At 36.1% G+C, this 72089-nt stretch overlaps 1 protein-coding gene, 1 long non-coding RNA gene and 1 pseudogene across 6 annotated transcripts; 1 reads left to right on the forward strand and 2 right to left on the reverse strand.

Annotated features, from left to right (window-relative positions):
* Nucleotides 1-28306: 28306 nt before the first annotated feature.
* On the reverse strand, nucleotides 28307-29250 carry LOC112003342 (long-chain-alcohol O-fatty-acyltransferase-like; annotated as a pseudogene).
* A 6602-nt stretch (nucleotides 29251-35852) lies between these two features.
* LOC112003360 (uncharacterized) lies at nucleotides 35853-46353 on the reverse strand. Of its 5 annotated transcripts, XR_002881954.2 has the most exons (9): nucleotides 46227-46353; nucleotides 44799-44888; nucleotides 44072-44120; nucleotides 41982-43041; nucleotides 40741-41011; nucleotides 40126-40596; nucleotides 39538-40019; nucleotides 36538-38972; nucleotides 35853-36194 (listed from the first exon to the last, which is right to left on the reverse strand). It is a non-coding gene; the product is annotated as an uncharacterized LOC112003360 (long non-coding RNA). The 5 variants fall into 5 exon arrangements; XR_002881955.2 differs by having other exon boundaries at nucleotides 39538-40596; nucleotides 40741-41008; XR_002881952.2 differs by having other exon boundaries at nucleotides 39538-40596.
* A 2643-nt stretch (nucleotides 46354-48996) lies between these two features.
* On the forward strand, nucleotides 48997-49581 carry LOC136064888 (uncharacterized). Its single transcript, XM_065767302.1, has one exon. The coding sequence runs from the start codon at nucleotides 48997-48999 to the stop codon at nucleotides 49579-49581; it is 585 nt and encodes a 194-aa protein (XP_065623374.1).
* The last annotated feature ends 22508 nt before the right edge of the window (nucleotides 49582-72089 follow it).

Below are 72089 nucleotides of genomic sequence, written 5' to 3' on the forward strand. Positions count from 1 at the left end.
ATGATGATATATTGAGTTTTAATTAAAAAGCTGATGTAATAATCTTTTATTAGATAATGTAAAACATTAGTTTTACACCCTATTCTTACTAAATTTAGATTATTTTTTTTTAGTTATAAAAAATCTATAGGTGTTTATGAATCTAACAACCCCTCTCAATTTTTAGGAGAAGATTTTGTCATTCATCTGTAACGAAGTTTATGCCTCTAGCATGCATTCCATTGGGGGGACAAGGACAATATATTATATATAGCCAATCAAAGCACTCAAGATTTAAACAATTTTTTTTTTAGCGAAGCATATATATATATATATCATCACTATGTGGAACCAAACGTGTAATCCATGGATGATCCATCCCATGCAACAATTAGCGACTCCTATGCATATAACGCACAAGTATTATATCCGTTTGAAAATAATTTCAATTTATTATAAAGTACAATTAAGTAATTTCAATTTATTCTCAGGTTTAAAAGTACAATTAATCAATTATACCTAAAAGAGATTTTATAAATTGTAGATATATATGTTTTTGGAGAAGAAAATTGTAGATAAATTAACTTAATTACAAAATAAACATATTTATATTGATAAACCCAAACAAACCGCGGATGGAAAATTAACTTTAGATTATTAGGCATTCTTGGGCATTCCACGAATACTTGGAGTTGGAGAAAAACAATTTAACATTTCGTATTTCTTTTCAACAAATTCAAGAAGGGTTAGGGAGTTTTCAAATTTTGGAATATGGATGAAGACGCCGGCGGAGTCAAAAGTTTTAAGCCCCAAATGTTACACTATATTAGGTGAAGCAGTTTATTTAGCATAAAACAAAATACAGACGCAAAACTTACAGGATATTAGGTGAAGCAGTTTATTTAGCGCATTACAAATTTAAATCTTCTTCACCGAAAAAATGTATATAATAATAATAACAAAATAATTAATAACATATCACAATCTCATTGAGAAAAGCAAACGCAAAGAGACAAAGGTTACTAGATTATATTGTGGAATTTTTTTTCTAAATAACAATAAATATTAAAAAATTTAGTTAGTTGTCATGTTGCAAAAGAAGTTTGAAAACTAGTATCTCGAGTGTTTAAAACTCGAATTCCAAGATAAAAATCAAGTTTTTGAGGCCTGGGTTGTAAAAAAAAATCCAAGTAAAAATCGAGTTTTAAAAACTCGAGTTCAGAAAACGCCGCTATAGAGCTTAAAAACGTCACTATAGGGCTTAAAAATGGAGTTATAAAAAAATTTAACAGAAAAACGCCACTATAGGGATTTAAAACGTCAGTATAAGGCATAAAAACGCCACTATAGGGCTCACTGAACTTGGTATTGAACACTTACGAAAAATTTTTGCCGGAAAACGCTGCTATAGGGCTTTAAAACGTCACTATAAGACTTAAAAACACCACTATAGAAGCGATAAAACTAAAAAAAAATTTGCATGGAACTCGAGTTTCTAAAACTTGAGATTTATGTAAATCGATCTCAATTTTCTAAAACTTAAGATGTCTACTTTCTCTTATAGTTTCAAACATTGCCTAACTAACTATATACAAATCGTTTCCACCGTTATCCTGCACATTTCCCCTTATATTGTGGAGTTAGGAACAATTATTTCAAAAAAAAAAAAAAACAAAAGATGTAGATCTCTCTCAACTTTCAACTTTCTTAAAAATAAAAAACTTTTCAACCTGTATGGTACATCCGTACATGCAAGGCGCCGAAACATGTGTACATTGGTTTGGTGAGTCATGGCCCCACAATTTTTTTTAAAAAAACGTCACATAAAGTAAAAGTAGTCATCCTCAATTCAGCTTTTTTTTTTTTTTTGTTAATAAAAATAAAATAAAAGATCTGCCCCAACCCCTTGTTCTCACCTTTAATTTGTGTTTCTCCTGTCACCTCTTAAGTCTCAACACGTACGTCAACCACCTATACTTTTACTAGCTTTCCTTAGACTTATAAGTTATAGAAGTTTATAGTTGAACATTTCCCAAAAATCTTTGCAGCTTTTAACTTTCCAGCCACATTTTACCCAAAAAAAAAAAAAAACTTTCCAGCCACTGAAAAATTTGTCACCCGCCGCTCTCACTGGCTCACATTCTCTTCAATTTCCTCTTCATCAAAACTCTCCTTAACAAAGTGTTTTCTAAGATGAAGTTAAGGGTGTGTTTAGTTAGAGGTGAAATACAGAAATAAAAAAAAAATTAAAAATTTAAAAAAGCCAATAAGAGAGAAAATATAATTTGATGTTATTAAAACATTTGCAGCAGTGAAGCTAAATAGTTATAATGCTATTTTAACTCCACCATTATACCAAAAAGAGCCGTGCAGCAATGGAGGCATAGCAATAATTTTTAGCTGAACTGCTACAGTGCACATCTATCTATAAATGTGCACTGTAGCAGTCATCTAAAAAAAAAATTATTTAGCACTCCCGATTAAAATAATAATTGGTTGTTTATTTTTTTTTTTCATTCTTTTATTCTTCATCTCACCGTCCTCTCTCTCATCCCTCTCAAGCTCCCATCTGAGAAATTTCTCTCAAGCTCTCACCTCTCTAAAACTCTCAAGTTCACTCTCACCATCTCACCATCTCTCAAGCTGATCGACGCCGTCCCAGTCGAAGCTCGACCCACCGCCATCCCAACCGCTGATCGCCTCAGACCAAGCCATCCCAGCCGCCCATCTCTCTCAGACCGCCTCAGAACTCGCCGTCCCAGCCGATCCACTTCAGGGCAGTGAATTTTTTCATCTTTTTTTTTTTTTTGATGAATTAGTGAATTTTTTTCATTGGGTGTTTGTTGTTTTGGCTTAATTTTTCTGGGTTTGTGTCATCATTTATGGTGTTATTTTGTGGTGAAAATGGTGTGTTGTCGGGTTAGTGAATTTTTTCATCTTTTTTTTTTGATGAATTAGTGAATTTTTTCATTTGGGTGTTCGGTGGCGGCAGCGGTGGCAGTAACTGTGGCGGTTGAAGGTGGTTGTGATTATTGTTTATTGTATAGGATATATTATTTTATTGTAGTAGATATATTATTTTATTATGATGTTTATATTATTTTATTAGGTTAAAAATTTAAATAGATCTACTGCTACAACATGTATGTAGGTAAAATAGATAAAGTAATTTTTAGTAGAGCTAAAAAGCTAAATTTTTAATTCCACTCTATTAGACAATGAGAGAAAAGATGATTTTTTTTTTTTGGTGAGATCCATACATTTTTTCCTGGGACCTACTAAAAGTTGATCTCTAGAAAAAAACAATGTGGAAAGATGGTCTAATTTGCTTTACAAAACTACCCCTGTTACAAGCTTCTTTTTGTTCTCATCCATTTGTATCTTTTTCTTCGTTTGTTTGTCTTTTGCTTCTGTGCAGTGGTAAAGACCGTAAAGTAACGTACTAAATGGTCGTCTGCAATCTCAATCTGCATCAGTGTGCTATTATCATATTCATGGCTTTTTTTTTGTTTAACTGGGTGTGGTTGGGTTTTAATTTTATAATTGTGGGGAGAAAAGGGCCCAGCCCAACATAATCAGCCGAAAGCCCATAGGAGAGCTATTTTGCGACCGAGAAGAAGGAGATGGAAAAGGCAGGGCCCATCTGGAAGTGGGACCTTCAGAAGGAAGAATTATTACAATCCGAAGAGGATATCTCCTGTCCGAAGAGGTTGTAATCATCTGATGCAAATATTATAAATCAATTGAGTGTGTAAAAGGCCACAATGACCTTCCGAGGACTCCACCTGATCAAGATAAGCTCTGAGTATGCTGGGAAACGATAAGGATGGAGAAATATCTAAGGGGAAAGCTGCTACCACCGTATTTAATACTCTGCAGCAACTTTTTTTGCCGCATTTATGTGGAGAAGACCTCTGAACAGTGCATCCTAACCTACCGCCACTCACACAGAGCTAAAAGAAGATGCTTGACGTGACATGTACTCAAACAAACTCATGGATGAGGAACAAGTGGACGATGGAGATGAGGAGAAGGGTGGCTATATAGAGGAAGGAGGCTCCTAACGAAAGGAGGAGGAAAAAAGAAGAACAAAAAAGAGAGAAAGAGAGAACTTGACTGTAACCTTACAAGAGAACTTAACTGTAACCCTAAGACCTTTGTTCATCAGATAAACAATAGTATAGCTCTTCGGATTTTCAAGTTTTACGTGTAAATTCATGTTGGCTTGTGTTTGAAAGTTGTGATTCATTGTTGTCAACCCAATACTTAACCTAGCTCTTTCACCCATACTCTACAAATTCATTGTTTTGGGCTTGAGCCACAAATCCTAACCCCACAATAATTATTTTAGTTTCTTTGCTTTTAATTTTTTTTAATTGGGCATGATTTTGGTTTTGAGAAGTACAAAATTTTGTTTTCAATTTTCAATTTTATTTTAGTTCAATTTCCATTTATTTATCTTATTGTTATGGTTTATGATTTTTTTTATAAAGTTAAATTTCTAGTTATTTAAGAGGTACAAAACTAAATGATCTTGAATTTATTTTTAATAATAGCAATTCAGGTTGGTTGAATTTAGATTCAAATTTATTTTACAGTTTTTAATAGGGATTTTCTATATTTAATTTCTATTAATATCATGTCTTTCTCGTAGATGTAGGGTAGTTTTATTATATACTTATATTTAATTTTATATATGGACTAGTGACTGTTTAAAAGGAATAGAAGTGGCTCATGGGGAAAAATTGGCCATAAGATGATTAATTGGTTGTTTAGCTTTATTATTATTTCGGGTGTTAATAAGAATTTTACTCATTACAAACTTCTAACAAAAATCTTGCACTATTTTAGGTACTTCTAAGTTTTATTTTATTTTATTTATTTTATTTTATTTTATTTTATTTTTTTAAGGGGGTTTCAACCTATGATGTAGGAATGGACCCAAGATTTCAAGTTAGGGGGGATTCGGAGTACAAGAAAAAAAAGAAAAAAAAAAAACTCCAAATAGGCGTCCATATAGTATTAATTAAATTATAAATACACAAAATCATTATTTCTTAACACATTAAGATGCAATTATCTACCAAAAAAAAAAAAAAGGTTTTTTTTTTTTTAATACGAGGCTGGCTAGGATTTTTTTTTTTTTTTTTTTTTAGTTGGAGCATTCACAGTAGTGTGCTAAAAAATTTAGTTTTTAGTACTTCAAAAAACTACTTTATTTATTTTACTACCTTACTTTACAATACACCTAACATCAAAGTAATATAAACAATTGTTAAGGGTCATTTTTGTAAAACAAGAAGAAGGCCCAACTCAGCAACGCAGGCAGCAAATAAAAGTAGCAAGCATAGAATAAAACCATTAAGCCCAAACGGCAGGGATAATGGGTCACAGGTCCATAAAATAAATAGATGAGCCTTGAGGAAGCAAGTGGGCTCGAAAGGCCCGGAAAGAAAGAATAACAAACCCATGGGCAGTATATAATGTGAAAATGTAAGAATAAGCTGTGGCAGACTCAAAGTAATGTAAACAAAGAGAGTAAGGGATTGTTGGCAGGCCCACAAACCGCAAAGATGAGTACGAAGTAATTGGGTCGGAGAAGCCCAATGAAGGAAAAGCCCATAGGAACACAAAGTTAGTAAATGGGCTGAGAAAACCTAAAACAAGTAAATAGGTCGAGGATGCCCAAGGGGACACAAGAGCCCCTAAGAAAGAAAGCCTATGGCCATGCAAAGGCATTTGAAGAAGAGAGTAAACGGCAAGTCTAAAAGAGGACCAGCAGGACCAAATCATTACGGCAGAAATGACAGAATAATATGACTAGACATGATGACAATCAAGAAATGGGCCAAGAGAAATGTAAAACCCAGTATTAAATGAAGTCCAGCCCCAAAAGGGAACAGTGAATTATGCAAACAGCCCACGTAAAAGAACAAAGAAGCACGGCAGACTGTGCAAACAAAGCTCCAGATCGCGGGAAACACATGAGCAGTAGGCAGATTTTGAATATACATAATAGGAAAGCACGCGCAAGGCCCAGGCACCACCAACCTATACCCAGCCAATATTGGACGTGATGGGGCCATGGGTCAGAGGTAAGAGGTAAGGGGGGTGTGGTTTAGTGGTGGGGAGAGGGGAAAAGATCTATTCTGCGGCTCCTGCCTAAGCCTTTTTGGGAGGTACGTCCTGCTGGGATGACAGACTACTCAAAAGAGGCAAGGTTGAGGGGGGAACCGTTGGGTGCATGCCATGGAGAGAGAGAGAGAAAGCATTTACGCCATGGCAGGAGAGGGTGCCACGACGGACTAACAAACAATACAAACCTACCTTTGTCTGGCGAGAGTAAGTGGAACACAGACGAGCTCCTGGGTGGTCGGCAAGTATGCTCAGACCAAACAAAGGTGGTTAAAGGGTAAAGTGGTAAAATCTAGTCACGGTAGACCCTATAAAAGGACCCTTGCTGTGCCCTGTAAAAAGGATCGAAAAACAGGGGTATCACGAAGTAAAAAGAGAAACAAAAGAAAAAAAGAAAACAAAGAAGAAAAGATAAGAGAGAAAACAAAAAACAAAAAAGGGAGAGATAACATAATGGGCACGCACCAGTAGGTTGGTTCCCTTCTCCTCCCCTCGAAATCCCACTCTCTTGGAGACAAGTAAACAATAGAGATTCCTTTGGGCACTAATCATTTAGGTCTGGTTCCCTTAAAGTCATTAATCCCCATGGCAAGATCTTTTCCTAGGAGATTAGTTTTATTGAGAGGAGGCGTTCTTCCTCTTTGGCCTTTGCCTCTACGAACCCAAACTTGACTTAATATTATTTCTTCGATTTAACTCATGTTGTCACTCAATCCTTTACTTCTTTTGTAAAAGCTATTGTTATTACTGTGATTGTCATAGATAGGAATTACTTTGTCATTTTTCATTAAGAAAAGGTCACTATATTCTATTCTTCTGCTATTATTGTATCTGTCTGTCATAAATCATTTTGAAACAGCTCTGCCTATCGTAAGTACACTCCTGGCAGACGAGGCCTAGCTTGCGCACAAGCCGGCCCAAAGTGAGTTACAGTTAGGCTGGGCTCAACTCTCCAACCCAGAGTACTCGGGCCCATCACCGCAGGACGTAGCCCAGCCCAACGCACAACACAAAAAAGGCCCCTACAACAATTCATTAAAATAATAAAGAAAAAAAAAGAATTTGAGTTTCTTAATTGAAGGAAGATAGATAATATTAATAAAATATTTTATTTTATTTTTAACAACTTGCTACAGTTAACTGGTATTTATACTAGTTTGTTGTAGTTGCAAAAAATTTAGATTTAGCTTTTACAATAACACATGGTTTTTTGGTTTTTTGGTGAGGCCCCCACTGGCTTCATCCCTGCTATAGCATCCACTCCTAATGATACTCTTTATCATCAAATCAAGACACCAATCAGTTTTTGGTATAGACGAGAATTGAATCTCAGATTTCTTATTTAACTATCAGAAACACTATCAATTGCGCTAACTAGAACTCATAGATACCTCTAAGTTTAATTGAAAGCATTTGTTTTGTATCTCAAAAGAAAAAGAAAAAGATTAGCCTTAATTACATGTATCCCCGTGAAATGTTCTAAATCATATTTCTACTAACTATATAAAAAGAGCCATTACACTTATCTATAATAATTTTGGTTTAGTTATTTCTCCAAAAAAAAAAAGGGTTTAGTCAAGTGTTGTTCCAAAACGGCGTGTTTGGGTGAGAAAAGGGAAAAACTTCAAACAGTGCATTTTGTTGAGAAATTTTTTTTTCAACATAGAGGTGGTGAGTGAGAGAGGAAGGAGCAGATGAGTCGATGAGAGAGAGACTATGGAAATCACTAGGCCTCTCTCCCTCACGTTGGATTACAGACTTTCTCTGTTAAGGGAAAAAAATTATTTCTTTCTCATATTCTTTGCTTATTTGATTGAATTTTTGGATGCTTATGAGTTTTTCCTTGTTGGTTTCTTTACTTGCAGTGTTGGATCTAAGGGTGGCAAAATCTAACACGAGCCACAAACTTAACATGACTAACCTATTTATAAACAGGTTATGAGTTGTGGCTAAATGGGTTTAGGTCATATTCGGGTTGACACGACTGACTTGTTTAATAAATGGGTCTTGTTCATATTCAACATATGAATCCGTTTGACCCATTTGACCCGTTTAGCTTATAAAGGTATTAGCTTTTGTTATTATTGCTTAATTTTTTATTATAATTATATATTTATTACTATATTTATGGTTGTAATTGTATTTTAATTTTAGATATATATGGGAATTGATAATAGGTTATTCAGGTTAGATATAATCTATTAATCAAATAGGTTATTAAATGGGCCTTTTGTATTGGCCTTTACATAATTTGTAAATTAAACGGGTTAAACGTGTCGTGTCAGATCGACCTGTTTAATAAACAGGTTAGGTTAAGGTTAAGAATTCTTGACATGTTTACGAAACAGGTCAGGTTCGAGTAAACTCATATAGCCGAATACTCCTAACTCAACACGACACAAACCCGACCGCAAACACGAATTGCCACCTCTAATTGGATCATGAAGATTTTGGGTTTGGGGACACAAATTGAGGAAGAGAATGACACTTTTTGGGGTTTATAATTGGCATTTATAATAGTTTGTCTGAGTGATTTTCAAGCTCAAGCCAAGTCTTCTATAATCTTTTTCATTCTTATAATCTAAATTAATTTATGACTTTATCTATGTTTGAAATAGCTATGTAAAAGCCAATTTTTTTGTGGGTTTGTCTCATATTTTACATACCCAATTGGATTTGGCCTTGTGAGTCTTCTTTACTTGGATAAATTTCCAGTTTGTTGATATGAATTCCCCAAATTTTGTTAGGATGGCTTCTACCGGTCAGATTCGGCTTCTACATGACTTGTGTTGTTAGATTGAGAGATAAGGGGAAGGAAACAGAACAAAATTGATATTCACTCATTAAAGGAGAGAGGGATTAAGAAGAGAAATTTAAGATTTGGAGCAACTACAAAGTAGCTTTATTCAGGTTGTATCTCTCGTAATCTTGATTTGAGTTTCTAGATTACAGGTGCAACAAATTCAAGCACACAAAGAAGGATTATATTGCTTCATTGTTAGCTTAAAGGAGCAAATGACTTTGTGAGTAAATAATAATTTCATCTGGTATGAATATCAATAAAAGTGAATAACTACATTTCAATAGATCCATTGCTATATTGTAGGAATGAGAAGCAAAAGGGAATTTAACTTATGTTCATTTAGGAATTTTGGTGATGTAGAGCACATAGGCATTATTGAAAGCTGAGGGTCAAGTGATATATAATTTATATTTTCATCTATTTTTGCAATGATATATTGCTTTGTCATGTAATTTTATTTGTTTCATATAGCCTCTCATCATCAGAAGGTTGGGTTGTCTTAACATGCTTAGCTTTTTTTTTTTTTTTTTAAAGCAATGTTAGGAGCATTCAAGTTCTGTTTTGATTTACATAACTACGCTTTTGCTCAAACTGGTTAGAAGTTTGCTTAGACTACCCATTTTATCTTCTACAAGTTTCTAAAGGTAAGGAATCCATCTTTTTTTTTTTTAATGTAGCACTCACCATTTGTTATTTCTCATATGTTTCTGATTTTTGCACAAGTTATTTTAGTTTCATTATGTGATTGTGTTAGTTTGATTCTATTTATTTTTTATTTTAAGTGTTATGTTGTAGTCATGGTTGGAAAGTTAGAATGGTTATATAGGGTGTTCTACTTGTTATCTAGAAAACAATGATTTACTAGGTTTTAATCTTTTAGACCTATAATCTATTCTAATGGAAACCTTGAAGACATAAATATGCCTTTTGTTTTCTTGTTCTTTTTTTATTCCTTTTCTCATGTGTAAGGGAGTTTATTAAGAACTAAGTAAGCTAAACATCATAGCTAGATGCATGCAATGTATGAAGACAACGAAGGAAGTATGAATAACAAAATCTTCATTGTAACTGGTTGCAGGTGTTTGATGAAAAACTTCAATTACAACATATGATATCGGACATATCGAAATTTAACTATCATAACAATGTCATAGCAAAACTTAATTGCTTAGTATTGTATCACATATTTTTTTAGTACATAATTTTCATACTTCTTCAAATAGAAGCTTTATCTTAATTTTTTTTCACTCAATGGGCGGCATGTGCCTTGCACATGCCACCCCTACTAGTCATTAATATAGGTCTCAATATGGTAATATGCAAGTGTCAAAAAAGGCCGTATCAAAGAAGACTGTGACCTTGAACAAAAACTTTAATGGTTATACAATTAACAAACATAAGAAATACTAGCAATTTTTTTGTTTCTCAAAAAAAAGAAAAAATAGTAGCAATTTTTTTAGGCATAATGCATACATTTTGACCACTTGAAATCCAGTTATGATGGGTGACAACTTGCTCTCAGGGGAACCTTATAATTTAGTAGTTGTACAATTCACTCTCCTATTGTAGAAGAACAAGGACCGAATCTTTGTCTTATTGTAACCGTATCAATTTAATAAAAAAAAAAAAAAAAAAAAAAAAAACCTTCTCATGTGTAAAAAATCCCACAAAATGCCCATAGAATTAATTAATATAAAACAAATATAATAATTTTTAATAGAGTTTTTTGAGTAATGCTACAGCTATAAACTGTTTTACAATATTTTTACAAACTGTTATTGTGGCAAATTTTTATTAGTTTTCATCTGATCACTATTAACATCACATTTTACTTACCTAACCACTCACAACATCAGCAATTTGTAAATAGTTTGTAACTATAGCATTTTTCAAATTTTCCTCCAAACTAAATTGAATGAATCTCTTACAATTGACAATGTGACATTTATAAGACCATTTATATGCATTATTTATATAAGTCACATAACTTAAAAAGGTAATGTCAGTACACATGAATGGTTATAGTCCTTTTCTTGCAAGAAAATTCTTCCAAACTGATCGAAAGCTAAATTTTTTCCATAATTGTTTTGCAATAACAAGTGCAGAGGTAGAAAACCTTGACAACTTCTACTAAAATAGAGTACTCCATAACGGTCTTCTCGAATAGCGCGTGATGCATTAGGCCCAATATAACAAATGTCGTGAATAAAATTGGCATTGTGGCCCAATTACATATGTAAAGATATATGACATACGGGGTCATTATCATATGTAGGCAAAGCAAAGACTACTTGCGGAAACAAGGTTCCACCTACGGCCCCAAAAGGCTTGTAGCGAATAGGCACAGTGGGGCCGGCTCATTATTTTCGGCAAATTACAACACATTTACTTGAGGTTGTTGAAATCTTAATCCAGACGATTAGTAGTGATCTATTTCCCATAATAGCTTGATGCAGCTTAAGATGCTGGGCAAGTGCCTAGTATCTCCAAGCTGCTTGCTTAGGCTTGGTTACTAGTTGAGTCTGTTTCTGGTGCAGCAGATGTTCACAATGTGCTAAATCTAGATGAGTTGTATCAAATTAGTGTAGCTTGGTTAGTTGGAATTTGTGTTTCATTCTAGTTTTGTACAAAAATGTGTTCTATTAATTGCTAACGTTTGCTTATTTCCCTGAATTTGAATGCTATGTGCATAATATTTTTACAATAAATTGTATGCGGTAGATTGTTATTAATTGTTATTGATGGATAAAAAATTAATTTTCACGATAGGTTCCAATTTGAACTAATAATAACTTAATTATCGCTTAAGATTTGTTATGATTGTAGCACTTTTCTTTGAAATAAGCAAGTCAGGTTGTTTTGTTTTGGGTTTATATATATATATATATATGTAGGGTTAGGATTTGTGGCTCAAGTCCAAAACAATAAATTTGTAGAGAATGGGTGAAAGAGTTAGGTTAAGTATTGAATTGACAACAACGAATCACAACTTTTAAACACAAGCCAACATGAATTTACATGTAAAACTTGAAAATCCGAAGAGGTATATTATTGTTTATCTGATGAACAAAGGTCTTAGAGTTACAGTCAAGTTCTCTCTTTCTCTTTTTGTTCTTCTTTTTTCCTCTATCTCTTGTTAGGAGCCTCCTTCCTTTATATAGCCACCCTTCTCTTCATCTCCATCGTCCACTTGTTCCTCATCCATGAGTTTGCTTAAGTAAATGTTACGTCAAGCATCTTCTTTTAGCTCTGTGTGAGTGGCGGTAGGTTAGGATGCATTGTTCAGGGGTCTTCTCCACATAAATGCGGCCAGAAAAGTTGCTGCAGAGTATTAAATACGGTGGTAGCAGCTTTCCCCTTAGATATTTCTCCATCCTTATCGTTTCCCAGCATACTCAAAGCTTATCTTGATCAGGTGGAGTCCTCGGAAGGTCATTTTGGCCTTTCACACACTCAATTGATTTATAATATTTGCGTCAGAGGATTACAACCTCTTTGGACAGGAGATATCCTCTTCGGATTGTAATAATTCTTCCTTCTGAGGGTCCCACTTCCAGATGGGCCCTGCCTTTTCCATCTCCTTTTTCTCGATCGCAAAATAGCTTTCCTATGGGTTTTCGGCCCATTATGTTGGGCTGGGCCCTTTTCCCCCCACAATAGCCCCTCAAAATTTTAATTTTTCCCTCGCATCCAAGGAGAAAAAGTAAGATTTTGATCTGCCACGCAAGGAAAAAGAGATAAAAATAAAGAAAAATAAAGAAATTTAAAAGAGGGAAGTCATAAATACCCCCGTTTACACGCGCGCGGGCATAGAGACGAGCGCTTCATTATTGCCGCTGTCAGTCCCGTATTCCCAAAGCGCTGTATTAATTACTCCAGGCGGCTTTTTGTCCTTTGCATCCAACGGTGGGTTGTTGATCAAACGACCAGAGTTCTTCTTCGGGATTTGGACAGAATGAATGACACCATTTCATCTGTCTCCGTATATAAACCTCTGGAGGAGGTTATTTTTCTTTACTTTACACATTCTCAGAGTACCCAGAGCATTCTCAGAACACCCAGAGAGTTCTTTCCTTCGAAAGCCTTTCACGCCTCTTCGGATTTCTGTGTTCTTTGCCTCCAGGATCTACAAAGAGTCCACTTCGAGTTTAGGGATTTTACTCCAATCCTGTTTGTGTAAGTTTCGACGCCTTCTGATCCTTTATTTTCTTCTCGGCTAATGTTTTCTTCTCTCAAAACCCTTCTTCTGTTCATTACTTCAGTCATTCTCTTAAAAATGGGCAAATTCCAACATCTCGTCGATAGTCCGGCATTAATAGAGTAATTCAAGCGAAATTGTGGTATCCCGCGGGGGGGTAAATCTGAGTTATTGCCCTCTAGAGAAGATATTAACAGCCCGAAGAGAAGGAGAGGTCGTAATCCCAATGATAGCCTTCATTGAAGGGGGAATGACCCTCCCAATGGGCTCCATCACTTTAAACTATCTTCGCAACCATAGGCTCTCTCCTGAGCAGTGCGTGCCCAACACCTTTAGGATATTAGGGGCCATCGATGCCTTGAATGAACAATTAGGACTAAGGCTGACCTGGCATGACTTAGCATACATGTATGAATGTCATAGCCAAAAAGGGGCAGGATACTATCTTAAATCCCGATCCAACGTCGTTAGACTGTTCTCCTGCCTTCCCAAATCGAATAAAGGGATGAAAGACGACTATTTAATCGTCTCGGGCGCATGGCATGACGGTCTACACTGTCCGACCGAGCCAGGAGAGCCAGGTGTGACTTCTTAGACTTAGGGTCTCTAACAATAGTCTTAGGGCCTTCATTCTCCATAGCCTGTTCCTTTTTATATCATCCTGTTTCAATTTTTTGACCCGACCTGTTTGTTTGTTTTACAGATAAGGCACATACTGCTCCTCGGCTCAGCCTTATCAACGCTCCCGCCCTCAATTACCTACTACGCTCGGAGATATTCATAAGCGAGGACGGACAGCTGCGGTCCATCCCACTCATACTCGGCTACACGCCTAAGAAAGCAGACATCTAGCCAACTGGCAACGGCATCACACAAGGTGATCACCAGCTACGGCGAATAGACGTTGCTCAGAAAAACTTTTTGGCCCCATACGACCTAGCACCTGTTCCACACCCCAACCCCCAGGGTGTTCCTTTGCTAATCCGACCAGTGCAACAAGTCCCTCTCGAACCGGCGGCCGCAGGCGAAAGGGTCGGCTCCTCATCCACTTCATTAGAGGAGCAAATTGACAAGTTTAGATTTGAAGGGGACACTCCAGGGGGGTTCAGATAATACCCTCTTCAGATTTTGAGGAAGAAACTGACAGGCAATCCTGCACCTGCCCACCCCTGCTGCTGACTACAGTCCCTGAGGACTCTATAGAGGAAGAAGAAGAAATGTCTGACTTGAAGCTCCTTCTGAAGAAAAGGGCTAATAAAGCTGAGTCCAAGGGGACGGGGACCTCTCGGCCAGCGGTGAATCTACCTTCACCTCCACCCCCACCCCAGGTCTCTGATCCGGCTTTGAAATCAATACCGGATTTGAAGAAAAAGAGGCCTATCAAGCCCGAGGAGCGGAAGGTGGTGGTACCACCAAAGGCCAAGCAGCAGAAGGTGGGAAAGGACCACCGCAGCAAGAGGGCCTCTTCTGTGAAGAGCAGGGAAGAGCCCCCAGTGGCTGACGTGCGTCGAGGTCAACGCACGTGGTCTCTCAGGCTGGAACTTGATGGCATTCCTTTTTCCTGGGAGACCTCTGTCAGGAATTACGATGGGGGTAGAGCTGGGCTCATAGCTGAAGCGCTAGAGCAACCACTGCTCCTCCCCCGAGACATGGAGTCATACAGGCGTTTCAGCCAGTATGACCTCTATATGTCCCTGAAGAGGGACTTGGCCATGGTAAGCATGCTCATTCGACTCCTCGGTTAGAGTATTAATTTCCTATATTTTTATGCTAACACTATTACCTTATTTGTTTAGATTACCCAGCAAGTCTTCGTGGCTGAAGAATGGAATTGAAAGGCTTACGTGGAAGCCCAAGCGGAGGCCCAGGCTAGGTCCGAGGCAGAAAGGGCATTGGGCAGCCTAAAGGATGAGGTCTCTCAGATCTCGTACCAACTAAAGGGAGTGACCCAGGAAAAGGATAGCTTCCATGCTGGTCTTAGAAATGCTGAGACCCAGGCCAAAACCCAACGCAAGCTGCTGAACGAAACTCAGAAAAATATGGCAACTGAAAAGGAGTTTGTGAAGGAGCTTCGCGCCGAACTCCTAAAGGCCAAGGAGGCGACCGAGGCCGAAAAGAAAGTGTCCTACCAACTGAGAGTGGAGACGACGGAAAAGGGTCTTACTGAGCAATTCGCTTCAGTCGCTCGGGATTACTGCGACATGACCTAGGGCAAGTGCTGGATGCTACTGGAGTGCCTGCTGACTCGAAGCTGAGGCTGCCTGAGAATATCTTTTATGACCCAGACATCCGACAACTTCCAGAGGCTGACGCCCCTCCTCCAACACAACTCCCAGAGGTCTCGAAGCAGCCTTTGGTTGACCAAGCTCCCCCAGTCATCCTTGAGCCTACCAAGGATTCCAGCCAGCTAGGTGATCAGGGCCCCCCTACTGAGCCACCTCAGAAGAAGGGCGAGGTCTTGGAAGGAAAGAAAACATCCTCGGAGCCCAAAGACCAAGCCCCAGCAAAAACTTAGGTTTTAGTTGTTTTGTTGTTGTTTTTTTTTTTTTTTTTTTACTAGTCGCGGTAAAGCATCTCTACTTTCGCTCAACTAATGGTGTTTAATTCTAGAACTAAAATAACAAATCACCTCTCGGTCTCATTGTAATTCAATTGATCAAACCATAATTCGTAAAAATTAGTAAGTATTAAGAATAAGAATTAAACACTCAATCATGGAAATATTAAAAATAAAATAATTCAGAATATAAATTGTGTGTTCATTGCTAGACTACATCAACACTCTAGAAAATAAAATTTAGTTCATAATAAAACTGAAAAGAAAACAAATAAAACTTATGTCTTTCATCTGATGGTTGATCAACAGGAAGCTCTCGCCTTTGCCCTTAGATCCTCCTCTTCAGAAAGACTCCTAAAAGAAAAATCTTCAATGTGGCAGCCCCCTTTTCCTCTCAGGTTTTCTCTCTCCTTTTTCTTTTTACCCTAAAGAGCCTTTAAATAGGTCAAGGAATCCTATTCCCGTTTGGAGAAAATCCCAGATTTTTAGGCTTCACTTAACCGACGATTTTGGCCCATTTAACGTCAGAATTCGGACTTTTGGTAAACTACAAAGTTGTAGCCCTTTAAGTTAAATTTCCAGCCCAACTTGAATCATCTCGATTGGATATCTGAGCCCAAAGTTATGCTGAAAATACTAACTGATGTGCAGGCTAAAATCCTAATCCGAATTGGACTTGGATTTTGTACAAAATTCCTTCGATTCCTTGCTCTTCTCATTGCTTCAAAGCACAAATGAATAGATAAATATAAATAAAAAAAATCAAATCAAATCAAAAGAAATAAAGGAAAACTAACAATTTTAATAAATAAGAGGATAATAAAAATCATGTAAAAATTACATTTATCAGGGACTACTGCGACATGACCTGAGGCAAGGCGCTGGATGCTACTGGAGTGCCTGCTGACTCGGAGCTGAGGCTGCTTGAGAATATCTTTTATGACCCAGACATCCGACAGCTTCCAGAGGCTGACGCACCTCCTCCAACATAACTCCCAGAGGTCTCGGAGTAGCCTTTGGTTGACCAAGCTCCCCCAGTCATCCTTGAGCCTACCAAGGATTCCAGCCAGCTAGGTGATCAGGGCCCCCCTACTGAGCCACCTCAGGAGAAGGGCGAGGTCTTGGAAGGAAAGAAAATATCCTCGGAGCTCAAAGACCAAGCCCCAGCAAAAACTTAGGTTTTAGTTGTTTTGTTGTTGTTGTTGTTGTTTTTTTTTTTCTTTTTTTTTTTCTTTTTTTATTCCCTCTTTTTGCAGGGGGTTGTAAACTATCTTATTTTGATCAATGAAGTAGTTTTTCTTTTAGTTTTTGTGTATTTGTTGCATACTGTATGGTTTTCCTTTGTTACAAGTAACTTCACTTTGTAATTATAGCAATGTAGGCAAACATAATTACTCTGTCTTGCCGATAATATATGCAATTAAAATTGGTTCTGAAGAAGACAATACATAAAGGTTACTGTTAAAGGATGACCGTAACAAATATTATAAGAGTGGACAAATCCTTTTGCATGTATACTTAGGAATGTTAACACAGGTTTAAAGTTGACACTAAACACAGTCAATAATGCCAGGCAAGATTTATTCTAAAAATAACTCAGTATTAATAACAGCACAAAAGTATTAACTAACTAAAAATCACCTGGTCCGAAGATCACAAACACGATTGGGTTTAAGCATAAGTATTTAGGGAACCAATAGGGAGTGTTAACTAACCAAAAATCATCTGGTCCGAGGACTACAGGCATGATTGGGTTTAAGTTTAAACACTTAAAGAACTAATAAGGATTGTTAACTAACCCAAAATCATTTGGTCCGAGGACTACAGGCATGATTGGGTTTAAGTTTAAACACTTAGAAAAGCAATAAGGAGTGTTAACTAACCCAAAATCATCTGGTCCGAGGACTACAAGCATGATTGGTTTTAAGTTTAAACACTTAGAGAACCAATAAGGAGTGTTAACTAACCCAAAATCATCTGGTCCAAGGACTACAGGCATGATTGGGTTTAAGTTTAAACACTTAGAGAACCAATAAGGAGTGTTAACTAACCCAAAATTATCTGGTCCGAAGACTATAGGCATGATTGAGTTTAAGTTTAAACACTTAGAGAACCAATAAGGAGTGTCAAGTTATCATAATGAACAAAGAAATGATTCGATTAATAATAGTACCTCTTGAGGTTATTTACATTCTAGGGGCATGGTATTACATGACTATCCAAGTCCTCTAGGAAATATGCCCCAATGCCAGCACATGAAGTAATGCGATATGGTCCCTCCCAGTTTGGTCCTAATTTTCCCCAGGCTGGGTTTTTCGCAGTGCTGATGACTTTCCTGAGTACCAAATCACCAGGCTCTAAGGGTCTTAGCTTGACGTTGGCATCATAGCCCTGCCTAAGCTTCTGCTGGTAATGCGCCAGCTGAACCATTGCACTTTCTCTTCTTTCTTCGATCAAATCCAAGCCTGCTTCTAAGAGCTTATCATTGCTGGCCGGACTGAACAAGCTAGTTCTTAAAGTTAGGAAACCTGTTTCCAAAGGAATGACAGCTTCATCCCCATAAGTCATTGAAAAAGGAGTCTCTCCAGTAGATCTGCGAGGTGTAGTTCTATAAGCCCAGAGCACGTGTGGCAACTCTTCAACCCACTTACCCTTCGCATCGTCCAACCTCTTCTTTAACCCATTAACTATGGCTTTATTAACTGCTTCAGCTTGCCCATTCCTTTGAGGATAGAAAGGAGTAGAGTATCTGTTCGTGATTCCCAGTTCGCTACAATAACTCCGAAATGCGTTACTGTCGAACTGTAAGCCGTTGTTCGAAATGAGAGTATGAGAAACTCTGAAACGGGTGACAATACTCTTCCACACAAATTTTTACACATCCACGTCTCGGATATTAGACAGAGGCTCAGCTTCGACCTATTTCATGAAATAGTCTGTGCCGACTAGAAGGTACTTCATGTTTCCTGCAGCCTTGGGGAATGGACCCACTATGTCCAAACCCCATTGGGCAAACGGCCACGGGCTAGATAGTGGGTTGAGGACTCCACCTGGTTGGTGTATGTTCGGTGTGAATCGCTGACATTGATCACACTTCTTTACATAGTTATGGGCTTCTTTTTGCATGTTCGGCCACCAATACCCTTGAGTAAGGGCTCGGTGGGCCAATGACCTGCCTCCAGTGTGACTCCTACAAATTCTTTCATGCAATTCCTCTAGTAGCAACTCAGCCACATCTGGATGAATACACAATAGGTACGGTCCTGAGTAGGAACGTTTGTATAACTTTCGGTTTTCGGATAGCCAAAACCTGGTAGCCTTCCTTCAGATCTTGTCAGCCTCTCCCCGCTCTTCTGGCAAGGTGTCATCCTTCAAGAATTGGTTATGGAATCCATCCAGCAGAAACTTTCTTGAATCTGGTGCACTCGGACTGCATCCCCTCCTACTCCGGTGGGCTCATGGAGATCCTCAACGAAGATAACTCTCGGTAAGTCTTGCTCCGAAGAGGTGGCTAGTGTGGCCAAAGAATCTGCGTGCGCGTTACTACTTCTAAAAACATGTAGCAAGCTAAAAAATTCGAATTCCACCTGCAGACGTTTGACTCGATTCAAGTATCCTTGCATTCTTTCATCCTTCGATTCAAACTCCCCTTGTACTTGGCCCACAACTAATCTTGAATTCGAGAATAACTCCACGGCCTTTCCTCCCATTCTTCGGACCACAGCCATTCCCATCAATAGGGCTTCATAATCTGCCTTATTATTGGTTGCGCCAAAATCCAGCCTTAATGACTTTTCAATGATGATTCCTTCTAGAGATATCAAGACCAGCCCCACTCCAGAACCTTTCCGGTTCGCAACGCCGTCTATGTACACTTCCCAACGGGCAGGATCTTGTTGAGAAATCATGCCGACCAATTTTCAATCCATGTCTCTCTTTATCGTTACTTTTTCTAAACTGGGCTCCGTGAACTCGGCCACTAAATCTGCAAGGATCTGCCCTTTGACTGAAGTGCGAGGCATATACTTGATATCAAAAGATCCTAGAATAGTGCCCCACTTAGCTATCCTCCCCGTGTAATCGGCACTTCGGAGTACTGTCTTAAGTGGGAGTTGCGTGAGCACAACGACAGTATGTGCTTGGAAGTAGTGGGGCAATTTTCGTGTTCCAAGTACTACTGCCAAAATTGCTTTTTCCAATGGCAAGTATCTAATCTCGACTTCATGTAGAGACTTACTTACATAGTAGACCGGCCTTTGTACCCTTGATCCACTCTTACCAGCACTAAACTTACAGCATGAGGGACCACTGCGATATAGGCAAATAAGACCTCATCTGGTTCAGGGCTAGACATAATTAGTGGCCAAGACAAGTAGTCTTTAAGTTGTTGGAAAGCCGAGGCACATTCTTCAGTCCATTCAAATCCCTTCCACTTGTTGATCAGTAAGAAGAAAGGTTTACATCTATCCGCGGACCTAGAGATGAATCGGTTCAAAGCAGCTGTCATCTCCGTTAACTTCTGGACCTCTTTCGAATTCCGAGGAGGCTGTAAATTTTTAATGGCCTTTTTCTGATCAGGATGGGTAATGAGGGTATATATAGTGTGGGTGAAGACATGATGGAGCATAAATGACAAAATAACAAAATAGAATGTTTTGCAAGTATTTCGCGGAAAAGCCTTACTCACGAGACACTCGCAAAAACCAGGTTGCCATTATTCTTCGCATTCCAGTCATGTGCTCTACACATGGCTTACTTCGCGGGATAGCTTCTCACGAATCTTCTTGAAAAATCCACTTGATCTTCAATAAGAGCTTGAGTCTTCAAACTCTCACTCACACACAACCCTTACACTAAAATCCCACATAAAATATAGAGAAAAATGATTGAACAGAATTACAATCAAATTTGGCATGGAATTAAAGTCAACACAAAATAGTTGTAAATAACAACTTTACAGGAGCCTTGCTAAAGCCGGATCCTCATTTTTCCAGCTTTGGACATATTACTGAGGAGGCTTTTGGTTCATGCACATGCTAATAAGACTATTGGTGTTTTAGAGAACAAATCAAACGTTTGATAGTGTCCGGATTAACCATCAATAAATCCAAATAATCAGTATTTGTTAAAGAATTATGTCTTTGTTATCTTTGTATCCTACTTTTTATATGATAGGCATTTGTTAGATGACTATGTCTCAGGTGACTCTTCGCCACACCCACACTGAAATGTTACAATAAATAAATAAAACTTTAGATTTGATTTTTTTTTTTTTTTTTTTCAAAAAGTTTTACATTACCTTCACCAAGAAGTAAATGTCAACTAAATAAAAGAAAGGTTGTGAACTTAATCAGAGTGGATATCCACTGTTATAACTCGCAATTGGTCGTGAAACCAACAGTGGGAGACAGCCACTACCATTGGTGATCCAAAAAGGCAGACAGAGGCCAATACCATAACCTGACATTTGGAGAAGTTAGCAACAGCCCCAATGTTCTTTAGTAATATTCTTAGATTTGAACAAAAAGGACAAAAATAATTGGAAAAAAAGGAAAATACAATGATAAGTAAAAGATTATATATCTAGAGTTTCAGGAACAGTGAGAAAAGATATACCAATAGATGTGCCTTCCAATGTGGCATATGAAGAATGGATTGGCTTTGTTTCGATTCATACAAAACTCTGATAATCACTTCATCAATTACTTTGCTCCAAGCCGAGGCACATTCTTCAGTCCATTCAAATCCCTTCCACTTGTTGATCAGTAAGAAGAAAGGTTTACATCTATCCGCGGACCTAGAGATGAATCGGTTCAAATCCTTGCTCATGGCATCATTGCCCACCCTTCCATATGGTGGCCCTTAAGGTTGCTTCTTATGAGGGTGCTTATCCTCATATGAAAAAGATTCGCTGATTGGAGTTCAAGACCTTTGCTCATAGGTGATGTCTTGTCCGTCACCGGAGTCGTCATCAGAGTGCGAGGCAGCACGTTTTCTTTTCGCATGGCGCAGCTCCCTTCTTAACCTTTCAATCTCTATTTGCATGCTGTTTTTCTCTGCATGAGAAACATGACTTCCGCCACGAGGTTGAGTTCGTTCAGTGTGTGTAGTATGCACACTGCCTTCACGGTCTTGCCTCCGCTCCAAATTAAGAAAAGGATCAATATGTTGGGACGCCCCAGACTCTGCCAGTTGTTGCCCTGGTTCAGCCATGATCAACTGCTGCTACTTCCCCTTACACTCAAGCTCTTCCCATAGACGGTGCCAATTGTAGGGTTAGGATTTGTGGCCCAAGCCCAAAACAATAAATTTGTAGAGTATGGGCGAAAGAGTTAGGTTAAGTATTGGATTGACAACAACGAATCACAACTTTCAAACACAAGCCAACATGAATTTACACGTAAAACCTGAAAATCCGAAGAGGTATATTATTGTTTATCTGATAAACAAAGGTCTTAGGGTTACAGTCAAGTTCTCTCTTTCTCTTTTTGTTCTTCTTTTTTCCTCTATCTCTCGTTAGGAGCCTCCTTCCTTTATATAGCCACCCTTCTCTTCATCTCCATCGTCCACTTGTTCCTCATCCGTGAGTTTGCTTGAGTGCATGTCACGTCAAGCATCTTCTTTTAGCTTTGTGTGAGTGGCGGTAGGTTAGGATGCACTGTTCAGGGGTCTTCTCCACATAAATGCGGCCAGAAAAGTTGCTACAGAGTATTAAATACGATGGTAGCAGCTTTCCCCCTTAGATATTTCTCCATCCTTATCGTTTTCCAGCATACTCAGAGCTTATCTTGATCAGGTGAAGTCCTCAGAAGGTCATTTTGGCTTTTCACACACTCAATTGATTTATAATATTTGCGTCAGAGGATTACAACCTCTTCGGACAGGAGATATCCTCTTCGGATTGTAATAATTCTTCCTTCTGAGGATCCCACTTCCAGATGGACCCTGCCTTTTCCATCTCCTTTTTCTCGATCGCAAAATAGCTCTCCTATGGGCTTTCGGCCCATTATGTTGGGCTGGGCCTTTTCTCCCCACAATATATATATATATATATATATATATTATTTTTTTTTTTGAATTATCAAAAAAGAAGTTGATGTTGCATTAATTAGTTTTATACTCATTAGTCATTATTTTAATATGAACGTAGATTAGGGCAAGCTTGAGGTGACAAGAGATAATCAAACTAAAATCATTTGAACACCCCCCCCCCCCTCAAAAAANTTGCTCCGTCGACAGTCATTCTAAAAAGCACCAATGAGTTTTTGAATTTTACATACTAATTCTCATAGCCTTAATCCAGTCTATTTAAGGTGCTGAGATTGAGTACTGAAAAAGAAAAAGAAAATAATAATAGTAAAATTGAAACCAAAATTACCATGTTGCAAGTACGGTAGTATTCTGATTCTCTGAAACAAAATTGCTATTCATTTTAAAGTAAGAATTATTTAGTCACGATCTTAGAAAAATATACGTACACGTAAATATGTGTATATGTAGGATTTTTTATTATTATTATTATTATTAACTATAAAAATATGTGTTTCTCAAAAAAAAAATATATATATAAAAATAGGTTGAAAAAAAAAACTAAACATAGTAACAAACTAACAATTGCTTAGAAGTAACAGTCATTAACTAGGTACATTTGTGATAGAGAGAAAAAGAGAAATCATTCAAACCTTTGTTATAAAGCCAATGTTAATAACTTAATTAGTATCTTCTTATGTTTTCACTTGAGACATGCATCTAGAGTTTAAATTCTTCAACTCTCAACTATCAAATTATTAGAAAAAAACAAATGCCTGAGCTCTCTTGAAATTACAAAATTCTTTTTAAAGTGGTCTTGAGACTAATACCTGTAAACCTTTAATATGTATATATATATATACTCATTTTCTATAAGCATGATCTTTTTTATAAGAAAATTAAAAATTATTAAGAAACTACCCAACGTGAATCAACTTATTCACCAAAAATATTGACAAATTTTTCAAAAAAGGAACAACATCAAAAATATTACTTGTTACTTTATCCTGTCCATATTTTTCGTCATTTTAGAAACCCAACTTTTAAGCAATATTATTTAAAACAATTTCTCACAAATAAATTAAAATTGTATAAGTTTTCTAAATTAACCTAACACATGCGTAAACAATGGTTCTTATCGGGTCAAAACATTGATGAGTTTTATTTTGATATAGGTGGGGTTTGATCGCATGTACTATTTGAGTACAAGAGAGTTTACTTTTTTTTTTTTTTTTTTTAATTCGATAATTACAACGGATGATAAGAGAATTAAACTTTTGGATATTATAAAAAACACCTAGAGGTGGTAACTAGTTGAGTTACAAAGCTTATGATAGAAATTTTAGTAGTTAATCTAACTTATTTAAATCCACTTTATTTTAAAACTAAAATAAAGTAAAATATATATATATATATTGACATTTTAAATTTTTAAAAACAATAATAATTTAAGAAAATTATTAATATTGTGTCATTCATTATTTGAAAATCATTGCATTACAATTTTAGAAAAAAGAGATCAACAATAAAATATGAGAGAGAATGGATATTTAAATCAAAGAAGACTCACTCGATATCACTGGCCGCCCCAAGAAGGCTCACTTTACTATAGTCACAATCACAATTGAATGATCCAAGTGGGGTTTGGACCCACCGCCCAACACAAGCACGTTATATCATCCCAAACTTAAGTTACTTTACCATATATACAATGGTATAAGTAAAACTATAATTGGTTGGGAATTTCCTTTACAAAATATGGATCTATAATGTCATGTTATTATTATTATTATTATTATTCTCTCTAATCTCCTCTTTACTGTTTTTTTTTTGGTTGAGTCTCCTCCTCTTTACTTTTTTCTAATGTGTTTTTATTCTAAGATGGTATAAAATTTATGTCTTACCATTTCTAACAAATTGAATTCTATCATTTATTCTGCACCTCAACAATGTACATTATGGGAAACATACCCAAGGGAGTTCATCAAAGCTGTCTAATTCTATGGAGCTTAACACAATAAAGAATTCTATCATCTAAAAATTGATGTTGCATATCTCCATCCTTACCGAAAAATGAAGAGCAAGTAACATCTTGGTTAAGTGGATATAAAGAAAAGGGCGCGGTATATCACCAGAGAATTTCCCAATTCGATCGAAGTTAAGTGGATTTCAGTAAAAAGCAAACTAAAGTAATAGTTGACCTTAAAATAATTATGAAACCAACAACTAAATTTAAAATTTAAAAAAAAGTATTAACTATAATATTAATTACTGCTCCGATTTTCTCCAAACACTAAGTTCATTTTTTTGTCTTTTGTATGAAACAAGATAGAATTTCAATAAAATAAGGAATCTGGCGATCAAGATGCAATTCCATTAAAGTGATAAAGGAATCTGGCCAGAATTTTTTAGAATCAAGAAAAGGAATTTTTTATTAGGTGACGTACAACAATACTAGAAAAGCAAACGCAAACAGCACTCAGTATTGTGATTTCTGAAACATTCAATAGGAGAAAAGCAAGTATCATAATTTATCTTACCATTGTTGACGTGATTCGTTGATGTGAATCTTGTGATTAATATATAATGAAACTATGAAAGTGATTTCAAAGATGCACCCATGTGGAGTAATAACGCACTAGTTACAATCAATATCTCTGGATGTTGTGTAAAACCTTGTAAATTGTGTACCTTTCACATTGTTAGTATTTGGAAACGAAAATAAAAATGTTACTTCTAATTTTCCATAAAAGATTCAAAAATATTGGTGGAGTCTCGTTATAACTTGGGGCCATGGCATAAAAAATTTTGAATATATATATTTGAATTGATTATGATTTTCGAATAACCATAATATTGAAAGAGCATAATATTAAGAAAGAATTATTATATATAGGGAGAATAATTACACAAGTACATTAACCAATAAAAACCATTTTAGAGCTAGATGTTATTTCTTGTCTTGATTTATGCTATGATATTCTAAAGTTTTTTTTGAGAATGATATTCTAAAGTTGATTACCTTAAAATACTCCCTTATTTAATATAAATATCTTCACTCTTCACTTTTGCTTAAATATTTTTTTAATTCATTCCTTAATTATAATACCAAAAGAAACAAATTGAAAACTTTACAAGAAGTCAACAAAAAGCCAAATCTTTCATTTTATATATATTGTTGATAAGAGTAAGACAATTATGAACCATTCATCCAATTATTTTTTACACCCCCCCCCCCCCTCAAAAAAATTAAAAAAAAAAAATCATCTGAATTAATGTTGTGACCAAAAGAAGAAATTGGGGGAATTTAGCTGACCTAATGATATTTAGATAAATGAAGATATCAATCAAAATGTTTATAGTATGTGATACTAAAATTAATCTAATTAATTAGGTCCATATCCAAGAGAGCCAATCTAACCAAATACCTCCTCCCTCATCTTTTTTGGGCACATATATGACTCAATTTCTATTCCAATACATTTTAGCTCATTAATTACCACAATTATAAATAAGAGTATGTTGCAAAGTGCACCTTTAAAATTTAGGTTTACTTGGATTTTACATCCTGAAGTTTCCTTTCGTTAACAAAAGCATCTTTTTTAGGACATTTAATTTTATAACTGTATAATTGAATTAGTGCCTATTTGTCAAAAATCTAACTATTAGTTTTTTGCTCTTTGTTTTTTTTTTTTTTTTAATATAAAAAATAATAACATATTATTATTGTTTAAAGTAATTAAGAAGTTGGACCCTTATATGTTTATTATATTGTACTTACAACATAAACTTATATTGTAGACATATAAAAAATGGCAAATGTTGTACACATTTGCAAAAAATAATAAATATTGTACTCTTTTTGCAAATTTATGTATCATTTGCTACTTTTTGTGTCTCTGTAATATAAATTTTCATTAAATTTTCCTAAGAAGTTATATATATCCTGATAATAGGCATTTTGAATTGTATTGAATCAATACTAGAGTTGTTACATATAATACCAAACCCTCCATCTATAAGATGACTGCTAATTTGAGCTTAATTTTTTGCGCTCAAAGCATAATAATCACACATGGAGAATTATTTGGTGCTTTTAGAGCATGGTGACATAGTATTCTCTCCTCTCACATAAATGTTAGATCTCACTAATTAAATTTATGGTGTGATTTGTCATGAATATGAGAAGAAGAAATATCATGTTACCGTGCTTGAAAGCGCTTAAGAATTACTCGTCACACAATTAAATAGAAGGTCAAGGGAAGCCAAATATATTGTCCTTTTATTGTCTAACACATTGTGACCACCTTTTATTTTTTTATAAATTGCTCTGAAATCTGATCAATCACCAGTCCACACCATCATCAAGTGCATAATAAGTGCATAAATAAACCCATTACAGAACTTCCTCTTGCTATAAAATATAAATGATGAAAAATGGTATATAATACGTAAATTAAACAAGCAAAATAATAATAATAATAATAATAAAGTAAAAGAACATCATAAAATACAGAAGATCAAGTAATGAAGTTATAAACACGAGTGTGAATCATTTAAGAGAATTTTTAAAAGAAATTTTTTTTCTTTATTTTGTTTCATTATTCAAAGTTTCATCCATTGTGAAGAATATTTTTCTAAGCTGTTGACTACACGAACAAATAGATGTGACTTTGTAATTGTAGGGACTTCGGACAAATGAAGATACAACATAAAAGTGTGGTGAGCACCTTTGAAAAATGGGACACTAACATTTGGCGAAAATGGGTAACTAATTTTTTTTTCCTAACTATCTAGTTAGTTGTTAAGGTTTTGAAATTATATTTTTTACTAGCATTTCGAGTCTAAGAGACTCGATTTAGGGTCTATAAATCGAGTTTTTGGGACTCGATTTTCATGAGTTGTTCACGTTTGATGTGGCATTTTTTCCACGTGGCAACTACATGGAAATCGAGTCTCTAAGACTCGATTTACAAAGCAAAAAAATTTTAAAAAATTTGAAGTCTCATGCGCGGCCTCACCTCACCGAATCAGATCAAATCAGAGAGAGAGAGAGAGAAAGACTAGGTCAGAGTGAGAGAAAGAGTCAGATCAAATCAATTAAAAGACCCAAGCCGCGCGGCCTGAGCTAGCACGGCGGCTGGGTCGCATTCTGGCCTGGGTCGAGTCGGCCTGGGTTCTTTCCTTCTTCTTCGGTTTTTTTTTCTTCTGCTCTGATTTCTTTTTCGCTAGAGCTGTTCTTATATATATGTGCTTATAAATCGAGTCTCAGATACTCGATTTCCATGTGGACGCCATGTGAAAAAAATGCTAACTCAGACCCAATTAAAACATGAAAATCGACCCTCAAGGACTCGATTTATAGCCCATAAATTGAGTCTCTTAGACTCGAGATGCTAGTAAAATATATAGTTTCAAAACCTTAACAACTAACTAGATAGTTAGAAAAAAAAATTTTTTTTTTTTTTTTTTTTTGTTGCCCATTTTCGCCCTAACTTTTGTCCAAAGGCAATTGCAATGGTAGGCAAAATCAACTAAAATTGAGTACTCCTCTACCTTTATATCCACACCATTCCTTATTAATTGTGGAAAGAACAGCCAATCATCAATGGCCCTGAAAAATGACGAATCTGACTGTCAATGGCCCTGAAATTGCCCCATGCAACAGACACTTGTCAGTCACCGTCTTCTTCACAACAACTTCAATAACTGTGCACATACCATGTAACACAAAGAACCATGTCACCTTTCACAAAAAATATATTACTTCATTAGATAGGTCTGACATTAAGAATGCTGAAAAAATGGCTGGTAGAGCATCCCAATGTGGCCCAATTAAATGAGCAAAAAAATGACAAACAAGAATGTAAATTGTAAGTTGTAAAATATTAGTAACAATAAGGTTCCACCTATGGCTCCAGAAGTCTTGTAGTGAGGTGGCAAGGTAGGGCTCATTGAATTGTGGCTCGATCTCAAACCCAAAAATGGCTTGAACCGGGGTAGCAGCCAAGGCTAGGACAATTTTTACAACAAGATAGATGTGGCAACAGTAAAGAGTTAAAATAACATATGGATGTAAATTTGGTCTATTGTCATAGCCACGTATTATCATGGCAAGAAACAAGGCTTTTATGACCAACAAGATAGATCTAGGCACTTTTGTATGATAATGGGATTTTGGAGTGTTTTTGTGAGATGGGTTTTTATTGTTTTTGGTGTAGAGAGGTGGGTCTTGTTTGAGTTTAATGGAAGGCAAGCTATGGATATGAAATGAAGAAGTTTTTGTGGGGGTGGTGATAAAGGGCCTTGGACAAAAGCAAAGAGAAGGAACTTGAAGTTGCCAAGCCAACCGAGGAAGAAGGCAGTGGGGCCACCAAGATTGATAGAGTTGATGTTACAAGGGAGCATGGTGAAGAGGTAAAAGATGGGGAGGAGGAAGAGGAGCCTTATCATTCCTCTTGGGATCCTTGCAACTATTTAGTAACAATAACAAAGAGATGTGATGACCGTGATCCATACCTTTGTGAGGTTCTTGATTTCAGAATCCATTTATGTTTTTGCCTCTCTTTCTAAATATCACATTTCAAGGAATTTAGGTGCCAGAGATAATGTGAATTCTCATATACCAAACACCAAGTGTTCTTAATGGGGACATCCATAATTCATATTCCCCTTTCTTATTATAACTATCAAATTATCAAAAGAAAATGACAATCATTTTAGAAATTTATTTCACAAAAAATATATATTATTAGCCATAGTTTTTCTTTTTTTTACAAGATAGAATTTTTACTCTAGTCTAATCTAAGTATATATGTGTGTTGAACTCTCTCCTGAAAACTTGAACCCCTGTCGCTTGCTCCCGACACCCCACAAGCAATTATTAGCCATAGTTAAGGGTGCACAATAGTGTTAAGGCTGGCTTGAGCATATTAGACCGAACTCATTTTTGAATCATCTATGAGGAAAATTGATTTGAGCCTATAATAAATTTTGGCTAAATTATAAATTACACACTCTAATTTTGACTAAAATCCATTTTAGATTTCTAATTTTATTTTCATTCAATTAAGTCTACTAATTTTCAAAATTATTCAACTAAGGTCTCCCATTAGTCTCTTTAAAATTTTAAAAAATAAAATAAAATAAAATAAAAAAACCTCTCCATTAGGGACCCTTTAAACGACGCCTTTTTGGGTTTAGGGTGATTTTATTTACATTTAGTCATGAGAATTTAAAACATTTGAAAAGGTAAAATATTTTACACGTAAAATATTTGCAGAAAAAATATTTTCATTTTACAGTGTTTGGTAATAAACATAAAAATGTTGTATAAAATATTTTTCAATGTTTAACATAGCGTAAAATGGGAAAAAAAACTGGTAAAAATTTAAAACATTTTTTTATTAACTTCCAAAAAATACATAGAGACCAACAAGAGATCATTAGAGCTAAGTAAAATCGGTTTCATGTGGCGTACACAGTAACAATTAATGATGTATAAAAAACATTGAGCAGCACATAAATTCTTTGGTCCACTCTCAAATCCAACTCTTGACTTCTTACTTTTCTTAATGTTAATCATGTAATAGTGCCAACATGGACAAATGAAAGAAAGAGAGATAAATTTGAAAGAGACTTTTTTCGAAGTTATTGAAGTTGAATTGGTCGGCATTTGGACCTCTTCACTTCGTCACCTTCTATCGCTTGATGACCAAAGGCTGGTCTTTGTAGAAAATTTTGCCCAAATCTGAAAAACTTCAACTTTTAGACCTTCAAATAAATTCATATTAGATCTGCTAGTTCAAATTCTAACAAGGAATCTTTGATCTCAAACATATATCATAAACTAGTATACAATAATTTCATCACAAAATATCATAATGCCACACATAAATAAACCCCCCCACCCCCCCACCCCCAAAAAACCCCAAAAAAAAAAAAAAAAAAAAAAAACAGATTTGAAAATTATAGACCCTACAACAAATGTCAAAATCATCGAAAAAAAAAATAAATCTCACACAACCAAATCAACACCGAAAAACCCAAATGAAAAATGATAAGAAATTAAATATGATTCATCATAAATAAAACCTAAAACTTTGAGATGTTTTTCCAGCAAAGAGTAAAAATCAAACCTAAGAAAAACCAGAGAAAGGTTAGAGATGAAGAAAAACGAAAAGAAAAGAAAAAGAGAAATCTAATCTAAAAAGACAAAAAAGTACCTGCGTTTTACCGGCAGTGGCACCGATGGAATCTAGAGCTGGCTGGGGGTGCCTCAAACCTTGGAGCTAGGGATTGGTGGGAGAGGGGACCGAAGGCGGCTGGGTTTTTTGGAGAGAAATATAAGAGGGAGAGTTTAAGCATGAAAGTGATTGTGGGAGTGATAAGTATCGGGGTGTAAGGGAGTGAGCAAATGTAAAATGTTTTACTAAAATTTTAAAGCGTAGAATATTTTACATAAATTTGCTTAAGTTGGTTTAGTTGACTGAAAATATTTTATTTTTAATCAAATATTTACTGCAAAACAAACACTGTAAAATTAGAAAATATTTTCTTAAAAATATTTTAAATCGAAACAAACGGAGAATTAAATTCAAATGGTAGAGTGATTGCATCCAAATTTATGTGATATATAATTATTATATATTTATAGATAAACGAAATCTATTTGTATATTACTTTAGTTGGAGTTAGAGTTTGAATTTTTGACGTGGTAAATTTAAAATAATATAAACAAAATACGCATTTGATGACAGTAAAGAAAAGATAATATTCTTCGGTTAAACACTATTTGGAATTGGACGCGTCTAATTATATGCTTAACATGACATCCACTCACTAATGTTTTTTGCCTTTTTATGTGCAGTAGTGTATGATCTTGATAAATAAATGCACTCAACCTTGGACTGCCACGAGTGCCATATTAATCTTAATTATTGGCTAGCTTTTAAATAAATCATCAAAGAACCCACTTAAAATGACATTATAAGAGCTTCTCTTCTTCTTTTTTAAAATTTTCTTATAATTTTTAATTTTTTTAAGAGCTATTATTAATCCATTCAGAAATGAGGAAATAAGTCTAATTATTGGTTGAAAAAGAATTAGACAGATTGCACAACGGTAAGTTTGTAATATATATATATATATATAGTATAAAACAAAGATTTTAAAACATAATTATAAAATTTAATTTATTATTCCATTCATAAACTTTAAATTTTCAATTAAAACTTTTAAATTATAGGATTTAATTTGAAACTATTCTAAAAATATAAACTTTAATATTGATAACTCCATAATATCATAGACTTAGTCAAAAAGGAAGAATTATAGTTGTCTTCGCTGGAGACAAGAAGTGAAAGAAACTTAGGGTCCGTTTAGATAGCACTTATTGTTGTTAAAAGTTGCTGAAAACTGATTGTTGCTGAAAACACTGTAGCAAAATAATTTTTAAATGTGTAAATAGTGTTGTGGGACCTATTTTTAATATTAAATATTGCGTGAACAGTGCATGAACAGTACGTGAACAGTACATAAACAGTGCAGAACAGTACATAAACAGTAAACTTTGTCTCTAAAGTCAGCAAGTGCGGCCAAAAAAAAAAAAAAGAGAAGACGCAGAACTGGAAACGCGCCGCGCGGAAACGCGCTATCCAAACTGCGTCTAAATCAACTTTTGACGTTTCTTTCATGATCAAAAGGTTGAATTTAGGAGCATTATATATATATATAAAAAAAAAAAAAAAGGTTGAATTTAGGAGCATTTGTATTGAGACTTGCAGAGTACACTGATATGTCCTAGTGGGACGTGTGTCTATAATTTGGGAAAAAGAATATTATTATTTGCATGGTTCTGTTTTCTTAACAAATGCCTATATACCATGTGTCTTTTCTTTTTTATATGTTATAAGCATTTAAAAGTGCAATGCACTGTGTATTTTGCATCCAAAAATGCATTATTGTGTGCATTGACGGCATTTGCTTGAACTTCTGAGTTTTTTTCTTCACAAATTTGATTTTTTTCCTCATCATCTCATTTTTTTCCCTAACTAATTCTATCCTTTAATTTTGGTTTTAGATGCATTGATTTGAGTTTAGAAATAATATTATTATATTTTAAATTTGATTATTTTGTATACTTATAATTATAAATTTGACATATGAATATATAATTCGGCCAAGCAAAATATCCTAACTATGCCGTATACAAAATTACAAACAACAATCCTTCTCAAAAAAAAAAAAAAAAAAAAATTACAAACAACAACAGGGCCCATCAGGTCAGAGAAAGAAGGAAAAGAAATAGATATAACAAACAAAAACCAAAATGAAACCGCCCATTGTATCGCTGTTTGCCTGTTTACACGATGCTTGGAGACCAAGCATTGAAGGAGATGTTTTATTAAAATTTACCTCCAATAAAAAAATAGAGTGAAGTTGTAGCGTTATGCTTTATTTGTTTCGACAATAATATTTTCTAAAAATTGGTCATTTTTCAAAAAAATAAAACTGTTTCATTTTTTTTATGTTTGGTAGTAAACTTAAATGAGTTGAAAAATAATCTTTTAACTTTTCTTATTTAGCTTACTGTGACATAGAATTGTTTCCAAAAAAAAAAAAAATTAGTGGAAAACAGTCTTTAAAAATAAGTCATACTTTTTATATGGATCAAAGATAGTTTTTATTTGACTCATTTTTTCTAATGTTACCAAAAATTGGAAAACATGGAAAACTATCTTTATACAATGTTTTCTATTGAAACAAATGGAGCGTTAATTTACAATCAAGTTTATTATCAAACTTTGTCCAAAATTTAATCATGTGTCTAAACAAAATTTAGGCGGTCACCAATTTTTTTAAGGGTAAAAAAGTCATAAAATAGATAAATAAACAAAAAGAATAACTCAAAAAGGTAATTTTGGATCACTTCCTAGAGCACTAGCATTGGAGGTGTAAAACTCCCCTAGTTGCTATTTTACAACTTATATCTTTAAAAACATGCTACATACAGGGGTGGGTATCTAAAAATTTATACCATCTTTGAATAGTAAGGTTGTATATATACAACCCTACTATTCATGGGTTGTAAAAATATAAATTAATATTTTAATGGAGAGAGAGGAAAAGTGGCAAGAAAGAGATGGGAGAGAAGAGAAAGAATTGATTTGTTTGTATTATTTGTTGGTATAGTTTATATTATTTTAATGAGTTGTATGTAAAAATAGAAACTAAAATTTTGGGTGGGTTGTAAAATTAGATGATAAAAAAAATAAAGTAGGTTTTAAGAATGTATAATAGACACTTTTTTACATTCTCAGATGCTAATGCTCTAAACATCTTTATTCAGGGGGGAATAATCTACTGCATGTGTTCAATGCTTTGATTTCATGTGGACCATTTCCTTCTTTTTTCTTCTTTGATGAGGGAAGGACTACTTCATAGAGTAGTTTTGGTGCCACAACTTGTGCTACAACTCGCCTATATGGCGAGTTGTGGCATAAGTTGTGACATCAAACTTATTCCAACTTCATAATATTTTGAAGAATTTTCAAACTACGTCATCTACTCATATATTTACATTAAAAAAAAAAAAAAAAAAACAAAGAAGTTAATTCAGTAAAACTTAAACAATTTAGATTCATGATTATCTTCTCATGGCCCACCGTAGTGGGGCTTGATGCCTGGTCCAATTAATTTGTTCATTCACTACAATGACCAAATTATCATATCCCCGCACGCCCAATAATAAGAGAGAGATCTGTAAAAAAAAAAATATATATAAGCAAAATTTAATAAATCATACCTTTAACTTGTAACAAAGCCCTTATATATATATATATATGTATTCTCGTATAACAAATTAAAGGGGTCTGGAATTTGGGATTTGGAAGTGTGAAACTAAAATGATTAATTGGCACTTAGACAAATAAGAGCTGTGAGGAGAAAGTTTGGCTTGAACTTGTTTGGTGCTAAATTTTTCAATCTATTATTTGGCAAATTATAAAGTGATAAAGATTGGCTATAAATTTAGTATCCAATATATTTTTATTGAATGTGAATTTTAACATATTCACCATTGAATTACATTTTCTTCTTATATCTTTCATACTTACAAAATTTCTAAAAAAATTAAATATTAATAATTATGTCATTAATCAGACATTAAGATATAAATGCGTGTCCATATCCCAAGATGTCCAATAAAATTGGCTACTAAACACAAGTCGCATCATAATATCATTACATTTTGGCATATATTAATATAAAGATAGTCCAAGGAATTATAGTGTCATTTAAATAAAAAAAAATTCTGTGTCATGTTATCTGCTACAGGCCAACAAGAGTCCCCCTCATATCCTAGAATCAACGGAAATTGAGTCCCTCTCATATCCTAGAATCAACTGAAATTTAACCCTAAGCGATTGGACTAGACGAATATAATTTTACCGAACGTATATATATCTTGATTGTAAAAGTTCAGTGTAGTCACTATAAAGTTTTAAAAAAATAAAATAAAAAAATAGAAAGGGAAAGCAATTTACAAATAATTTGCAAAGAAAAGCTTGACAAGTCCCTCTTAAGGTGTAGGAGAAATCAAATTGCATTATTATCTTACTAAAGATAAAGAAGCTTCTGGCCTCCTCGACGCCCAAAATCTTCCACAAAGAAAACTTTTGTTTTTCTTATTTGAAATATAATTTTTTTTTTTTTGCTAAACTTCTTATTTGAAATATAATTATCCTCTAACCTAATTCAAATGTATATGTGTATGAATTTCCTTCTTAAAGACTTGAACCTTGACAACTCTTGCCTCCCCTCACGTCATAAAAGCTTATACTTGTAAAATAACTATCACGTTAATAATAAGCGTTGATACACAAAAATAACTTTGGAAAGTTCTTTTTTTTTTTTTTTTTTTGAGGATTTTTGGCCTTCAAACTGTGATGATGGCAAAATAATGATATTATTATGTTTTATTTATTTATTTTTAATGAATTCCTTCGTAATGTAAAAATATGCATTTCTATATGATTGGATAACAATAAGGATTAGCCAAATTATATGAAAAGTTCTATATCAACAATATTTTTACAAAAAATTCTATATAGTGAAATGTTACTTGCTGTTACTAATAGGGGAGAGAGTAATTTCAGTAGTAGTTTCAAATTAAAAACCTTAAACAATCTGCCAACTAAAATTTGTTGTGAAAATATTTTGAATATAACACTTCTCAAATTATTTGTTGTGAAAAACATGTTATTATTGGTGGGGCGCAATAATAACATGTTTTTCTCAATTTGTGAAACTTGTTTTAAGAGCAAGTAGAAATGCTTGTACAGTACACCATGTCAATAGTCCAATCTATAGGCCTTTCCCTCTTCAGTGTACAACGAAGGCATAAACGATAACTAATGGAACACCAACCAGATAACATGCCCCAAAATTGTCATAGGCTCCTATATGCTGCCAGCCACTTCCTCTAGCAACTCCTGATGCAAAGCAGAAAATGACTTTGCAGGGTTAATGGCATTGCATCAAGGAAGATTCACAACTTATACATTGTTTTGAAGAAAGATAATGGATGATTAGGCCACAACTATTATAACCCAAAACAGAAGATTATTCAAGAGTATACTTGTTTGATACCTTTACTTATTTATTTACTTATTATTATTATTTTACAATTAGTTAACTTCTAAATTGTAAAGAAAATATTCTAAACTGAATAATGAATGAATGTTTAGTTGATACCATGAATTAAATAAGTTATGACTTCAAAAGTTCTGCTCTAAATAATTGCCCATTTACATGAGAGAAATGTGGGAAAGTTACCTGAAAGTACTGCTTGTAAGCCATCCATGATTATTGAGAGACAAATAAAAGGGACCATATTCGCAATAGATCCACAGCTTCCTTCTCGTTGCTTAAGGCATAGCCGAAAACATAGCAGCAACTGAAGAGAATCATGCCTACGATAACCATCTCTGAATTACAAGAACTATTATGATCTTGACACTCATTTAGCAATTATAAGAACTATTATGATCTTGACACTCATTTAGCTGCTTGTGGATTCCCACCTCCCAACTCATTTGAAGCCTGAGTTCTACAAAGTGTTTGATGCATTTTTTTTCAAAACAATTGTATACCGTGCATAAACAAGTTCAGGAGTAAGAAAACACGTATAAGTAATTGCCAAGCTGCATACAGTGAGAAATTAGAAGCATACTATAATGATTGGCATGCAACAAAATGTGAATATACTTAATACACGTAGCCAAAAAATGAAGACTACCATTTTCTTGACAGAAAGAACAAAAAAGAATTACAAAACCATTCCAGCAGAAGGAACAGAAAAGTGAAAGAACTCCCATATGCAGAAGGAATAGCTCTGCCCCATTGGCTTGTTCGTATAAAGCCCTTAATGCACCAGCCATCCCACACACTGCTTAGCAGCCACAAAAATTCACTTATCATGATGCCTGAATTATATCTCCTAGTCTGACATATTAGATTCTCAAACCAGAAGACATGTATGGTAAAATTATAATTATGATGTGATGATGATATAATAACAACAACAATGGATTAAACAAGCATCAATGGTGATTATAAAAAAACAAACATCAGTGACAAAGAATTATGCTTTTGGATTGCTAATTTGTATTAGTAAATTAACAGATTTTATGTTGTTGATTTTAGGCTAGTTAATAAAGTTCACTTAGGCTTGTGAACAAGAATGAGCTCAAACCAACATAAAACATAGACTAAGCAGACTAGCTGAGGTTCAGTCAAGGACAAAGGTAGTCTAGTTTCAACATGACCAAAGTTTCGATAGCCCAATACTGGATTAAGCTGAGCAATTTTGCAGCTTTACTATGGATACATATATTTCATTAGCAATTGGTAAATCAAAAGATGTGCCTTCTAATCTACGCTGATGAAAGCAGGGCATTGGCACAAATGCAGAAGTGATTGGAATGTAAAGAAAGCTGAAGCCACCATTTGACAGCACAAATGGTTAGTCTGAACAATCAAGTCCAATAACTGGCAAGCCATAATCAAGAAGTGGTTGGTCTAAATGTAAAGAACCTAAAAGTGGAGTAACTTTGGTGAGAGTCCCTTCCACTCTCTCTCTTCATTTAAAAAAAAAAAAAAAAACTTTTATGAATAAGAAATTTCATTAAAAATAAACTAAAGAAAGTAGAAAGAAAATAAAAATAAAAATCAGCTAGGGAAAATCATCTGATTCTCTCAAGCTATTACAAGACGTGCATTCTGTTGTTGGCTAGTAATGAGTAATAGAATAGGCACTCTGGACAGAATGCTGCATTGGGGTTACACAGGTGATCTAAATTATGTATTCTACAAGAAAGTCTGGAATGTAGAGCACACTTGTATTTTGAGTGCCCATTAAGTAAATTGAACATAACTTGCACAATAAGAGGGAAATGATAGGTTAGGGAAGCAACTTTAAAGAAAGGAACAACTCCAAAGATTGCCCATTAATCTGTTTTTGCCTATTAGTTAAATTTGTTCCAAGAGCAAGAAGAAATGATTGTTCAATAGATCCTGTCAAGAATCTGATCCAAAGGCCTTTCCCTCTCAAGTGTACAACGAATGCCAAAAATATACATACTAGACTGCAAACTAGGCTCCTAAATGTTGCCAGACACGCCCTATAACAACCCTTGATGCATAGTAGAAAATAACAGAGTTTAATGGAAGTGAACTTGTTTGAAACTTGCAATTTTTGATTCAAGACTGAATACTAAAATTAATGCTTATTCCATACTATGGCTAGATTGATAAAAACTTATAACCTTAAAGTTCTACTTCAAAATTCACAAATCACTGTCTCATAGACATTAACTCAAATCCATATAGAACAGAGAAATGTGACAAAGTTACCTGGTTTGTATGCAATCCAATAGCACAACTCACTTGAAATTCATCCAACAAGAAATATTATTAGTAAAACCATTTAACTCATTATCTGTCTAGACCTAGATCCCCTGTATAAGTAGATCTTCAACTCTATTTCCATTTTAAAATAAGATGCACAGATATGCCAATTGAACAAGTTTCCAAATCATTGTAACTGAACAAAATACAACTTCATTAAAACATGGTTAGCCTGATTGAAATGCATGTGCACATCTACTTGCCAAAGCCTCAATTGAAATTCATCCTATGAAAAAAAAAAAAAAATGAGCACCATCTTCTGCAGTCATTTCAATCATCACCACCATCATCATCATCACCATCTGCATATATGTGAAAACTTGAGTTAGTATGATACCACAATAATAATTCACTCATTATTGATGAGTGTAATTGGAGTTGCTTCTTACCTGTTAAAGAAGGCATGACAACAATGATTATAAAGAATATACATGGTAGGAAAGGAAACACTATACAGTCTCTAATTTTCACATTTCAAATCAGGAAAAGTTGTATTGCATTTGCCTTCACAAAATGAATATGCAAAATAGCATAATACTTTGATAGTTACAAATTAGGATTGAACAATCTAAATTAGCAAAATCCTTAGAGAAATGTAACGGGTTAAGCTTGAGAATGTATTTCCTATCTAGATCATATTCTTAATTACTTGCCCAATGTTTTACTAAATATTATGCTTCTTGTAAGTGATGATGTATTTCAAAAACTATAGGGTGATTGGGATTGCTTGCGCATGGTGAGCCAAAAGAAGAAAAAGAAAAATGACAAGACTTACTTGCGAGTGACAAACCAAATGTATAGCTAGAAAGAAAATAAGATAAAGTTGGATTGAATATTAATGGGAAGGATGTTTGAGATGGTCATTACCAAAGCTCTCAATCAAACATTGTGCATTTTTTTGGTTGAACTCGTCCACTTCTTGCTCATATACCAAATTGACCCCACATTCACGTACATGAATGGCTGAGTCATAGGTCTCAATTATAACCTTAATCTTACTGCATTCTCCATTCCCAACAGTAGCAACCCAATCATCACGAGACAAATAAAATAGCCATATACTGTCCTCACAATGCATCTACGTAGTGAAAAGTTCAGAGGCATATCACCAAGGGCTATCACACGAACTCTAACGCCAAATCCCGCTGATGCTGATGCACATATAGCAAATCCCATCCATTTACTATTACACCAAAAGGTAGCTCCATGCTTATTGAATTCCCCACACTTTAATGAGTTAACCATGAAGGAATTTCAAACCCGTGAACAATTATCTGAAATTCAGTTATAGTTACATCCTCTTTTCTTTTGGTACAAGTTTCATAATTGGTTTTACAGTGAAGGAGCCCCTGCACCAAAAACACAACTATTGTTGTAGCCTGTAGGTAACTGTTATTTAACAATGTGAGAGAGAGAGAGAGAGAGATAGAAGAGATTTCTTGTAGGTAACAGTACAGTATTGTAAATGCCAGTTCACTGCTGCTCTCATCATACAGACATGACTGGGAGCGAGGTTGTGACAAGCTACTCAGTTTGACCAATGCTGGTGACGGTTTTAGGGAAAAACAAAATCGAGCATTTATATATCTTACAGTTGATGGGAACTTTTTCAACCATTTTAGTTTTCAGCATCCACAAAGAATGAGTTTTTCAGAAGACTTCAAATCATCCATGTTGCTTGGAAGAAATTTGAGATTATACGGGACTGCATTTCAGCAGACATGCTGGGAAGATCAGTAAGAGATTCGCAGCCTTGCAGATATAAGTACCTAAGCCTGCTGAGTTGTCCAATAGATGGGTGGATCTCAACCAAACTGTCGCACCAAGAAAGTTTTAGTCCCTCAAGTCTCGGAACACCTGAATAGTCAGGTTTCCTAAAAAGGTTTTTGGAACAACAAGATCAATGAACTTTAGCTTGACCGAATGCTGTTACCAAAAAAATAAAAAATAAAAAAAGAACTTTCATTAAAGATAGAAATTAATTTAACAAGCACAAATACACTTTGAGCTATACTTAAAGAAAAGATAAATAATGAATAATAGAAAGGCAGTTATAAGAACAAAATTTACCATTACTTCTTCCCAAAGATATTCAAATTTGCTACACCGCAAGTCAAGTTGAACAAGCTTCTTTGGTTGGAAACTGGATGGCAAACATTTTAAAGAACAGAAGCTCCACGGAAGATATCTTAGGTCCTTAGGAACATGATTGAGAGCATTTGGGATGTGCTGCCCATCAATAATCAGCAATCTAAGTTTAGACATCCTTGAAAAAACTCCAGCAAATTCTTCAAAGTTGAATCCTCTTTCCCGTATGTGGCTATGACTTGAATATCTTCTGCTGCATATGATTTCAAAAGCAAAAGCTCAGTGATTCACACAAGCAAATGATAAGAGTACTAGAAGTCTAGAACTACTCAAGTTAAACACTGTTAAAGCCACAAAGAAGACAAAAATATCTACTCCTTGAGTTTTTCACATAAAGCCCTCTTAATTATTGGTCCATCTAAAAATAATTTGACTTTTTTATTCCTCCTCTCGTATTACAATTTCATTATTGGAAATCACCCAAAAATTGCATTTTTATATTGCAATTTTTCATATAATCAATACAACTAACATATTTTACCAAACGCTTAAGTTAATTTTAAAAAACACATTTTCAAAACGCAACTTCTAAAATTTTCAAAAAAGTAATCCAAACAGATATTAAGAGTCCCATTAGCAATTAATAGATTGTAGTACAACATCACATGTTAATAGTAAAATATACTACATGTTAGGCCCAATTAGTAACCAATAGATCGTAGTACAACTTATTTTAAAGTTTTTTGTTCTTCTTATTAATCTATTTAAAACTCATACATTAAAACTAGAAAGGTGCACTTCTACCTTTTGGAAATTCAAGACTATGAGGGGAATAAATAGGCGATTACAACATTACTTTTACAGTGATGGAAAAAGAAAATAAAGCCTACAGACTAATATAAAAAAATGTTAAGATAGCCTTTTGTTCTAGACAGTAACCAAGAAATGAAAGATTGGTTGATTATGTCAAGAAAGATGAATTCAATTTTATAAACAATTACAAAAAGATATTATTTTTTCAAAATATAATAAATCGTCATTGACAATATCTTAGCATGGTAAATGAATGTTTTATTCTTTATTTTGCTACTTTAATACTTAGGTAACCACTTACCTATTGGAGTATATTTTTTAAAAAGAACTAATTTATTGAACACAATTATGTCACTATACCTACTAAATCTTATTTGCTGAAATAAAATTATAGCTGTTATTGTTCTTACCATATCTTTCTCCAATAGCTTTCTCCAATACACGAAGCAAGTCCTCAAAAAGCCATAAACTCTACTTTCCAAGCTTTCCACCTGATTCTAGAAATAATTTTTTTCACCCATTTCTTTTAGCAGATCATGCATCTCCAAAATTTTGTTGTCATCTATGGTTAGGAAAGATTTTTCCACAAGAACACTTATACCAATTATTGCATCAAAATCACAATTCTCTAATATCTATATTACTATATGTTCTTCTCTCTAAAGAAACACGCAATATCTAAAAATACCTCCTTCCACATTTCTTATAGTCCATCGTAACTTATTTGAAGTATATCAAATATTTCTCCTTTCATATTTTTTGAAACTGTCCAATGCACTTTGCCATCCATCTGTTGTTCTTCCAACCAAAAAGGAACCCAAAGTAACAAGAGCTAATGGAAGGCCACTAGCATATAATCTTCTTTGGGTTGCTCCATTTCGAAAGCTGTCAAACAAAAAAGTTTTGAAGCATCATCATTATTTGATACGTTAGGCATATATCTTTTAAGTATTCCATGTTGGACCAACACATGTTCATCTCTAGTTGTTATGATGATCCAACTCCCCAATCCAAACTCTCCAACCAATTTTTCTAATTGGTCCAATTGGTTGATATCATCTATAATAAGTAGAACTTTTTTATGACAGCCTTTTCTTAATCATTTCAACTCCTTCATAAACATTCCTTATATCTATTTTTCTATCCTCCAAAATGTTTGCAAGAAGCTGTTGTTATAATCTAGGAAGCCCGTATTTCTTTAAAATTTTCCTAACATTAGCAATAAAGCTAGAGCCTTCAAAATGACTATGAAACTCATCATAAATAACTCTAGCAAGATTTATCTTTCCCAATCCTCCCATACCATAAATCCCAATCATGTAAACATTATTCTCAAAACCTAAATACGAAGGGATCAATTTTGCCATAGTAGATTGTATTCCTATAAAGTTTTTGGTAATGCTTGAGGATTTTGATCTCAATTTATCCATCATCTCTTTCACAATGTGTTGGATAAATTTTGACTCATGCCTGCAAAGAAGATAGGAAATATTAATGAGATGGTCCTAAACCAATTATAAAATCATCATTTTTCACAATGTTTAGGATAAATTGTGACTCATGCTTGTGAACAAGATATAAAATAATTACATGATGGTCCAAACATGATTAAAAAACCACAGTAGAGGAAGAGAAATATTAGGCAAGAATACTCCTCGCTCAAACATATGTGAATTCATTAGTTCATGCAACGTGGATTAGAAGTAGAACTACTCATATAAGAATTGTATATTATATTAGTTATATATTTCAGAGCTATATTTTTCATTATACTTAGTTGAAATAGATCCATCAAATTTTTAGGTTGCTTGAGTACAAATAATAAAAATTAAGCCTTAGTGCTAGCAAATATGGAAGTTTTTACCTCTTCAGTCAAGGCCCAAATTATGAATTTTTTCCCCTTAAGAGAAGGTGTTCTTTGAATTTCTATTTAGGCACTAATATCATTATAAACTACTAGAAGCTCTACTTCTATATAATTATGTCAACAATTTCTTTGTGAATAAAATGGTTAAAACGCACTTTAAGGATTTTATTTAACCCATAACAATGATTGGGCCAAATCTAAATCCTTTTAAAAAAGGACTTACATGGCCAATGTAAAAACTTAATCCAATCAATACTTTGACAAAAGGTAATTTTTGGTTGTTGAAGCATCACATTGACTTCTAAAAAGTGTCATAAACAAGGAAGTCAATATTGTACTCATACCGGCGGTATATATCATGCCGGCTATAAAATTAGTATCGATATGTACAGCATAAAATTCCGGATTATACTGGCTTATACTAGTAGTACCAGGAAATTTTTGGGCCTGTATTGATATTTCAGCTAGTATAATAAAAAATATTATAAAAATATTAATATTTTTAAAAATATATATTATTTAAGCTAATACATTGAGTTAATGTACTTAGGCCAATAGTAGGGCTTATAAAATATGTGAATTTTAAATTATATGTTGATAAACAGAAATATAAACAAATGCATACATACATACATTATCTGTAGTCTGTCAAGAGGTCAAAACTTGGTGCCATGGCAAGTACCTTCCACCAAAAATAAAATTTTGTGAACTAAATTGTAAAATAGCAAAACCACAAAGCATAAATTATAATTTACCCAAAAAAAAAAAAAAAAAAAACGAAGATAATAGAAAATCTTAATAGATTTATAATTCATAGAAAGTTGTCCTTAAATCAAGTAGTTCCTTTTTTAATTATTGCAATAGTGTTTCCTATGTCGTAAAGCAGCGGTCACAAGCTATTTCTAATAATACGAAAAAATCTTAACTAATATATTTTGTAATATTTCAATCCATGCATATTATGTTGCATTCTAATAACTGTATACACACACACACACACACACACACGCACACACATCATGATTTTTGAGAAAACATTAGCTATTTAAAAATCAAAAGAAATATATTTCTTATGGAAAGTTACGGATCTTGTAAGTGCCAACCAGATAGATTGGTCACTTCTCTCAAAGCAGCTCTACAGATTTTCACCTTCTTTAAGTTCTCTTTAAAACATTTTTCGTGTTCATTAAAGGCTTGTCCAAAAGTTCCCATATGTTTCTGTACATGACATGGATTCACATCATAAAAAATGAGAAAAATAGTTGATTTCGTCTCTTTCTTGCATCTAACAACATGGACAAGTTCATCTAAGCACCATGTCAAAGAAGTGTAGTTTCTTGAGAAAATAACAATAACAAACCTTGATTCTTCTATTGCTTTCAAGAGCTCTGGTGAAATAGATTTTCCTCTCTCAAGTTCTTCATCATCCCTAAAAGGTCAAAATGCCCTTCTGTTGCAAAGCAGCATATAGATGGTCAGTAAAACCTCTACGGGTGTCCATGCCTCTTAAACTAAGAAACACCTCATATTTCCATTAAGGTGTTGAAGAAGGATATGGTGACGACATTGAGGCTCCCTGGCAGCTCATGGCTCATGGAAACAGTTGAAATATACTAGAAATATTAAACTATTTTTAATAAATTTTAATTGAAGAGAAAAAAAAAATCATGTTGAAGAATAATAGCAAATCTTGATTTTTCTTTTTCCTTTGGGAATATAACACTTTACCCCCTAAACTATAACCATTTTTACACTCACCTTTCTAAACTACGAGAATGTACATTTTACCCCCCTAAACTTACCTCTTTCTACACTTAGCCCCTAAACTATGAGAATGTACACTTTATCCACATAAATTATGACATCTTTTACGCTTACCTCCTAGACCCTAAACTATGAGAAAGAACACTTACTTCCCTGAACTATTAACCCTGGGATGGGGTGCAAAGTGTTGCACGGGTAATAGTTTAGGGGCAAGTGTTGTAGGGAATATCACGAAATTCTGTGATCTATGAGATGCAAAATAGATAATAATAAAAAATATGCACCCAAAAAAAACAATCACACAAGCCAATATTTACGTGGTTCGAAAAATTTGCTCAAATTCACAAAATTGCAGGGATTTCACTATTCGCAAGGAAAAATACAATATGTGGCAGTACATTTTTCTATCTCAAAACAACACACCACAACCGTAATCACCAAACCACGGTTTCTATCCCTATGCACAGGATTCACCAATGGGCTAAAAAGGGGCCAAAGATTTGCCTAAACCTCAGAAAAAATCCCTTTAAAGACTGTAGCCTAGCCTAATTCAGATAAAACACAACTAGGCTCCACAAAGCCTAGCCTAACAAGTGTTACTCGAGTAATAGTTTAAAAATAAGTGTAAAAAGGGTATAATTTAGGTGTAAAGTGTAATCTCCCCTTCTCTTTTATGAGCGCTAGAGAAAATAGATTCCGCTCTCTCAAGTTCTTCATTATTCCTAAAAACTAAAAACCCAAACGCCCATCCATCGCCGAACAACAAATACAAGATCTACAAAATAATTTCTAAAACTCCACGGAGATGTTGAGGAAGAGGTTCCTTGAGTGCTCATGGAAACCGTTGGAAATATAGTAGTAAAAATCTTGAATTATAATATAGATAACAAAAAAAAAAAAACTAACAGGAAAGTAAATTAAGGAAGAAGAAAACAATTTGATATGGATTTTTCCATTTCAAGGAAAAAAATGAAAGAAAAGAAATAAAAGGGATGAATAATATGTGTGAAAAATGACAACTTACAGTAGCAGTAGTAGTGATTGCGATGCTCGAAATCCAGTCGAAATTTTCTTTCTGGGCTACTCTCAACTCTCAAGTGCCTTTATCCTTTACTTTTTTAGTGTTTAGCGTGGCACAAGTCATTGATTCCCACTTGCTAGTACTTTTATTGTTATTATTATTATTATTATTATTATTATTATTTCTTAAATCGATAGTGGAGGACAGAGTAGTTTTGTGGTAACCAGCTGTAAAGCTCTGATTAAATTAATAAATTTCCTCTTTTTTTTTTTTGCTTTTTTTTTTTTCATTTGAAGGAATTTTTTCTTTTCGTACTATTTTAAGGAATGGCCTGCTTCGCAGCACACCCCCCCCCCCCCCCCCCCCCCCAAATTTTTTTTGTTTTAAAATATATTAATGTGTATATATTTAAAATTACATTTTGCCCCCTTAACAATATTATTGATTCTTTTTAGAATAACGTTATAGTTACAAACTTATCTACAATTGTGGGGGGTAAAAGCCCAGACATACCTATTAGGCTGGGGGCCCTGTCTTAAGGAGTATTGTACATCCGAGGAGTAATAGCGGGTTGGGGTAGAATTCATCTGAACGCAACCAACCCAGAAGTGTAGGAAGAGTAGCATCCGAAGAAGTCACCTTTTGTCTGAAGAGGTTATACTCCTCGGACGCAAATAGTCTTGACCCAGCCAACGAATGGAAGGTTCGAATGGACTCTCTGGCAATCCCAACGACAAAGATAAGCTCTATGCATATCTGGAGATGATTAGAACGAGAAAATATCTCAAGGAAAAGCTGCCACCACCGCATTAAATGCACTGCAGCTGCTTTTCTGGCCGCATTAATGTGGAGAAGACCCTTGAACAGTGTAATCTCAGCTACTACCACTCACGGAGGGGTAAAGAGAATACCTGATGGGAAATGCACTCAAGTGGATGCCTAGATGAAGAACAAGTGGACGATGAAGATGAAGGGAGAGGGTGCTATATAAATAGAATAGGTCTCTGATAATAGGGATCGGATAAATAGTGGAGAGAAGGAGGAAATAATTTTACTGTAGCTCCAAGAGTTGTAATCATCTTTCATTCAATAACATATCTCCTCGCACACATATTTGTCAGGAAAGATGAGCATGATTTTGTGTCAATGAATCCTTAAACATTATAACCAATCACTGTTTAATTTGCAACTAGCCCAGCTCTTTCACCCACTCTCTACAAATTCATTGTCTTGGGTTCATTGGGCTCGTAACCCACCCTTCTTGGGCCTGGGCCACCAAATCAGACCCTACAATTGGCGCCGTCTGTGGGAAGAGCTTGTGCAGGAGTGAAAACAACAGTTGAGGATGACTAAATGAAGCTAACAACGGGTAGAGTCTAGGGCATCCCAGCATGCGGACCCTTTCCTTAATTTGGAACAGAGACAAGATCGTGAGGGCAGTACGCACATCGTGCACACTGGGCAAAGCCAGTCACATAATGGGAGTTATGTATCCCATGCACAGAAGAACCGAGATTTGCAGCTAGAGGTTAAAAAGTTAATAAGAGAGCTGCGTCATGCAAAACGGAAACGGGTTCCTTCACTTTACAATGAGGAGTCCGACGACCAACAGGATCCCACTTACCAACAAAGATCGCGAACGTCAGTCAATGAGTCCTTTTCCTACCAGGAGGAGCGTCGTCATGAGAAGCAACCTCCGAGCCCACCACGTGGAGGTGTAGGGAACGATGCCATAAGCAAGGCCTTGAACCAAATTTCTAGATCGCCCTTCACACGCAGGATTGAAGAAGCGAGACTCCCTCGGCGTTTTAACCAGCCTGCGTTTACCATCTATAATGGTAAAATGGACCCAGTAGAACATGTCAGTCATTTTAATCAACGAATGGCAGTCTACTCCAGGAACGAAGCTTTGATGTGCAAGGTCTTCCCCTCCAGTCTCGGACTGGTTGCGATGAGGTGGTTTGACAGCATGACGGAAGACTCCATCAGCTCCTTCAAGGAGCTCACTCAAGCCTTTGGTTCACGTTTTGTCACCTACCGAAGAGTGTCCAGGCCCTTGTCCTCTCTACTATTCTTAAGCATGCAAGAGGGTGAGACTTGAAAGGCGTATTCGGAAAGGTACTGGGAGATGTTTAACTATATGGAGGGCAACTTTGATGCGATAGCCCTCGACACGTTCAAGCTCGGCCTCCCCATTGACTACGGCTTAAGGACATCTTTATTTGGCAAGCCAGTCACTAGCATGCGTCAGCTGATGGACCGCATCGAAAAGTATAAAAGAGTTGGGGAAGATCAGCAATAGGGGAAGGGCAAGGAAAAGGTTGTCCCCCAAGAAAGAAAGGATTTCAGGTTGGATCGATTCAGCGGCAGTAAACCGCGGAGGGATTTTTTTGCGACGGGATCAACAAACCCTCAAACAGTCAACACTGTATTCAAAGAGCCAGTGCACCAAATTCTAGAAAAGATTAAGGGTGAACCATTCTTCCGATGGCTGAATAAGATGGTGGGGAACCCCGAAAGGCGCAATCATAATCTCTTCTACCAGTATCATCAGGACCATAGACATACCACGGAGGATTGTAGGAGCCTGTAGGACCACCTGGACCAACTGGTCCGGGATGGTAAATTAAAACACCTCCTGCACCACTCTAGTGGCCGAGAAAGTCAGACAAGCTCAGAATCCCGAAGAAACGACCCATCCAAGCCTTCTTTAGGAACTATTAATGTCGTCTTTGCCACACCAAGAAGAACAGGATCCTTTCCATCGAAGGTGATGTCAGTTGCCCGTTCATCCACAACGGATCCTTGCCAAGATCCGAAGAGAGCTAAGGTAGCAGCTCAACTGGTTGTAAGGTTCTCGGATGAGGATAAGATGGGGACCATCCAACCCCATGACGATGCCTTAGTAATTACCCTCAGAATTGGGGGATACGACGTGAAGAGGGTGATGGTGGACCAGGGCAGTGCTGTGGAGATAATGTACCCCGATCTTTACAAGGGGCTAGGACTAAAACCTCAGGACTTAACGCCATACAACTCTCCCCTCGTGAGTTTCGAAGGAAGAGTTGTCACCTCGAAAGGCCAGATACGCCTACCTATGCAAACCGGTTCTGAAGTGGTGGAGGTGGATTTCGTAGTTGTGGATGTGTATTCTCCTTATACGACAATCGTAGCCAGACCTTGGCTTCATGCACTAGGGGCTGTTTCCTCTACTTTGCATCAGAAAGTCAAATACCCATCCGAAGGACAAGTCTATGAGATCCAAGAGGATCAGTCCGCAGCCCGCCAGTGCTTAATGGCCGCCATTCAACATGAACCCGAAGCCGAGTCCTCATCTAGGGCCGAAAAGGGTTTATAGCAATTAAAGTCTCGGGAATTGCCTGCCAAGAATCCAGAAAAAGGAGCTAGATGCGAGGATTTGACAAAAGTCACCATCGGAGACAATCCGGAAAAATTCTTTCAAGTCGGATCCGAGCTGCCTCTTCCGGAAAGGGAAGAGTTAGTAGAGTTCCTCAAGAAAAATCTTGACGTATTTGCCTGGGACGCCTATGAAGCCCCAGGGGTGGACCCGGAATTCATTTGTCAACATCTGAGAGTCAACCCATTAGTAACCCCTAAGAAGCAGCCTCCTCGGCGCCCATCCAAGGAACACGCTGAGGCAGTAAGGGAAAAAGTGGCGAAGCTCAAACAAGCTGGAGCCATTAAGGAAGTTTTCTACCCCGAGTGGCTAGCGAATATTGTGGTAGTGAAGAAAAAGAATGGGAAATGGTGAGTGTGCGTGGACTTCACCGATTTAAACAAGGCTTGCCCTAAAGATCCATTCCCTATGCTAAAGATCAATCAACTAGTGGATGCCACTGTCGGCCATCCTCGGATGAGCTTCCTGGATGCCTTCCAAGGCTACAACCAGATACCTTTGGCCCTGGACGACTAGGAAAAGGCCACTTTCATCACACCTATTGGTAACTACCACTATAAGGTAATGTCATTTGGCCTAAAGAACGCAAGATCTACCTATCAGAGGATGATGATGAGGATGTTTGAACCGCAGCTCGGTAGAAACATCAAGATTTACATTGACAACATGGTGGTAAAAAGCAAAATTGTTACTGAGCATGTAAAGGACCTTGAAAGTACCTTTGAAGTCCTTAGGGAGTACAAGCTGCGCCTAAATGCTTCCAAATGCTCATTCGGCGTGGGGTCTGGCAAGTTTTTAGGATACATGGTGACCCATAGGGGTATTGAGGTTAACCCCGACCAGATAAAGGCAATCAACAATTTACGAGCTCCTCGGAATCCCCAAGAAGTCCAGAAACTGATTGGAATGACTGCTGCCTTGAACCGATTTATCTCCCGGTCGGCAGACAGGTGTCGGCCCTTCTTCTCTTTGCTCAACAAGTGGAAGGGATTCAAGTGGACTGAAGAATGTGTTGTAGCCTTTCAGCAACTCAAAGACTATCTAGGTCTGCCACCAATTATGTCCAGCCTTGAGCCGGACGAAGTCTTGTTTGCTTACATTGCGGTGGCTCCCTGTGCTGTGAGCTTGGTACTGATCCGAGCAGACTGCGGTGTACAAAGACCAGTCTATTACGTAAGTAAATCATTGCATTAAACCGAGATCTGTTACCTGCCACTGGAGAAGGCCATCCTAGCAGTAGTGCTTGGTACATGAAAGCTACCTCACTATTTCCAGGCCCATACGGTCATCGTCCTTACTCAGTTCCCACTCAAGGCTATACTCTAAAATGCTGACTACACCGGACGGATTGCTAAATGGGGTACAATCTTAGGGGCTTTCGACATTAAGTACATGCCCCGCACGTCGGTCAAAGGCCAAATCCTTGCGGACTTAGTGGCCGAGTTCATGGAACCCTATTTAGAAGAAGCGATACCAATGTCAGACATGGATGAAAAATCGGTTGGCATGATCTCTCAACAAAGTCCTTCTCATTGGGAAATGTACGTGGATGGCGCAGCAAATCAAAAGGCTTTTGGTGTAGAACTAGTATTAATATCTCTAGAGAAGATAGTTATCGAAAAATCGCTAAGACTGAACTTCACAGCCATGAATAACGAAGCCGAATACGAAGCCCTGCTGATAGGAATGGCCATGGTTTAGAGAATGGGAGGAAAATCATTGGAAGCGTTCTCTGACTCGAGACTGGTTGTAGGTCAAGTGCAAGGTGAATTCGAAGTGAAAGATTAGAGAATGCAGCGATACCTGAGCCGAGTTAAACGCTTGCGGTCGGGGTTTGGCTTCTTTAATTTTCTGCACATCCCCAGAAATGGTAATAAACACACCGATTCCCTAGCCACACTTGCCACCTCCTCGGCGCAAAGTCTACCGAGAGTCATCCTCGTTGAGGACCTGCAGGAGCCTACGGAAGCAGGGACAGAGGTAGTGCAGGTTCACCAGATCAGGGCCGAGCCTAGTTGGATGGATCCTATCATTAACTTCTTGTAGTGTGATATTTTGCCCAAAGAAAAAGGGGAGGCTGATAAAGTCCGAAGGAAAGCAACCAGGTTCTAGCTATCTGAGGACCAGAGACTGTACAAACGATCCTATACAGGACCATACCTACTATGCATCCATCCTGAAGCCGCTGAATTGCTACTGGAAGAGCTGCATGAAGGGATTTGTGGGAGTCACACTGAGGGTAGATCTTTGGCTCATCGAGCCATTACACAAGGTTATTGGTGGCCGAACATGCAAAAAGAAGCCCAGGAATATGTGAAGAAGTGCGATCAATGTCAACGATTTGCACCGAATATACACCAGCCAGGTGGTACCCTCAACCCACTATCCAGCCCGTGGCCATTCGCTCAATGGGGCTTGGATATCGTGGGGCCATTCCCCAAGGCCGCGGGAAACAAGAAATACCTGCTGGTCGGCACTAACTACTTCACCAAATGGGTCGAAGCGGAAGCTCTTGCCAACATCCGAGATGTAGATGTACAAAAGTTCGTGTGGAAGAACATCGTCACCCGTTTTAGGATTCCTCATACTCTCATCTAGGACAATGGTCTGCAGTTCGATAGCAAAGCGTTCAGGAGTTATTGTAGCGAATTGGGAATCACGAACAGATATTCCACCCCAGCTTATCCCCAGGGTAATGGCCAAGCAGAAGCCATCAACAAGGTCATTGTAAATGGCCTAAAGAAGAGATTGGACGACGCAAAGGGCAAATGGGTAGAAGAATTACCGCATGTACTTTGGGCCTACAGAACTACACCTCGTAGATCTCCCGGGGAAACCCCTTTTTCAATGACCTATAAGGCTGAAGCTGTAATACCTTTAGAGAATGGGTTCCCGACTTTAAGAACCACTTTGTTCAATCTGATCGACAACAATGAGCAGCTAGAGAAGAGTTTGGACCTAGTTAAGGAAAAAAGGGAAAGTGCAATGGTTCGTTTGGCACATTATCAACAAAAGCTCAGGCAGGGCTACGATACCAATGTAAGGCCAAGACTTTTGGAACCTGGTGATTTAGTGCTGAGGAAAGTCGTCGGCACTGCAAAGAACCCCGCTTGGGGGAAATTAGGGCCTAATTGGGAAGAGCCATATCGTATTACTTCAGGGGCTGGCATAGGGGCGTATTTCCTTGAAGATCTAGATAACCATGTGATACCCCGCCGTTGGAATGTAAACAACCTCAAAAGGTACTATTATTAATCGGGCCTTTTCCTTTAATCAGCATGCCGACTTATCATTTGAAGCGCATTTTTCTAAGTGTTTAAACTTAAATTCATTCATGCCTGTAGTCCTCGGACTAGATGATTTGGGTTAGTTAACACTCCGTTACAATTTCTATAAGTGTTTAAACTTAAACTCATTCATGCCTGTAGTCCTCGGACCAGATGATTTGGGTTAGTTAACACTCCGTTACAATTTCTCTAAGTGTTTAAACTTAAACTCATTCATGCCTGTAGTCCTCTGACCAGATGATTTGGGTTAGTTAACACTCCGTTACAATTTTTCTAAGTATTTAAACTTAAATTCATTCATGCCTGTAATCCTCGGACCAGATGATTTTGGTTAGTTAACACTCCTTACAATTTCTCTAAATGTTTAAACTTAAACTCACACTACAACAAAATGTATTTTTAGCGACGAAAATTAGTGAGGAAATATTTTTCGTCGCTAAAAATACAGCTTTAGTGACAAAATATGAATTTCGTCACTAAAAGTGAAAAAAATAATAACGTTAAGCGACAAAAAATAAATTTCGTCGCTATTGTAATCTGAAAAATGGGCGCCAGTGGAGGGAAATTTTGGCGCAAGTTTAATAAATCTACAATGAAGAAATATTTCGTCACTAAAAGTTAAAATTTTTAGTGACGAAATATTTCGTCACTGTAGGTATTGTTGTGGATAATATTAGTGACGAAAATCCTTTCGTCACTATAAGGAAGAATTAGCGACGAAAAAAATTTGTCACTAAAAATACTAATAGTTTTGCACTTATATGTTTTTAGTGACGAAATTACAATTCGACACTAAAAGTATGCTACAGCAACGAAATTTGAATTTCGTCGCTAAAACTCTTAACAAAATATGGTTCCTTTAGTGACGAAAATAAAATTCGTCGCTAAAAGTGTCACAAATTCTGGGCCTTTTGTGACGAAACAGAAATTCGTCACTAGAAGTGGGCAATAGTGACGAAATGTTTTCGTTGCTATTGCCCACTATAAATACTCTCAAACACACCCACTCAACAAAACAAAAAACATCACCCACAAGAGTTTTTAGTCAAAAACAGAGAAACCCAAACAAAAAAGAGAAGCCACTCATCGATACACTGATGAACCGTCGCTGATAAGCGTTGCCTTCTTCTGCATCGGCGACGCTTCAGCTTCTGCATCGGCGACGCTTCAGCTTGCATCGGTGACGCTCCGGCTTGTATTTGCGACGCTTGGGCTTCCACATTAGCGGCGCCATGGTTGGGCCTCTACATCGGCGACGCGACGCTTGGGCTTGCATCGGCGATGCTTGGGCTTCCGCATCGGCGATGCGACGCTTGGGCTTGCATCGGCGACGCTTCGGCGTCCGCATCGGCGACGCGACGCTTGGGCTTGCATCGGCAACGCTTTGGCTTGCATCGAAGACACTTCGGCTTTCATCGACGACACTTCGACTTCCCCATCGGCGACGCTTCGAGCTTTTCTTCGTACCAGCGATGCTTTTCTTCCTCCTTCGACGCTTCGAGTTCCGCATTGGCAATGCTTTGAGCTCTGCATCGGAGACGATTTGAGCTTCGCATCGACGACGCTTCGATTTCGGAAGAGAGGGGTCCGGCCAGTGCATGGTTTTCGACATGGTTGGTCAGTTACTTCCTTCTTTTTTCTTCTTTTTTTATAGCTGTTTTCACTATCTGGGTCTTTTTATTATGAATTTTGATGTGGGTTTTGAATGATTTGTGAATTTTGGAGGGGATGGTTGAGTTTGTGAATGTATGTGAAATTTGAGAATGGGGCTTCATGCATTTTTTGGGTTCTTGTATGGTTCAAAAAGTTTCAGTATTACTTATTGTTTCATTGTTGAGAATGTGTGAGAAAACAGAAGAAAATGCAAAATTGAATTTTCAGTTTATCAAAATGTTCAACTTGGTCAAACAAGAACAAATAGTGAATACCCTGCTAAGACTAGGTAGCTATATAGAGGAGTGGTTGTATCTTATGGTATTCAATCTATGTTTAGTCTAAATTCATGAATTTATACGAGAATGAGGACATGTGGTTCTGAATTTATTGATATGTTTAATGTGTTGTTCTCATTTTTTCTTTCAGTACATTGGAAGCCCATTGTGCCTAAGGGCTACACATTAAGAGTTAGTCCTCTCCCTTCCCTCTAAACACCATTCCTAATCCTTGGTATAGGTATGCCACGATCCTATAGTGATTAATGACAAGACACTGTACTGGCAGCTAAGACTAGGTAGCTATATAGAGGAGTGGTTGTATCTTATGGTATTCAATCTATGTTTAGTCTAAATTCATGAATTTATACGAGAATGAGGACATGTGGTTCTGAATTTATTGATATGTTTAATGTGTTGTTCTCATTTTTTCTTTCAGTACATTGGAAGCCCATTGTGCCTAAGGGCTACACATTAAGAGTTAGTCCTCTCCCTTCCCTCTAAACACCATTCCTAATCCTTGGTATAGGTATGCCACGATCCTATAGTGATTAATGACAAGACACTGTACTGGCTGAACTACCTGTGCTCTAAAGGTCAATACTTGATGGTGTGTTCTTGTCAACTTTTTTGTAATTAATGACAAACCACTTTTGTAATTATTTATTTATTATCTTTTTGTTCTTATAAATTTTAAATTTGGTCTGTCAACAATCAAATATGGTTTTTGTTTCTCCAAATTCATGGTGTAAATGTTATGTTTGTTGTTATTTATTGTTACTAAGTGTATTACTAATATCCAAGCATGATAGCAAAGATGTAAAAGTTTAGGCTATTAGTTTCAATGAGATGGCTGTTGGTTTCAATGAGATGGGTATTTGATCTCATTTTCTATTTGATTGGTTTTAGGTTGTTGGTTTCAATGAGATGGCTGTGATTTTTATGGGATTTTTTTTTTTTTTTTTTTAATGGTTAAGAAATGGGTTTACTTGATTTTTGGTTTTCTCCAGCTTTGTGCTATAATTTCCTACATGCTTTATAAATGGAGGTGAAATCATAATGGAGGCAAGGCTTGCTAAATTTTGAGTTGTGGGTGTGTTTGAATGTTAGTTTGTGGTGAATTAAGAAATGGGTTAGTGCCTTTTTGAGTTGGTTCATTAGTGGAGTACGCTACATTTTTTTTTTCTTTGATGTCCAACTCTCTCTCTTTTGTGGCTGAAGAAATTATGAGGAACAAGGTGAAGAACACAAGTTAACTTTGGATTTTTTCTGAAAGTTGTAAACTTAGATTGAGCAAAGTAAGTATATTCTAGTTAAAAACTTATAAAACTCTATATATACTTATGATGTTGGAAATCTGTTTTGTGCTGGGTTGTTGTGTTAGAGCAAGCGGGTGGCTTGCATGGTGTTATAAGGTGGTTTAAATTCATATTGGGAGTGTTTTTAATTTCTTGCAAATGTGAATGAAACTTATTGATTAGTAGCAATTGTGTTCCTTTATTCAATTTCAATACTTGTAAGCATTATGGTTGTGATGTTTGTGATTGGTTTTGTGGTGGGTTGTTGTGTTGGAGCAAGCGGGTGGCTTGCATAGTGTTATAAGGTGGTTTAAATTCATATTAGGAGTGTTTTTAATTTCTTGCAAATGTGAATGAAACTTGTTGATTAGTAGCAATTGTGTTCCTTTATTTAATTTCAAGTTAAATCACTTATTGGTTAGTACTTTATCTTTAAGTTAGAACACTTCATTTTTTATGTATCATTTGAAACTAATTGTTAGAAATGTTTTTTATAACATAGTCAATGTTTTTACTTTATGATTTTAATGTAGTAGTGCTTTTATATTTGTGCAGATTTCTTATTGGTGGCTTTAGGGGATTTACTTTTGGCATTATTTGAAGACATATAAGGACATCTTTTGGCTTTAGGGGGTTTTAATTATATTATGCTACATTTTTTGTATTGTTATAAAACATCTTAAGTTATTGTATGTGTTGCAAACAATTATTGTATAGAAGGAGTTTGAATTTGATACTTGTTTTAATTTTAACTTATGGAATGTATGGATCGATTTTTTATAAATGTGTTGTTAAAATAAATGTGTTAATCAAATGTGAGGTTTTAATAATGTAACGACAGGTTACACGTTAATATCAACGTTATGAAAATAATAAAAACAAAAAATAAGTTTTAGTGACGAATTTTTTCGTCACAAATATGGCAACTAAAAATTGTTTTAGTGACGAAATATTTCGTCACTAAATGCAGTTGAATTTTGTAAGAAATGGTTTTAGTGACGAAAATTTTAGTTGCTATATGTGCATGGATTTTCTTAAAAATAGTTTTAGTGACGAATTTTTTTGTCACATATGTATTCAAAAATAGTTTTAGTGACGAAATTGTTCGTCACTAAATATGATTTAATAAACTGAAATGGTTTTAGTGACGAAATATTTTCGTCATTAAATACTGTTTTTAGCGAGGAAAACATTTAGCGACGAAACATTTTCGTCGCTAAAAGTTTTTTTTTTTTATTTTAACAAATCGGACTTTTAGTGACGAAATTTTTGGTCACCAGGACTTTTAGCAACGGGGCTACAGTGACGAAACGAATTTCGTCACTAAAAGTTCTTAGTGACGAAAAACTGAACTTTTAGTGACGAATTTTTTCGTCACTAAAAATACATTTTCTTGTAGTGTCATTCATGCCTGTAGTCCTCAGATTAGATGATTTGGGTTAGTTAACACTCCGTTATAATTTTTCTAAGTGTTTAAACTTAAATTCATTCATGCCTGTAGTCCTCGGACCAGATGATTTGGGTTAGTTAACACTCTGTTACAATTTCTCTAAGTGTTTAAATTTAAATTCATTCATGCCTGTAGTCCTCGGACTAGATGATTTGGGTTAGTTAACACTCCGTTACAATTTTCTAAGTGATTAAATTTAAACTCATTCATGGCTGTAGTCCTCGGACCAGATGATTTGGGTTAGTTAACACTTCGGATGATTTGGGTTAGTTAACACTCCGTTACAATTTTCTAAGTGATTAAATTTAAACTCATTCATGCTTGTAGTCCTCGGACCAGATGATTTGGGTTAGTTAACACTCTGTTACAATTTCTCTAAGTGTTTAAACTTAAATTCATTCGTGCCTGTAGTCCTCGGACCAAATGATTTGGGTTAGTTAACACTCTGTTACAATTTTTTAAGTGTTTAAACTTAAATTTATTCATGCCTGTAGTCCTCGGACTAGATGATTTAGGTTAGTTAATACTCCGTTAGAATTTTCTAAGTGTTTAAACTTAAACTCATTCATGCCATGTAGTCCTCGGACCAGATGATTTGGGTTAGTTAACACTCCGTTATAATTTCTAAGTGTTTAAACCTAAACTCATTCATGGCTTGTTGGTAAGCCTTGTACTAACTGTTCTTCTTAGTACCAATTTTAACTACTTACGTCAACTACATGATATGATGGATGAGTTTAGCTATATTGTTACCTCAATTAAAAGGGACAGTCATTTACAACAATAACAAGTCATAAGAAATATAACGGAGACACAAGAAATAAAAGCAAAAAAGTTTCATTAATTAAAGAAAAAAAAAAGTTTACAAAATCTTTGCATAACAGAAGAAAACATCATAAGTACAAAATAGAAACCCCTAAATTTCTAGGCCTTCTTCTGAGAGACCGAGGGATCAGCAGCTTGGTCCTTGGATTCTGGGAGGCTCTTCTTCTTCTCTGCCAAAACTTTGCCCTTGTCCTGGGGAGCCTCAACAGGCTTGTTCGGATCATCGGGCCGACCAGATTCCTTGGAAACCTCGAGGCTAGCTGGTGGGAGTTAGCCGATTAGGGACTACTCCGAAGCCTCAGGGAGCTGTGTAAGAGGAGGGAGATCAGACCCTGGGAGCTCTCGGATTTCAGGATCATAGTATACACTCCCAAGTAACCTTAGGTCAGATTCAGGGGGGACTTCAGCAGCATCCAACGCCATTCGCCAGGTTATGTCGTAGTAGTCTCGACCAACTAAGGCAAATTGCTCTGTAAGCTGGGTCCCGGTCTCATCCACCCCCAGCCGGTAAGTTACCTTCCTCTCAGCCTCCACTACCTCTTGGGCCAATCGAGCATTCTGCTCGGCTACTTAGGCGCTCTCCTTAGCCTTTTGATGTTCAGCCTTGAGACCCTTCACCAGCTCCCTCTCAGTTGCCAGGTTGATCTCTGCCATGTGCAACCTTTTACACTGATCTTCAGCCTGAGCCTCAGCGTTTTTGAGTCCAGCGTCAAGGCTGTTCCTCTGGTTGGTCATCTCTTTTAACTGCTCAGAGAGCAGAGAATAATTTTCCTTAAGGCTGCCCAGAGATCTTTCTGCCTCCGATTGAGATTGGGCTGCAACCTGGGCTTCGAGGTGGGCTTTCTTGTTCCACTCCTCGGCCACATATATCTGCTGGGTAACCTGCATGACAAGAATTTTCAACATAGAGTAAAGACAGGAAGAGGATCAGTTCACTCACCATGGAAATATCCCTCTTGAGAGACAGGAAGAGCTCGTACTGGTTGAAGCGCCGATATGTGTCCATATCCTTTGGGAGAAGAAGAGGCTGCTCCAGAGCCTCGGTAACAACACCTGCCCTCCCCTCGTCGTAGTTTCTGAGGGAGGTGTCCCAGGGGATAGGGGCACCATCTAACCCCAACCTGGGGGACCAGGTGCGGGGCCCTCGGCGTACCTCGGCCACATGGACATCTTCTCGGCTCTCAATACCTCTTGTCCTAGTGACCTTTCGTCACCTTTTGCTGCTTGGTTCCTCTTGGAGGGGCCACCTCCCTCTTCTCAGTGTCAACGATAAGTCTCTTCTTTTTCGAATCTGGCACTTGTTTGGTGCCAAGATCTAGAGGAATCTGAGGGGGTGGTGGTGGAAGGTTCGCAGTTGGTTGGGACGTTCCAATCCTTTTAGTCTCTGCCTTTTTGCCCCTATTTTTCATTAGACTTTTTAAGTCCACCATATCGTCGTTCGAAGAGTCTTCGGGAAGGGCAGTTATCAAGATGGGATGGATACTGGACTGCCTATCTCCTTCTTCCTCGGCATCCGAGAGCTCTATCACTCGTTCCCCTCCTGAAGCTTCTCCCCTGAACGTAAATTTATCTATCTGCTCCTCTAGCGACAAGGTAGAGGAACTAACCCTTTCGCCTACTACCGCTGGTTCAAGGGGAATTTGCTGGATCGGCTGGGCGAGCGAGAGTACACCTTGGGGGTTTGGATGGGGAACAGGGGCGAGGTCATATGGTGCCAAGAAACCTTTCCGGGCAACGTCTATGAGGTTCAGACGATAATCCCCCTGTGTTATCGCGTTGCCGATCGGCTGATAGTCCTTCGGTTTCGCTGTATACCCAAGGATAAGCGGAACCGATCTGAGCTGCCCGTCCTCGCTTACGAAAATCTCCGATCTTTAATAGGTAGTTGAGGGCGGCAGTGTTCATAAGAATCAGCCGAGGAGTAACCTAGTCTCTATCTGTTAAAAATCAGAGCAGAATTTAGTCAGAGATTTGAAAATAGTAGTACAAAGAAAATTAAAAATTGCTACAAGCCGAAGACCCTAAGCCTACTGTTAGTGAACCTAAGTCTGGCATGTCCCACCTGGCTCTCCTGGCGTGGTCGGACAGTGATGACCATCGTGCCATACGCTCGAGACAATCGCATAGTCGTCCTTCATCCCCTTGTTGGATTTAGGAAGACAGGAGACAAGCCTAACAATATTGGACCAGGATTTTAAATAGTATCCCGCCCCTTGTTGGCTGTGACACTTGTACATGTACACCACATCCAGCCAGGTGAGCCCCAATCCTAGGTGACGGTCAAGATCCTCAACTGCCCCTAAGATCCTAAACATGTTAGGCGCACACTAATCGGGGATTACGACTTCGCCCGTTCTCCGATCCGTTAGTATTTTCTCTGGAAGGCAATACCTCACACCTACATTTGGGGGTATGCGATAGGTGGCCCTAAATTCCTCTAATCGGGCAGGACTGTCCACTAGATATTAGAGTTTGCCCATCACGCTTAAACGGAAAGGTGGAAGCACTGAGCGTAACGACCAGGGGATGATTGTTCAAAAGTCAGGCAACTGGCCGAAGAGAAAATTGAAGGATCGAAAAGATGAAAACTTACAGGAACTGAACTAGAGAGTGATCTTCAAACTCGTACAAGGATCCTCAAAGGCTCTGGAAAAGGCTGGGATCGATGACTGAAAAAGCGTGGTGAAGTCGTGTGCTTGTTCTTGCTGGGAAGTCTGATAGTTTGCAAAGTGAAGAAGAAGTGCCTTCTCTTGAGATTTTATACGAGGTCAAATGAAGAGGCAAGAGTTATTTCGCTCAAATCCCGGGGAAGAACCACGCCTGTTGGATCAACAGCCCACCATTGGATACAAAGGACAAGGCGCCGCCGAGAGTAATTAATGCAGTGCCTTGGAAATACGAAAACAAACACTGGCAATAATGAGGCGCTTCTATCTAGGCCTACACGCGTGCCAGTTCAAATATTTGTCTCTCCTCAAATTTCTCACCTCGTGACAAGTCAAAATTCCACCTTTTCTCTTCGGATGCGAGGGAAAAATTAGGATTTTGAGGGGCTATTGTAGGGGGTAAAAGCCCAAACATACCTATTGGGCTGGGGGCCCTGTCTTGAGAAGTACTGTACGTCCGAGGAGTAATAGCAGGTCAGGGTAGAATTCATCTGAACGCAACCAACCCAGAAGTGTAGGAATAGTAGCATCCGAAGAAGTCACCTTTTTTCCGAAGAGGTTATACTCCTCGGACGCAAATAGTCTTGACCTAGCCAACGAATGGAAGGTCCGAATGGACTCTCTGGCAATCCCAACGACAAAGATAAGCTCTGGGCATGTTTGGGGATGATTAGAACGAGAAAATATCTCAAGGAAAAGCTGCCACCACCGCATTAAATGCACTGCAGCTGCTTTTCTGGCCACATTAATGTGAAGAAGACCCCTAAACAGTGTAATCTCAGTTATTACCACTCACGGAGGGGTAAAGAGAATACCTGATGGGACATGTACTCAAGTGGATGCCTAGATGAAGAACAAGTGGATGATGAACATGAAAGGAGAGGGTGCTATACAAACAGAAGAGGTCTCTGATAATAGGGATCGAAAAAATAGTGGAGAGAAGGAGGAGATAATTTTACTGTAGTTCCAAGAGTTGTAATCATCTTTCATTCAATAACATATCTCCTCGGACACATATTTGTCAAGAAAGATGAGCATGATTTTGTGTCAATGAGTCCTTAAACATTATAACCAATCACTGTTTAGTTCGCAACTAGCCTAGCTCTTTCGTCCACTCTCTACAAATTCATTGTCTTGGGTTCATTGGGCTCGTAACCCACCCTTCTTAGGCCTGGGCCAACAAATTAGACCCTACAACAATATTTTTATAAATTATTGAGATACAAATTCTTATTAGTTCGCATCTAGGCCTAACATTTACATTACTTTTTTACTAACCAACAATCACTTACTATATTAGCAATATACCTCTTGCACTTTCCTCATTTTAAAAGCCATTAAAAAAATTTATAGATCTAAAATCTAAAACAACATATACTAGCCCAAAAACATTTGTGCAACAACAAAAATTACCAATAGCAAAGCTAAAAAAAATTAAGTTCAATTAACTAATTTTACTCAAACAACCAACTGGCATTTTAAAAAGTTTTAAATAGAATAATTTTGTCTTTACCCAGTAAACGCACACATCAAAAACTCCAAAAAAAAAAAAAATAAATAACCCTCCGTGGTTAAGAAGCCGGCGAACTTGCGGTCAGAGTCACTCCCCTTAATTTAAAGTCTTGGTTTCATCCCTGATTTTGTGATTTCTTTTTTTAAAATGATTTATCATTTTTTTTTTGGTAAAACGTTTAACAAAATTTTTATGTTCAACAAAAAAAAAAATATATTTAAAAAAACTGGGGACATTGAAAAATGATTTCGTATTGTTTTCCAGAGGCATACTCGACTCGCTGTAACAGTCAATGGACTTATACATCTCCACGAGAAATTATTAGAACCTCTAGGAGGGCTGCTGACTTGGTCCTCCCAGGTCCTACCAACCAATAAAAATTTGATAGCTGTTAAAAAAAGGAGTCAGCTTCCACTATCACTTGCAAAGAAACTTTTACAAAACCAGTAAAATGCAAAACCAAACCTACTGGAAAAAATGGTTTCAAAAAAAAAAAAAAAACCCCACTGGAAAAAAATCAAACCCATTATCTTCATCTTTCTTTTTCTCCCTCTCTATTTCACTATTTCCCCACTCTCTTCTCAGTTGAAAATTAAAATCCCTAGAAGTCTAGGTTTTGGAGCGCAATGCAATGACAGTCAACCGAGGCTCTTAGAATTGAGACTCCACAAGCTCCAGGGTAGCCGGTTTTGGTACTAGATTCGGTGGGGACCTGAGGATTTCGGTGGTGGAGAGAGACAGATTTGGAGTTTTGGGTTCTTTGCTGAGATGGAACCCATGCCCACTTCAATCTCAACATTGATTGTGATGGTGAGATGAAGGTGTAGAGCAAATTTTTTTTTTTTTCATCATGGTTTTATTTTAAGAGCAAAGTCAGTGGCAAACTTGTTGGAACTTGGGAGAGGAGATTTTTGCATTTGAGTGTTGCTAGGTTCTTTTTTCTTTTTCTTTTTTAGAAACTGTTGTTGGGTTCTTTGATTTGAAAGTTGTTGTCATTATTTATTTGTTTTTATGGGAAACGTTGTTGTCATTTGTATAAGGGAATATGAATAAAACATCAGAATCATTATCCCAAAATTATCAAGGAGCTCTAAATCACTCTAACTAATTCAAATATTTGCTTTGTGTTCATTCTAAAGGCATACACCAAAGATAAGGATACAGTTTTGTACATACCACTAACTTTGATTGATTTTTTTCATTTTCTTCTTTCCAAATTAACAATATTGAAGAAATAGCAAAGATTGATGTTTGAAAGTTTGAATCAAGATTGTATTAGTTATATTCGGTTGTGGGTTTGCTGGTGGCTTTGAAGAATTGGTTTTGATGCGAATACCGAAACAGAGTTAGGGAGAAAAAGAAAGAGGCAGGTCACAGATAAGATAACGGGTTTGATAGAAATTTGTAATTTTGCCGATAAGTTTAGTTTGCTTTTTAACCCAAAGTTAGGTTTGTGTGGTTAGTGGAAGCTAATTCATTTTTTTTTTTTTTTTACAGCTGTCATGTTTTTATTGGTTGATAGAACCTGGGAGGACCAAGTCAGCAGTCCTCCCGAAAGTTCTAATAATTTGAGTGATTCTGGTGCCACACCTTTGTGCACAATTTTGTGCACAAAGGTTGTGGCACCAGAATTTTCCTAATAATTTCTCCATCTCCACAGCTTTCGGGGCAGTTAAGGCAGAGCCAAAGGATTTTTTTTTTTTTTTTTTTTTAAGAAACAGAAACCCATATTTTCGAGAATAGTGAATTGCTGGTGTTTTTTTTTTTTTTTTTTAAAAATGTTTTATCAAATTTTCTTTGCTAAAACGTTTCACAAATTTTTACAAAAATTTTATGCTCAACAAAAAAATATTTGAAAAACTGGGGACGTTGAGAAATAATTTTGTATTGTTTTCACGGGCAAACCCGATTCGTTGTAAGTTTGTACCAGTCCATGGATTTAGACATCAAGATGTCCATATCGCAATGAATGGAAACGTTTTGGAGAATTGAGATTTCCGGTCTTTGGTTGAGGTTAACCGGACGACGAGTCACGATTGATAGAAAAATTTCTCGCTTGACCTTTCAGAGCTAACGGAAATTCTGTCGGTTCCATTAATATCACACCATCCCTGGTGATTAGCATAGCATTCCTATGGAATTGGAAACCATAGGTAGCCCCAATGTTTCCGACCCTTTTTAAAAGCAAACGGGAAGAAAACCCGTTCAGTTCAATGCATACACCATGAGTCTCTGTTATTAATTAAACTAGTACGTTTTAGAAGTGCATGCTGCATTAATATATCAAGGTAGACTTTGACAAGGTCCTAACGAGTAACGACTAACGAGTATATTACAAAATTTAAAAAAGAAAAGAAAAAAAAAAAGGACTAACTAGTAACGGCTAATTTGTACTATTTGGACTGATCAATAATAATAGTATTATAACTACAGTGTTATCCTTCTTCAAATTTTTTTTTTTTTGGGGGTAAGAATATTTTTCTCCATTGTCTATATTTATGTATTAAAAGAGTTGTTGTGAATCGATCCAAATTGAAAAAAGAGTCGAATATTTATTATAATAAAATTTATCATACGAGAATAAAGATAGAGACTCATTCCACACGTCAAGAATGAAATTTATAGGAAAAGGAAAATCCCTTTTTATTTTTTTGTTTCTTTTGCTACAGTATTATGCGTTGAACTTTACCAAAATTATAATCTTAATCACGTAATTAACTAAATCGAAAAACAGATGTGCAATTTTATATAATTCACAATTGCCAAGGGCAAAAAGCCAAAAATATCTTCACAAAATTCTAACTCAAATAGGCTTTACAACATAATTTGGAGACTAATCGAAAGTGACCATGTGATGGGTGATTGAACAACGGTTTGGTCTCTTATTTGATGTGGGCAAAGATTAGGTCTAGTGGCCTAGTACACTTGACCTATTTTATCTACATATAGGAAGAGATTATAATAAGAGGGTTCACAAATAGGAAATCTATTAGGGGTCTCTTATTAGCTAAATGCATGGATTTATTGAGAGAACAAGAGATTGAGTGCCCTCCAGACTTATAGGGGTTGATATTATCACCTTGTGTGAGTGATGCTAAAAACAGGGACACATCTATATATTGATTGGGGGGCAATGACCCCCCTAATTTTTTTTTTAAAATATTAATATATTAATAGGTACTAATTTTAGCAATTTTGTTCAATAAAATTACATTTTGCCACCCCTTAACAATGCCATCAATTCTTTTAAGAGTAATGTTATAGTCACACATTTTTTTATAATATTTTTACAAACTATTGAGGTAGCAAATTCTTATTAGTTTGCACACTTGCATCACTTTTTACTTATCAATAACCACTCACCACATTAACAATTTGTAAAAATTTTGTAGTTTTAGCATTTTCCACCTTTTAAAGGCCATAAAAATTAATAGATTAAATCTATAAAAATAATATATACAAGTCCAAAAAAATTAGCCCAACAACAAAAATTACCAATAATAAAGCTAAAAAAAATAAAAAATTAAGGCCAATCAAACTATTTTACCCAAAATAAACAACTTGGCCATTTAAAAAGTTTTAAACAAAAATCTTTAGTGATAAAGTAGTAGAGTCAAAGGTCGGAGCTGTCGCATACAGTGAGGATCAGAACCGCCCCCTAATTTCAAGTCCTGGCTCCGTTACTAGCTGAAAATTAGGAAATATGTAGAATTCCAGCCCCGCAAGAGATTAAGAAGGCAATCTAGGACATGCGTGGCAGAACTAAAATCCCCAAGTCTTGATTGTTTCACAGTGTTCGTTTACAAGAAGTATTGGGAGGTGGAGGGCTTGGGGTGTGGGGACTAGCTGAAAATTAGGAAATATGTAGAATTCCAGCCCCGCAAGAGATTAAGAAGGCAATCTAGGACATGCGTGGCAGAACTAAAATCCCCAAGTCTTGATTGTTTCACAGTGTTCGTTTACAAGAAGTATTGGGAGGTGGAGGGCTTGGGGTGTGGGGTTTATTGGTGAGCAACAGTGAGTGTAGTCGCCAGTTTCTTCAACATGGAAGAATGACAAAAGAGGTAAATAATTCACTAATCTTTCTTATCCCAAAGATCCCAAAAAAACTACCTCTTTAATTATTTTAGGCCTATTAGCATGTGTAATATAGTGTATAAAACCATTACCAAGCTTATTGTAATATGACTAAGGAAATTTACTGTCCAATCAAATTTCCCTTATCAATCAGTGTATCCTTAGGAGATGGATTGCAAAGAATGAAGTATCGGTCCAAGAGATTCTTCATAGCTTCAAGAGGAGAAAACTAAAGGTGGGTATGCTAGCTATACTTCGTATTTAATTGATTGTCGAAGGTCGTATGAAGATCCAGTACAATACTTTGTATTATACCTGGTGCAATTAACCCCCCTTCCTCTTACAATATATGTTTCTTTCACATTTTTATTTATCTTTTTACCCTTTTTTTTTTTTAATCAATAGTTGAGATTGAAAGTTGTTTTATTCAACTGTCAATCTCATCCACTAAGAGAAATTGCATCAGGTACAATACTCTAAATATTGCAACTGATCTCAATCCATCGAAGGTATATAATAGAGTCGACTGGAGATTTCTAAGCTAGCATTGTGTAGCTCCGGATTCAATGAAAAGTTCATTAATTCATTGTATCATGGAAATGTCCCCACAGTCTCCTTTGAGATCTTGATGCAAGCCTAGATAGTTAGCCTAGTAGGGGGTTTAGGCAAGGAGGAGATCCCTTATTCCGTAATTATTCATTCTATTCAAGGAACTGCTGTGAAGAATTATTGGAAGACAGAATTTCAGGAATTAAATTAAACAATGGTGGACCAACAACTGCGCCCATCTTATGTGTGCAAATGACATCATATTCTTCGAGACCATGCACAGTCTTCATGAATGATTCAACATGCAAGTTAACTATCAATCTAATATAATTTGTAACTTTGACTTTATTAAATTCTTCCAACTTAATTTGACTCTGTTTATATATGATAATTGGTGAACCAGAAAAATGTATCGTCCAAACAACAGTAAATGAGCATTAATACTGGTGAGATGGAAGAACACTTCAACTGGTTCTGTAATTGCTGATCATCTTTAATGATCAGCCCAATCATCTAATACATTACAAGGGCAATAAAGCCTAGTTAATGATGACTGTTACTTATCGACCTTAAACTCTAATTAAGGCAGAAACCATTACACACGGGGAAATAATTATCTGCAATTATGAAGATATTTATGAGCACAATAGCTACCTATAAAAGAAACAATCTGTCCATTTACCAAGGTAGGTGAAAAACATACTTCAAAATTACTATCTCTACACAAAATATTAGGGCTAGCTCTAACTTAAGCATCGGAGGTTCTCCCACCGGGCACAACCCGGTGGTTTTTTCAATCAACTCTATTTATTTTGCAGGTCCTACCAGTTTGTCAGGTCCTACAAGATTGTCCAAAACTTTGGGTTGGACGAATGACCCAACTGATAATTTTTGGCATCATCAGTCTGGCGTCGTCTGTGGGAAGCAAGATTAGTCATCTAGCTCTTCCTGTAACAAAAGGGTCATTTAGTCCAAAACTTTGAAGATCTCTTCCATGCAACCCCTTTCGCCGTTCTCTTTCAAGGGTTGTCATTTTTCCCTTATGTGGGAAGAAATCAAGAAAAAGAATCTGACAAAGGTTGAGGAAAATAGCCAATTTGAGAGGCAGTAACCCTAGTCACAATGTTCCTTAAAAAAGGGTTTTAATCGAAGTTTTTAAGTCCAAGGGAAGGAAACACTAAGTACACACCAAGAGATATTGCGAGGTCATCTCTCTAGTTGTTGTCGAGAAGCAATTGCACCTTTCAAGTTCAAATGGCGACAAATCCCTTTAGTCATCGTCAAGAAGCAAGTGCCCCATCAAAAGGAGTGCTAGATGACCTTCGTCCAACGGATGACCTCCGTACTCAAGGACGAAATATAGCACTTTTCATCTATAGATTTCTTGGATCTTCAGGTCAAATGAGTTATTTTCCTCTAGTTATTTGCGAACAGAATTTAAATTTATTTCACACTACACAATTTTCAAAAGACACATGTAGGTGAAGGAAATAAGAATTAACAAAATAAATTACTATAACACTTTTCCATCCTTGAATGCAAAACGTTAAACAATAATTATAATTCCCAAGTTCCGCGGAAAGCATTGATGGAAAATGTCATGTGGTAATCAATTTAAGGTATACAATCTGGAGATATTTCAGGAAACATATCAAATTATATACTAGCTTTAAAATAGCCTTGATTGATGAGTTTAAGATTCCAATTTTGGGTGTTAAAGTCTGATTTAAACAGCTATGAGGCTTTAATAGTTACAACCATAGTTGTCAGTATCGTATGATATGCGATACGTATCGTACGATATGTATCGTATCGTATGTAAAAAGTTTTATATTGTATCGGTGCATCGTAAGTGCTCATGAATCGTACGATACAATGCAATTATCATATGAATTGTATCTGTTGGGAAATTTAGACCCCGGTTGATAGAATTAACAAGTTTTAAACCCAAGTTGTTAATTAGATTTATTATGAATAAACCTTTTTAAAACAAACTAACATCAATAAACCTAAGTTGTTAATTAGAATTAACAAGTTTTAAACCCATGAAATTATTTGGTTTGAGTGTTTTCTGCATCAAACTTCTGCTGTTTTTCAAAAAATCTAGTTTTCTAGAATTTCGATCGATCGAGTATGATTTTCGATCAATCGAAAATTTTCAGATTTTTCAAGTCTAGCTTCTACCTAACTTGATTGGTATTCGATCGATGGTCATCGATCGAAACTGAAAATTTTTCAGTTTTTAAGTATTTGAACAAATTTTTTTCATGCATCGTTTATGTTTGGGATTCATATGCATTGCATTGTTTTTTTTTTTTTTTTTTTTTTTTTTTTTTATATTCATCTTGCAGTTTTGTAGTCATATCTCTCATTGTTTTCACACATAACATGCATACACTTTGCTAAATTGGGTACTCAATTTGATTTAAAAATTGATTGAGTAATTTTTGAGTCCTTTGTACATTTTAGTATATGGTATTTTTATGTGTGAATTGTAGAAAATATTTTTCTTAAGAGATATGAGGGATAATCAAAGTGCAAATATTTTCTCTACTCCTGCAACTGTTTATGGGTTACATAGTGTCAAGCTTGCATATATTGAAAGAGAGAATATTTTTTTTCTTCAAGTGAATCCTCAATTTTTCTAAAGTTAGGTTTTGTGTTTTTATTTTTCCCCACCTTCTAAATTTTCCCCAAAATTTTTTTTCTCAAAACATGTTTTGTTTTTCCTGTTTTTATAGGGGGAGAAAAGGTTTTTTTAACGTTTGTTGTTCTTAGAGGGAATTGTTGCTCTTCATAGGGGGAGTTGCCTCTATTTTCTATAGAGCTTGCATTTTGTGGTTACTTAGTTCTTTTTTTTCTCCCATGTTTACTGTCAATCTACTCTTTGTTTGAGTTGTCTTTGTCCATACATGACAAAAAGGGGGAGATTTAGATGAAATGTGGACATATGTGGGACTCTTGTTTGTTTTGTTTAGGGAGAGTTGAAATTGTTTTTGAAATGGGGAGAAAATAAATTTTTTTAATGTATCTAACTTAGGGGAAAAGTTAGTTTGCATATTTTTTATTTGCTTTAGTTTGTTTATTTTGGTTTACTTGTATTTTCCACGCATGCGTTTATGTGTTTGTTGAGTGTTTCAGGAATATACAGGTTAATTCAGTCATGGCTATTGTCTACACTAGCAACTGATAGATAGTAGTTAGGTTAAATTGTATTTGGGCTGTTTGTAACTTTGAGCATTTCATGTTTGTGATGTGTTTCGTCACGGATTGCCAAAGGGGAAGTTTGTTAGGTTCTAAGACTTTAGAAACTAATGTATTAGAACTTCAATTTGTATTATGTTGACAAACCATGATCAAAACATAGAGTCTAGGTTTAGGTTTGCTCAAAATATGTTTATTTGTAAAATTGGAATGGAGTGATTGCAGAATTTATTGGACTAAATCGGCTGTAAGGCTCGATCGATTGAAAATTAGACTCGATCGATCGAACCATGTGCAGATTTATTTTTCTGCAGAATTCCAACTCAGTCCAAACTCTACTTAAACGTATTGACTTTCAAGTAAAACACTCCTAGTATATAAAGGAAACCCTACAGACGTTTTTATAAGTTTTTTAGAAAGAGATTACAGTGCATCTTGTGCCTCTTTAATAGATCTAGGGTTTTGTACTCAAAAGCTCTCTAAAGTCCTTGATAGGTTGTGTGTATGAATCTCTTGTGAGATCTAGAGGTATTTGCCTTCATACATATTTAAGGTTATCAAAATTGAGATTAATGTCAAGAGCTTGGTGATCGCTTCAGTTACTGCATAAAGAGCTTAAAGAAAAACACAAGTAGGAGTACTTGTGGTTGCTGTGAATCCAAGAAAGAAGTAGTTCATGGACTCGGAGCTGTGACGTGGTCGTGATAGTAAGTTTTCTACTGAGGTAGCAATAGGATGTTAGTGGTCTAAATCGCTATTGTAAAACTTCAATTCCTTCATAGTGGATCTGTTTTACCTTGAGAATAGTTAGGTTAAATCCTCCTCAGGTTTTTTATCGATTTGGTTTTCCTGGGTTATCATATCATTATGCTATTTATTTTCTGCATTGTTTACATGATATGATTTACTTATGTTAACCTAGATTTGAATAATTTACCTAAGTAATCACTTGGTTGATTAATTAGGTTAAACAATTTAGTTTATAGGGATTTAAAAACGTACAAGTGGTATCAGAGTGGGTTAAATCTTGATTTAGGTTATTATACCTAGAGTTGATCAGTTATCCCTGTTACCATAGATAATTTTAAGTGTCTTACTGTTTTTGATTGTGATGATTTGAATAAAAAGGACACTGTTGTTTCTGTTGATCTTATTGATGCCTGTTAAACCCTTCGTAAGAAATTATTGAAATCTTTGAAAATTGCTAAGAAATACAAGGAAGAGTTAAAATCGGCTAATCTTGAAAAAGAGGAATTGGTTATTAGGTTAGATAAATCTAACAAAAAGAATGAATATTTGAGAAATCAAATTTTATCTCAAGATGAGAAGATGAAAAGCTTGGAACAAGAGTTAGTTGAATCTAAAGCTAAAATTGAAAATTTGACTTGTACCAAGCTTGATGTTGATAACAAAAGTGTTTTTGGTTCTCTTAAGCCTAAAAATAAGAAAGTTTATATCCCTCCTTTCAAGAGGAATAATAAAGAAAGTGCTTATTTTGCTAGGTTAGACAAAGATAAAAGTTCTAATGTAGACGCTGAAGTTTCTAAACCTATGTCTAAACCTACTATTAGAGAGCATAATAAATCTGTTTTTGTGCCTACTTGTCACATTTGTGGTGTTGTTGGTCATATTAGATCAAATTGTTCTT

The sequence above is a fragment of the Quercus suber genome, unplaced genomic scaffold (genome assembly GCF_002906115.3).
Source record: "Quercus suber isolate HL8 unplaced genomic scaffold, Cork oak 2.0 scaffold_791, whole genome shotgun sequence".
Taxonomy (NCBI): Eukaryota; Viridiplantae; Streptophyta; class Magnoliopsida; order Fagales; family Fagaceae; genus Quercus; species Quercus suber.

Bases quoted from the DNA above. Each gene is read 5' to 3' on its own strand.
- LOC136064888 (XM_065767302.1), top strand. From the start codon at position 48,997: ATGTCAGTTGCCCGTTCATCCACAACGGATCCTTGCCAAGATCCGAAG.